Here is a 72,089-nt window from a genome sequence, read left to right on the forward strand (position 1 = left end):
TTTGTCCTTGCTTCTCTGTGCTTAATCTCCTTTTATATATATCAAAAGCAATTGGCTTAAAACAAACCCTATGCAGATATGTCATCATTAACATAACTAAGAAAACCCTATTTCCAAATGGGATTAAATCCCTGTGTATAGGGGTTAGTTATAACACGTATTTTTAGGGAACACAATTCAACCCTTAACACATGGCTAAGTGGGAACATCTTTATGGAGAGTCAGAGTACACAGAGGTTCCAGCTGACAGCAGGTAGAAGTGATTCTTGCAGCATTGTCTGGAAGCATTATGTCAATAAGTTTGCCTACGGCTGGGCCAGGTAAGGTACAAAATATTTAACATCAAAATGAATTTAGGGAGGCAGTCCAGGCTGGTGAAGTAGTCAGATGGCTCATAACATCCCTCTTACAACAAAGACCTGAGAAAACAGTGAATTGGATATAGATGACAACTTTGGAACCCTGAGCACCAAAGACAAGGCCGAATCATCAGACTGAGTGTAAAGTGGAAGGAGACAGCACAAAAATAGGGGACATGGAGAATTATAGATTGCCAGTGCTCTGCTAGCTGAACATGCGGGGCAGAGATATATTGAGACAAAGCAACCAACATTTCCAACTGAAAGCCCCATCACCTGGTGCAGCCAAGCAGGAGTGACTCTGCATTCATGCCTAGAGCAAAGCAGCAGTGCTTCCTGCCTTGCAGAAGTTAAGTGCACACACCCCACCCACTGCTCCCACCTCAGTCCCCCATGCCAGAAGCCCATGGGCCTGTGGGGCCCCCACACCCTCCTCACCCATCCCTCTTCCCTGCATGTGATCACTATTGCCTGCCCACTAAGCTGGGAACCCACGGTCTGGATTCACCGGCCCCTTCACTCAACCACTTGCTCAGGGGGCACACGGACCTGCAGCACTTCCTATTCCCTCCAGTTACCTGTGTCAGTGGCCCAAGGCCCCAAAGGCTGGCGCTGCCTCCCATTCCCTCTGGCCTCCTATGCTGGGCTGTGGTGCCTCCCACTCCTTCCAGCCACTTGTGCCAGGGGCCTGAAGTCTGCTAGTGTCTCCTACTCTCTCCGTCCCAGGGGCCTGCGGGCTGTCGGTGCCTACACTCCCTTCAGCTTCCTGTGCTGGGGGCCTGAGGATGAGTGGTGCCTCTTGCTCCTGCCAGCCACCCATACCAGGGACCCAAGGACCGGTGTCTCCAACTCCCTATAGCCACCCGGACCAGCTGCACAACTTCCCCCACAATGTGCTCTAGTGGACAGGGACATGCCCTTCAACCAGGCATCTATGGACAGATTATATCCCCTGCCTTGCCCCCATATCACCCCCACTGCAAATGGGGGCTTGTGCCTGCTTGGAATACCCCCACACAACCCTGCCCACCCGGGGCTGTTGGTGAGAATTTCCACACCACCCACCTGGTGACCTACAACCCAGGCATCCTTGCATCAACCACCTAGCAATCAGCAGAGCATACACACAACACCCAACCCGGTGACCAAGGAGGACGCCCATTGCACTCACGGTAAGGTGACTGGCTGGACTGTTACATCACCTCACCAGAAATACTAGCTACATCCTCAGCAGCATCACAAGACTAGTGACCAGAGGCCCACACTGACACACACAGACACTGCCTTACCCACGTGGAGACAAAATGTAACAGCTTCGATGTGGCCAAATCAGTGACCAGAGTAGAACGCACGCCCAGCCTACTCAAATATATCAAAAGAAAACCCCTCCCAAAAAGTTCAGTAGGTAGCAAACAAACATACAGTAAAAAGCATATATATATACATATTCTTGATGCTTTGGAGACAACAAACAATTTCAAATCATATAAAGAAGCAGAATAAGGTGGCTCCAGCAACTGGCCAAAATAAAGAATATGAAAACCTTCTAGAGGAAGAAATGGCAATGGAACTACCTGATAAGGAAATTGAGAGACAAATATACAGGGCTCTTCAAGAGATTAAGAAAGAGAAAATATAGACAAAACCAAGGGAAATATAGACAAAAGCAAGGAAAACACAGCAAAAAAAAAAAAAAAGCAATAGAAGAATTCAGAAAAACAATACAAAGAAAAAAATGACAAAATAAATAGAAAATTACAAACCATACAAGAACAGCAACCAGAAATCCAAAAGATGAACAACAAAAATTCAGAAATAGACAACTCAGTGGAAGGATATAGGATCAGAATTGAAACAATGGAAGACAGAATCAGTGAATTTGAAGACAAATCCTGACACCAATTTGAGGAAAAATCAGAAAAAAGAATGAAGAAAAATGAAGAAAGTCTAAGAATTATGAGGGACACTATCAAGAGGAAAAATTTGTGCAGGATCACATTTCCAGAACATAGAAAGGCAATGGAAAACACAGAGAGAATTGTCAAAGATTTTCTGGCAGAAATATGAAAGACGAGAATATATCCACCCAAGAAGAATACAGGATAGACCCCAAAAGAAAGTCACCAAGACATATCATATTAAACTTTCCAAAACCAAAGACAAAGAAGGAATCCTGAGAGCAGCTTGGGAAATATGAAGTTATGTACAAAGGGGAGCCAATAAGACTAAGCTCTGATTACTCAGCAGAAACCATGCAGACAAAAATGCAATGGGGTGACTTATATAAAACCTTGAATGAAAAAAAAAAAGCCAACCAAGAATTATATACCCAGCAAAACTGTCTCTCAAATATGATAGTGAAATTAGGACATTTCCAGTAAACAGAAATTAAGGGAATTTGCAAAAACCAGACCAAACTTACAGGAAATATTAAAGGGAGTCTTTCGGATAGAGAACCAACAACATCAAACAACTACCTGAGATTAGGACACAGGACAGCATCAGCCAGATACCAACCCAAATAAAAGATTCTCAAAAATAAAACAAAGGTAAAAGATTGAAAACAGGGAAGCAGAGACGTCAATCTGTGAGTGATGATGATGTCAATACAAAAAAAAGAGAATAAATGGCGTAGTTACAGAGCTTTCATATGGAGAGGAAGGCAAGTTGATATCAAGAAATAAAAGACTGGTTTAAACTTAGGAAGATAAAGGTAAATTTCAAGGTAACCACAAAGAAAACAAGCCTGCTCATCAAAAAAAAAAAAAAAGAAGAAAAACATAAAGACTCAGTAAACATAAAATCAACAACAATGCAAATAAAAAGAAAACCCTCAAACGAAAAGAATTCAGCACAGGTAATTAAATGGAACAAGCAAACATTAACACTACAAAAAAAAAAAAAAAGCAACAAAATGATTGCAGTAGATTAATACCCATTGATAATCCCACTGAATGTAAATGACTTAAATGCACCAGTCAAGAGACAGTGAGTGGCAGAATGAACTAAAAAAAAAAAAAAAAAGACCCAGAACCATGCTGTCTACAAGAGATACACTGCAGACACAAAGACATAAATAAACTAAAACTCAAAAGGTGGAAAAAATATAACAAGCAAACAATAATCAAAAAGAAGCAGGAAAAGCAATATTAATCTCTGATAAAATAGGCTGTAAGACAAAATCCACCACAAAAAATAAGGGAGGACTTTATATAATGGTTAAAAGGTCAATCCACCAGGAGGACATAGTCATAATAAATACATATGGACCCAATGACAGGGATCCAAAATACGTAAAACAAAATCTAACAGCACTGAAAAGAGAAATAGACAGTTCCACAATAATAGGAGGAGATTTCAACACACCACTTTCAGTGAAGGACAGAACATCACGAAAGAAACTCAGTAAAGATACAGAAGATCTAAAAGCCACAATCAACCAACTCAACCTCATAGATATATACATGAACACTCCACCCAACAGCAGCAAAATACACATTCTTTTCCAATGCATGTGGAACATTTTCCAGAATAGACCACATTTTAGGCCACAAGGCAAGCCTTAACAAATTCCAAAACAGTGAAATAATACAAATAATTTTCTCTGATCACAACACCATAAAAGTAGAAATCAGTAACAGAAATTGCAAGGAAAAAATATTAAATACATGGTGTCTTAGTTATCTAGTGCTGCTATAACAGAAATACCACAAATGGATGGCTTCAACAAACAGAAGTTTATTTTCTCATAGTCTAGTAAGCTACAAGTCCAAATTCAGGGCGTCAGCTCCAAGGGAAGGTTTTCTCTTTCTGTTGGCTCTGGAGGAAGGTCCTTGTCATCAGTCTCCCCCTGGCCTAGGAGCTTCTCCACATAGGAACCCTGCCTGGGTCCAAAGGACGTGCTGCTCCCAGTGCTGCTCTCTTGGTGGTATGAGGTCCCCACGTCTCTCTGCTCAATTCTCTCTTTTATATGTCAAAAAAGATTGGTTTAAGACACAATCTAATCTTGTAGATCTCATCAATATAACTGCTGCTAATCTATCTCATTATCATCATAGTGATAGGATTTACAACACACAGGAAAATCACATCAGATGACAAAATGGTGGACAATCACACAATACTGGGAGTCATGACACAGCCATATTGATAAATGTATTTTTGGGGAACAATCCAATCCATGACACATGGGAACTGAATAACATCTTACTTAAAAACCACTGGGCAATAGAAGAAATCAAAGATGGAATTTAAAAATTCCTAGAATCAAGTGAGAATGGAAACACACCTTACTAAAACCTTTGGGACACAACAAAAGCCGTGTTTAGAGGTCAATTTATAGCAATAAACACACACATCAAAAAAGAAGGACCAAAATCAAAACATTAACCCTACAACTCAAACAAACAGAAAGAGGGCAGCAAAAGAACCCCGAGTCTCCAGAAGATAGGAAATAATAAAGATTAGAGCACAAACAAATGAAACTAGAAAAACAAAAGAATGAATCAACAAGACCAGAAGTTGGTTCTCTGAAAGGGTCAACAAAATTGACAAACCATTGGCCAAATTTACAAAAGTAAGGCAGGAGAGAAAGCAAATAATTTGATATTAAAACCAGCTGAAATAAAAAGGATCATAACAGAATACTATGAAATATTATACTCCAACAGATTTGAAAACCTGGAAGAAATGGATGCATTTCTAGAAACACACTATCTACCTAAACTAACAGTGAGGTAAAAAATCTGAACAGACCTCATAAAAAAAAGAAGAGATTAAAGCGGTAATTAAAAAAAAAAAAAAATCCCTGGCCTGGACTGCTTCACTGGACAATCCTAGCAGACATTCAGAGAAGAGCACACACCAGTACTACTCAAACTGTTTCAGAGGAAAGAAAAGGAAGAAATACCCTTGAATTCATTCCGGGAAGCCAACATAACCCTGATACCAAAGCCAGGCAAAGACAACACACAAAAAAGAAAATTACAGACCAGTGTCCATCATGAATGTAGACACAAATATTCTCAATAAAATTCTAGCAAGTAGAATTAAACAGCATATCAAAAAAATAAATATCATGACCAAGGGTTTCATACCAGGTATGTAAGGATGGTTCAACATTAGAAAATCAATCAATGTAATCTACCACATAAACAAAACAAAAGAATCACACGATCATCTCAATCAATGCTGAAAAGGCATTTGACAAAGTTCAACACCCATTTCTGATAAAAACTGTCAGCAAAATAGGAATAGAAAGGAAATTCCTCGGTATAATAACGGGCATATATACAAAACCAGCAGCCAACATTATTTTCAATGAAGAGAGACTGAAAGCATTCCCCTTGAGATTGGGAACCAGATAAGGATGCCCTTTATCATTAGTCTTATTCAACATTGTGCTGGAAGTTCTTGCTAGGGCAATAAAGCAAGAAAAAGAAATAAAGGGCACTCAAATTGGTAAGGAAGAAATAAAACTATCCCTATTTGCAGATGGTATGATCCTATACATAAAGAACCCCAAAGACAGCTGATCTATCGCAAAGGGCCAAAGTCCATTAAATGGGGAAAAGACAGTCTCTTTACCAAATACTGCTGGCAAAACTGAATGTCCATCTGTAAAAAACATCAACAGGGCCCATACTTCACATCATACACAAAAACTAACTTGAAATGGACCAAAGACCTAAATAATAAAACGTAAAACTATAAAGATCATGGAAGAAAAAAATAGCGACAATGCTATGGGCCCTAATATATGGCATAAACAGAACACCAAACATAACTAAAAATGAACAAACAGCGTTAAGATGAACTAGATAAATGGGACTTCCTAAAAATTAAACACAAGCTTATCAAAAGACTTCACCAAAGGAGTAAAAAGAGAACCTACAGATTTGGAAAAAATTTTTGGCTACAACATATCTGACAAGGGTCTAATCTCTAAAATTTATAGACAACTTCAACACCTCAATAACAAAAAGACAAACAATCCAACTAAAAAATATGCAAAGGACATGAAAAGACACTTCACCAAAGAAGTCATTCAGACGTGCTAACATATATATGAAGAAATACTTACGATAATTAGCCATTACAAAGATGTGTATCAAAACTACAATGAGATACCATCTCACCCTGAGATTACTGGCACTAAAAAAAAAAAAAAAAAAACCAGAAAATAACAAATTTTGGAGAGGTCATGGGGAGATTGGAACTCATACACTGCTGGTGGGAATGTAAGATGGTACAACCACTATGAAAACAGTATGGTGCTTCCTTTAAAAATTAGAAATACCACATAACCCAGTAACCCCACTCCTAGTATATACCCTAAATAAAAGCCATGACACAAATAGACATATGTACACCCACGGTTATTGAAGCATTATTCAGAAGAGCAAAAAGATGGAAACAACGTAAATGCCCATCGGCTTATAAATAGATTAACAAACTGTGGTATATACACACAATGGAATACTATGCAATGATAAGGAATAATGATGAGTCCACAAAACATCTCACAACATGGGTGAATTTGGAGGACATTATGCTGAGTGAAATAAGTAAATCACAAAAGGACAAGTATTGTATGAGACCACTATTACAATAAGCAAGAAAAGGTTTACATATAGAAAAAAAAATTTTTTTTATGGTTGCCAAGGATGCGAGGGAAAGGAAGGAAAACTACCAAATAGATAGAAGGCTCTTGTTAATAATAGTGAAGGGAAAGGCAACACACAATAAAAGCGAAGTCAGCAAAATATTACCAAGGCATGAAAGAACACTGAGAGGAATGCAAGAAAAAAGGGCAATAACAGTAATTATTATAGCATAGACAATCCTGCAACAATAGTATTAACAAACACTAATTTATAAGAAGATACATAGGTAGATAGGTATGCCAAGAGATGTGTGAGGGTGTAAAGGAACACGCCCACCTTCACATTTGTTTTGGTGGTGTATAGTTCTACATACGTAACTGTAGGGAATTCTTATATATTAATACAGACAGTAGAGCACACAAGGGCCACAGTCAGGGCAACTTCTTAGACATAACCAAACATCTCACAGGACGAAGTTCCTAGGCTCAAAGGCAAAGGACCCTAGGCCCGGGGGACGTCTCTATCAACTGACACAACATAGTTCATAAAGATAAAGTTTGCATTCTACTTTGGTGAGTAGCATCTGGGGTCTCTTACTGCTGTCCAGAGCAAAGGAGAGTGAAGAAAACCAAAGACTCAAGAGAGCAATTAGTCCAAAGGACTAACGGACCACAGGAACCACAGCCTACAGGACCCTGAGACCAGAAGAATTAGATGACACCCAGCTAGCACTACCAACCACTCTGACAGGGATCACAACAGAGTGTCCTGGGCAGAGGGGGAGAAAAATTGTGGAACAAAAAATCAAATTCACCAAAAAAAAAAAAAAAAAAAAACAGATTTACTGGTCTGACAGAGATTGGAGGAACCCCAAGATTATGGCCCTAAAACACCCTTCTGAACTGGAATTGAAGCCATTCCAGGAGACTACCTTTCAGCCAAACCATACACAGGCCTGTAAAATAAACAAAAACACCCGATAGGATGTGCTCCTTAGAACAGTCAATTATATGAGATCAAAAGGACAGCATTTCCCCAAAAGCAAAGATGAGAAGGCATGAATGGTTTGAAAATCGGTGCAAAAGGGAACAGGGAATCTAGGATGGAAATGGGAAAAGTGCTGACATATTATGGGGAATGAAACCAATGTCATGGAAAACTTTATGTACAAACTATCAAATGGGAAACTAATTTGCTCTATAAATCTTCAGCTACTGGACATAAAAAATTTTTTTTTAATGAATTTGTACAGACAATGCATGTGTCAATAGTAGATAGATGTTCAAGTTTATCTTTCTTTACATGCAATATGAGAGACTTATTTACAACTTGATGGTGCTGCTCTTAGACCTAAAATTCAGACCTAGCAAGAAAGACCCTCTTTCTGGGCCCAATGCTTTTGAGATCCCTTTTCTGGCTTTCCCCCACCTCGGCCCTCCTCGTGGGGCAAGGTATATGTAGAACACTCAGAACCAGGTCAAAAGTTCAGGCTGACTGGGAGCCTACACCCCTGCCTTCTAGACCAACTGTGGGTGCATGAGGCTTTGAAATTTTCTCCTCAAATGTACCAGAGTTTTTAGGGCCTTCAGGGACTCTTTCTAGGTTTTGTTTTCCAAGGGTGAACCACATGCCTAGTATGTGCACCCTGAGGCTCAAGGGGTGGACAGGAGATGGGAGTGACTTTGTGGCGATGCATATGGAGCTTGGACATGCAGATTTGGATGTCTACAGGTATGCATTTGAGGCCACTCAGGGATAGAGCTGAGTGTGGAAAGAAAAGGGAACCCATGAGGCTGGGCAGAAACCCAGTCCTGGCTTTTACCAAACCACCACATTCCAATGCAGATCCCCAGGAAGTCTGAAATCTTAAATTAGGATATTAGCTTCCAAGATTGTTATGAAGGTACAAAGAAGGATCAGTAGTTGGAAAATACAGCCTTGTTGATATAAAAGATGCTAGAGATCACGTGATTGAATTTTGCAAGACGAACGACTTCTTCATTGCAAATACCTTTTTTCACCAATATAAACCATGACCGTACACATGGACCCTGCCAGATGGAATGCACAGGAATCATATTGACTACATCTGTGGAAAGAAACCATGGAAAAGTTTGATATTGTCAGAAAAAGGCCAGGGGGTGACTGTGGAACAGACCATTAATTACTCATATGCAAGTTCAAGTTGAAAACTGAAGAAAATTAGAACAAGTCCATGAGAGGCAAAGTATGAGCTTGAGTATATCCCACCTGAATTTAGAGACCATCTCAAGAGTAGATTTGATGCCTTGAACACTAAATGACTGAAGACCAGATGAATTGTGGAATGACATCAAGGATATCATACATGAAGAATCAAGAGGTCATTAAAAAGACAGGAGACAAAGAAAAGAACTAAATGGATGTCAGAAGAGACTCTGAAAGTTGCTCTTGAATGTCGAGTACCTAAAGCAAAAGGAAGAAATAATTAAGTAAAAGAGTTTAACAGAAGATTTCAAAGGGCGGTTCGAGAAGACAAAGTAAAGTATTATAATGACGTGCGCAAAGACCTGGAGATAGAAATCCAAAAGGGAAGAACATGTTCGGCATTTCTCAGGCTGAAAGAACTGAAGAAAAAATTCAAGCCTCGAGTTGCAATACTGAAGGATTCTATGGGGAAAATATCAAATGACACAAGAAGCATCAAAAGAAGATGGAAGGAATACCCAGAGTCACTATACCGAAAAGAATTGCTCTAAGTTCAACCATTTCTGGAGGTAACATATAATCAGGAACCTATGTTACTGAAGGAAGAAGTTCAAGCTGCACTGACGGCATTTGCGAAAAAGAAGGCTATGGGAGTTGACCGAGTACCAATTGAGATTTTCACCAAACGGATGCAGCACTGGAGGTGTTCACTCGTCTATGCCAAGAAATTTGGAAGACAGCTACCTGGCCACCCACGTGGAAGAGATCCATATTTATGCCTATTTCCAAGAAAGTTGATCCAACTAAATGTGGGAATTATCGAACAATATCATTAATATTACACATAAGCAAACTTTTGCTGAAGATTATTCAAAAGCAGCTGTGGGAGTATACCAACAGGGAACTGCCAGAAATTCAACCCAGATTCAGAAGGGGACGTGGAACCAGGAAATTATCATTTGCTGATGTCAGATGGATCCTGGCTGAAAGCAGAGAATACCAGAAGGATGTTTACTTGTGTTTCATTGACTATGCTAAGGTGTTCGACTGTGTGGATCATAACAAATTATGGATAACATTGTGGAGAATGGGAATTCTAGAACACTTAATTGTGCTCATGAGGAATCTGTACATGGATCAAGAGGCAGTCGTTCAAACAGAACAAGGGGATACTGATTGGTTTAAAGTCAGGAAAAGTGTGCATCAGGGATGTATTCTCTCACAGTACCTATTCGATCTGTATGCTGAGCAAATAATCCAAGAAGCTGGACTATATGAAGAAGAACGGGGCATCAGGATTGGAGAAAGACTCATTAACAATCTGCATTATACAGATGACACACCTTGCTTGCTGAAAGGGAAGAGGACTTGAAGCACTTAACTAATGAAGATCAAAGATTACAGCCTTCAGTGTGGATTACACCTGAACATAAAGAAAACAAAGACCCTCACAGCTGGACCAATAAGCAATATCATGATGTTGTTGTTGTTAGGTGCCATTGAGTCAGCTCTGACTCATAGCGACCCTGTACACAACAGAACGAAACACTGCCTGGTCCTGCGCCATCCTCACAATTGTTGTTATGCTTGAGCTCATTGTTGCAGCCACTGTGTCAATCCACCTCTTTGAGGGTCTTCCTCTTTTCTGCTGACCCCATACTCTGCCAAGCATGATGTCCTTCTTCCAGGCACTGATCCCTCCTGACAACATGTCCAAAGTATGTAAGACGCAGTCTCACCATCCTTGCCTCTAAGGAGCATTCTGGCTCCACTTCTTCTAGGACAGATTTGTTCGTTCTTTTGGCGGTCCATGGTATAATCAATATTCTTCACCAATACCACAATTCAAAAGTGTCAACTCTTCTTCGGTCTGTCTTATTCATTGTCCAGCTTTCACATGCATATGATGTGATTGAAAATACCATGGCTTGGGTCAGGTGCACCTTAGTCTTCAGGGTGACGTCTTTGCTCTTCAACACTTTGAAGAGGTCCTTTGCAGCAGATTTGCCCAATGCAATGAGTCTTTTGATTTCTTGACTCCTGCTTCCATGGCTGTTGATTTTGGATCCAAGTAAAATGAAATCCTTGACAACTTCAATCTTTTCTCCATTTATCATGATGTTGCTCATTGGTCCAGTTGTGAGGATTTTTGTTTTCTTTATGTTGAGGTGCAGTCCATACTGAAGGCTGTGGTCTGATCTTCATTAGTAAGTGCTTCAAGTCCTCTTCACTTTCAGCAAGCAAGATTGTGTCATCTGCATAACGCAGGTGGTTAATGAGTCTTCCTCCAATCCTGATGCCCTGTTCTTCTTCATATAGTCCGCTTCTTGTATTATTTGTTCAGCATACAGATTAAATAGGCACGGTGAAAGAATACAACCCTGATGCACACCTTTCCTGACTTTAAACCAATCAGTATCCCCTTGTTCTGTTTGAAAGCGACTGCCTCTTGATCCATGTACAGATTCCTCATGAGCACAATTAAGTGTTCTGGAATTCCCATTCTTTGCAATATTATCCGTAGTTTTTTATGATCCACACAGTTGAATGCCTTTGCATAGTCAATAAAACACAGGTAAACATCCTTCTGGTATTCTCTGCTTTCAGCCAGGATCCATCTGACATCAGCAATGATATCCCCGGTTCCACGTCCTCTTATGAAACCGGCCTGAATTTCTGGCAGTTCTCTGTCAATATACTGCTACAGCCGCTTTTGAATGATCTTCAGCAAAATTTTGCTTGCGTGTGATGTTAATGATATTGTTCTATAATTTACACATTCGGTTGGATCACCTTTCTTGGAAATAGGCATAAATATACATCTTTTCCAGTCAGTTGGCCAGGAAGCTGTCTTCCATATTTCTTGGCATAGGCAAGTGAGCACCTCCAGCGCTGCATCTGTTTGTTGAAACATTTCAATTGATATTCCATCAATTCCTGGAGCCTTGTTTTTTGCCAATGCCTTCAGAGCAGCTTGGACTTCTTCCTTCAGTACCATCAGTTCCTGATCATATGCCACCTCTTGAAATGGTTGAATATCGACTAATTCTTTTTGGTATAATATTTCTGTGCATTCCTTCCATCTTCTTTTGATGCTTCCTGTGTCATTTAATATTTTCCCCATGGAATCCTTCACTATTGCAACTCGAGGCTTGAATTTTTTCTTCAGTTCTTTCAGCTTGAGAAATGCCGAGTGTGTTCCTCCCTTTCCATCTCCAGCTCTTTGCATGTCGTTGTAATACTTTACCTTGTCTTCTCGAGAGGCCCTTTGAAATCTTCTGTTCATTTCTTTTACTTCATCAATTCTTCCTTTTGCTTTAGCTGCTTGACGCTCAAGAGCAAGTTTCAGAGTCTCCTCTGACATCCAACTTGGTCTTTTCTTTCTTTCCTGTCTTTTCAGTGACCTCTTGCTTCCTTCATGGATGATGTCCTTGATGTCATTCCATAACCCGTCTGGTCTTCGGTCACTAGTGTTCAATGCGTCAAATCTGTTCTTATGATGGTCTCTAAATTCAGGTGGGATATACTCAAGGTCATATGTTGGCTCTCGTGGACTTGCTCTGATTTTCTTCAGTTTCAGCTTGAACTTGCATATGAGCAGTTGATGGTCTGTTCCACAGTGGGCCCCTGGCCTTCTTCTGTCTGATGATATTGAGCTTTTCCATCGTCTCTTTCCATAGATGTAGTCAATTTGATTTCTGTGTGTTCCATCTGGCGAGGTCCATGTGTATAGTCACCGTTTATGTTGGTGAAAGAAGGTATTTGCAATGAAGAAGTTGTTGGTATTGCAAAACTCTATCATTTGATCTCTGGCATTGTTTCTATCACCAAGGCCATATTTTCCAACCACTGATCCTTCTTCTTTGTTTCCAACTTTCGCATTCCAATTACCAGTAATTATCAATGCATCTCGATTGCATGTTCAATCAATTTCAGACTGTAGCAGCTGATAAAAATCTTCTATTTCTCCATCTTTGGCCCTAGTGGTTGGTGTGTAAATTTGAATAATAGTTGTATTAACTGGTCTTGCTTGTAGGCGTATGGATATTATCTTATCGCTGACAGCGTTGTACTTCAGGATAGATCTTGAAACGTTCTTTTTGATGATGAATGCAACACCATTCCTCTTCAAGTTATCATTCCCAGCATAGTAGGCTATATGATTGTCCGATTCAAAATGGCCAATACCAGTCCATCTCAGCTCACTTATGCCTAGGATATCGATGTTTCTGCGTTCCATTTCATTTTTGACAATTTCCAATTTTCCTAGATTCATACTTAGTACATTCCAGGTTCAAATTATTAATGGATTTTTGCAGCTGTTTCTTCTCATTTTGAGTCGTGCCACATCAACGAATAAAGGTCCCGAACGCTTTACTCCATCCATGTCATTAAGGTCGACTCTACTTTGAGGAGGCAGCTCTTTCCCAGTCACCTTTTGAGTGCCTTCCAACCCGGGGGGCTCATCTTCCAGCAGTATATCAGACAATGTTCCTGTGCTGTTCATAAGGTTTTCACTGGCTAATGCTTTTTAGAAGTAGACTGCCAGGTCCTTCTTCCTAGTCTGTCTTAGTCTGTATATCAGACAATGTTCCTGTGCTATTCATAAGGTTTTCACTGGCTAATGCTTTTCAGAAGTAGACTGCCAGGTCCTTCTTCCTAGGCTGTCTTAGTCTGGAAGGTCAGCTGAAACCTGTTCTCCATGGGTGACCCTGCTGGTATCTAAATACCTGTGGCATAGCTTCCAGCATCACAGCAACACACAAGCCCCCACAGTATGACAAATTGGCAGACACGTGGTGGAACATCATGATAAATGGGGGAAAGATTGAAATTGTCAAGGATTTCATTTTAATTGGATCCATAATCAATGCCCATGGAAGCAGCAGTCAAGAAATCAAAAGACGCATTGCATCGGGCAAATCTGCTACAAACGACCTCTTTTAAGTGTTGAAAAGCAAAGATGTCACCTTAAGGATCAAGGGGTGCCTGACCCAAGCCATGGTTTTTTCAATCGCCTAATATGCATGTGAAAGTTGGACAATTAGTAAGGAAGACCAGAGAAGAAGTTTTGCCTTTGAATTGTGGTGTTGCCAAAGAATATTGAATATACCATGGATTGCCAAAAGAACAAACAAATCCATCTTGGAAGAAGTACAACCAGAATGCTCCTTAGAAGCAAGGATGGCAAGACTATGTCTCACATGCTTTGGACACGTTATCAGAAAGGATCAGTCCCTGATCATGCTTGGTAAAATAGACGGTCAGTGAAAATGAGGAAGAAACTCAATGAGATGGATTGACACAGTGATTGCAAAAATGGGTTCGAGCATAGCAACAATTGTGAGGATGGCACAAGACTGGGCGGTGTTTCGTTCTGTACTGCATAGGGTCACTATGAGTTGGAACTGATTAGATCGTACCTAACAACAACAACAGTGACAAAAAGTTTAACAACACTATCACGTGCAGTAATTTGGAAAGTTGAAAATGTACCTAATAAACTAGGGGACCTAACCTAAGGAGATTTCTAAGCAAAGTGTTAAAGGATCCATGTGTTCTTGCTGCTCAAAATAAATTTCCAGAGAAGTGCTAAAGAAAGATCTGTCAAACTAAAAGAATCCAGGATTTTCTGGTTTTGAAGATTTCCAATCTCTCCAAAGGGCAAATAATGTTAAAATTCAGAAATGACTTCCTAGCAAAGATCAAATCCAAGGCACTCTCAGGGAAGCATAGTTTAAAGATGAAGCTGAGGATTAGATTATAAGATCCTTTGGTAAAATCTCAAAAAGCTCAAGTTGGTGTCTCAGAGAACAGTTTAGTCAGACAAAAGGCCTTCAAAAGAGCTATGGGTGTGTCTCACAGATCCTCCCAAACAGTAAAGCTCCCAAGACCTATAACGATGTTCATCCTCAGCACTCTTAGCTGAAGCCTGAGGTAGAGAAGGGCTTATCTCCAAGAGATTTGTGGCTGTGGGTTTTGTCTCATGGAATGAACTCAACAAAGTTTTTCATAAAATTAGATCAGCGGGAACAGCACAAGTTTTAAAGGAAAGGAGCAGAGACAGTACTGAATAAAAAGCAGTCTGTGGAGCCCTAAATTCTACTGGCAGAAAGAAGAATGTAAAAAGTATGGAACTACAAACATATGTAAAATGATAGATGACTCAGAATGTGGAGCTAATATTCCAGAGTATAGAGTCAAGGGCCATGGAGAATTATTCCCATGCAGGAGTGTGACTGAGTCATAACCAGAGAACTTCCAACATTTGCCTGGATGGATTTCAGAATTCTTTGTGGCTCCTTTGTGCTTCCCATTTTCCTTTTTTTAAAAATGTCCACAGTGGTTATCCTATGCCTGTCCCACCATTGTATGTTGGGCATGTGTGGGAGCAGACAACTATCTCTTTAGTTCACAGGTCTTCAGATCATGGAGAACTGTACTTGAAGCACTGTACTCAAATAAATACACACCAGGAGCTTTGTCACACTGGAACCTGCAGTCTAGAATATCCATGAATCCATATCGATATATACAAGTGATTAAATAAAGAAGTGGTGGGGGGCAAAATAGACAAACCTATACAGAAAAATTCCAAATCATTTATGTAGCTTTTTTGCCCCAAAGGGAGTGGAGACTAACTCCCTACCCCTTAAGTGTGGGTTTCACAAAGTGACATACTTCCAAAGAGTACGGTACAGAGAGAGCAGAAGGAACAAAGTAACTTCACAGTGGAGAAACCTGGAAAACACTGTCTTAGCCAGGGAAATACTATTTTAGTTAGGTGATAGAGGTTAACCCCATCAGTAATAAATCAAGTTGATATTATATACCCTTGATAGGTTGTTGAGATATGATGTCTTATGGTCTTCTTCCCCAAAACTCATAGCCCCCATCTAACCTGAGAAAAACATCAGCAGAACTGAAATTGAGAAACATTCTACAGTATACCTGACCAGTGCTCCTTGAAATTATTAAAGGTCATCAAAACAAGGAAGGTCTAAGAAACTGTAATAGCCACGATGAGCCTATGAAACATGACAACTAAATGTAATGTGGTATCCTGGAATAGAGAAAAGAGACACGGAAAACTAATGAAATCTGAACAAAGTACCAAAAAACCAAACCTGTCGCTGTGGAGTCAATTCCAACAAAGAGTGACTCTATAGGACACAGTAGAACTGTCCCATAAGGTTGCCAAGGCTGTAAATCTTTATGGAATCACACTGCCACATCTTTCTCCCAAAGACAGCCTGGTGGATTGGAACTGCAGACCTTTCGGTTGAGGTTAACAACCAAGCACTTTAACCACTATGCCACCAGGGCTCCGAATAAAGTATGTAGTTAATTATGATGTATCAACATTGCTTCGTTAGCTGTGACAGACGTACTATTGTAGTAACGTAAGATGCTAACAATACATAAATCTACAACTATGCTAAAATTTAAAAGATGTTATTGGTGTTAGGTGTCATCAGGTCGGTTCTGACTCATAGCGACCATATGTATGTACAGCAGAACAAAACACTGTCCAGTCCTGTGTTATCCTCGTTATCATTGTTATCCTTGAGCTCATTGTTGCAGCCACTGTGTATTTTGAGTGTCTTCCAACCTGGGGGGCTCATCTTCCAGCACTATATCACACAATGTTCTGCTGCTATTCATAAAGTTTTCACCGGCAAATTCTTTTAAGAAGTAGACTGTCAGGTCCTTCTTCCTAGCCTGTCTTAGTCTGGAAGCTCAGGTGAAACCTGTCCACCGTGGGTGACCCTGCTGGTTTTTGAATACCAGCATAGTTTCCAGCGTCACAGCAACACGCAAGCCCCCACAGTAGGACAAACTGACAAATGCAAAAGATAGTGCACAGAAAAGGAGTAGGGAATACAAGAAGGTTACCTCCAGTTCAGTTTTCCCAAGTGTTGCTCTCAAGGGTGGAGAGAGTGGTAATGGAGAGAAGAAATGAAAACCTCAGAGATGGCACAAGGCTCCTGAGCTCTCCTCTCCTCCAATGCCTCCTGCAGCCCGGAGCCTGACCCCTGTGGAGTCCAGGGTTGTTCAGAGGAACCTTCATCCCTACACCGATGGCCAAACACTAGGTCAGCATCTTGGCCAGGCTTATCATGCCAACCCATCTAGAACTGCTCAGTCAGAATTTGAGAGAGCAGAGAGGGCGCGCCCCTCTGTGTGGCCACAGGGCTGAGGACACAGACCAGAGCACCCTTTTCTCCCCACGTGTTTCCCATTTTTTGTTTTCTCCATCATTTTTGTTTCCCACTTCGTCCATTAGTAACCTGAGGAAGGGGACATGGCAAGTAAAATACTGAAACCCTAAATAAACATCCAAAAATTTCTTTACGCTACTCTACCACTTAACGTTTTGGCTTTGTATAGAATTCTGTGCTGGAAATACTTTTCCTTGGAATCAGGAAGGCATTGCTTCAATGTCTTTCAGCTTCCAGAGATGCCGCTTTTTGTTCCCTCTTGATGTTTTTAGGATCTCTTCTTTTTCATTCTCTTTCTGAAATTTCCTTGCAATGTGTCTTCATGCAGATCTATTTTCATTTACCGTAGTAAGAACTTGGTTGGGGCCGTTTAAACTGTAAACTTTTGTCTGTAAACTCGAGGACACTTACTCAAATTGTTTTTAATCATTTCCTCCTCTCAATTCTTTCTGAAACATGTATTATCAGGTTTTTATAATTCCCTGACTTATAGTATAAAATTCTTGTAGTTTTTCTTTCTTCTTTGCCATCGATTTTCAATTTTGTACTACTTTGTGGGAAGTGTAACTTTTATCTTCTGATTCATCTATTGATTTTTTCATTGCTATGATCCTATTTTTAAATTCCAAAGGCTCTTTCTTGTTTTCTGATGGTATATAATTCATTATTGTTTCATAAATGTCATATCTTACATCATTTAGATATTACTCATAATAGCAGTAGGGGACCTGTTAAGTCTCCTGGTTATCTGCTTTCATGATATCATGAGTTTTCCCTCTCAGCACTTAGCTCAGTAGTGATTTTACATTTAACTTTGTAAATTTTTTTTTTTTTTTGTAAATGCCCATCTTCCTCATACATGCATGTCCCATATCATGAGGGTCTCCCTTTTAGTTTTCACTGTATCTCCAGTATGTATCAGAGTTCCTAACTCATCAAAAGCCTCAAAATATACTCCAGAGGGACTTCAGTGTGATTTGGGCAGTTAGTCACACTGCCCCTTGATGTCCTCCTGAGCTCTGAGCCTAGGAGTCCTCGGTCATAGGATATTCTGAGACCTTGAGACAGTCCACTTGCATGGGATGCAGAATCTTCATGCCTATCTGGGGGACGGGGAATCAATGGAAGATGAGTCAACAAGGCCTCTGAGAGAAAATGCCCTGGGTTCAACCTCAGCCCCACCACCTCCTTAACCACCCCGAGTCTCCCTCTCCCTATTTGTAAAAAAAATAATGTATAGTCTACCTTATGACTTTTACATAAGAAAAAAAAAAAACCACAGAGGATTAATTTGACTATCTATGTAAAATACATGGTATTATGGCCTGACACATATTAAGTGTTCCACTATTCATAGCTGTCAACGCTATATTGTTTATAACATTTAGGTTGTTTTTATTCTTTTGCTTTTATAAACTGCAATTCAAGGACCATCCTAATACACATAATTTTGAGAACATGGCTTTAACAGAATTTTATTTTTTCACAGTTTAGGAGGCTAGAAGTCCAAATTCAGGGTGCCAGCTCTAGGGGAATTGTTTCTCCCTCTGTCGGCTCTGGAGAAAGGTCCTTGTGTCTTCTGAGCTTCTGCTTCTGGGCAATCTTCACATGCCTTGGCATCTCTCTTCCCCCATCTCAGCTCCTCTTACTCCCTTGTTTAATCTCTTTTGTATCTCAAAAAAGATTGATTTAAGACACACACTACACTAATCCTGTCTTATTAACATAACAAAGAAATCTCATTCCCAAATGGGATTATGATCACAGATATAGGAGTTAGGATTTATAACACATGTTTTTGGGGGACACAATTCAATCCGTAACTTTCCACCCACTGACCCCCAATATTCGTGTCCTTCTCACATGCAAAACATATTCACCCAATCACGTCATCCCAAAAATCTTCAATCAACTCCAAGTCCAAAATCTCACCCTCTGAATCATCTACATCAAATATGGGTGTCACTTTAGGCTATTCCATACTGGAGCAAAATTCCTCTACTAACCTCTGAAATCTGGAATACAAGTTATCTGTTTCTTAAGGTATAATGGTGGAACAGGTACAAGGTAGACATTTCCAGTACAAATGGGAGAAAATGGAGGGCAAGAAGGGATAACAGGCACTAAGCAAGTCCAAAACCCAGCAGAACAATTTTTACTAGCCTCAACACTTGTTCTTTGGGACCATCTGGGCAATGGCCCTGCCCTCTGGATTCTGAGTGGAGGCCCTTTGGCCCTGGGCTTCAGCTCTGCCTTCCAGGTACACTGAGATGGCAACTCTGCTCCCTTGTCTTTGGGTGGCCCCATTCTCCTAGTCCTTCTGAGTGGTGACTCCACCCCCTGGGCCCCAGCAATCTTTGTTCTTCTTTTCCTTGGGCATGGCAATCCTGCTCCCTCAACTTTAGGTAGCAGCCCCATCCCCCTGGCACTCCAAACAGCAGCCCCAAACTGTGGAACTGATTTGGTGAAGATCTCTTTTAAACCTAGGAGGCCATGACTCCACAGTTTGAAACGGATGCAGCCCTGCTTCCCATGTTCCTTCCAACAGTACTGCTGATCTCCAAGCTGCTCCACAGATTGTTCTTTTCTTTTCTTGGAGGACAACAGAGGTAGCTCCTTTGGCCTGTTTCCTGCCTGTAAATTTCCAACAGGCAGACGCTGTCTTTCCTTTTGTTCTTTCTCTGTCCCTCTCAGTCTAAGCTGATGGGTTTTCTGCTGTGGTAGTTGGTTAGATCCATCAGTCACAGGCTTAATCTCTTTAACAAAAGGTTGTGTAGCTAGGTCCTTGATGAAAATTCTAGACCACATGTCCTTAGTTTGTACAACAGAATTTCCCAGATCTTTAAGTTTTGTACATTTTGCACAGTTCATTTTTAAGTCCATCTCTTTCCTCTTGCATTTTACTATAAGTGGCAAGGAGAAACCACACAGCCCCTTTAAGATCTTCCTTAGAAATCTCCTCAGCTAAATACCCACTTTTCATCACTTGCAAGTTCTAACTTCCACCAAACATTTGCACATAATTCAGACAAGTTCTTTACCACTGCATAAAAAATATTGCCCTTTCTCCATTGTCTGCTCTTTCAAAGCTTCACCAAAAGCACATTTAACATCCACATTTCTAGCAACTTCTGTTGCTGGCACTATATGTATTCTCTAAGACTGTATCGCTTTCCTCACTTCTTTCTGAGCCCTAACCAGATTGCCTTTGGGGTCCATAATTCTACCAACAGTCTCTTCAAGGCAATCTAGGCATTTACTCTTATCTTCCACCTGTATCCATTACCCAAATCTAAAAGTGCTTCATATTTTAGGTATCTGTTAGAGCAGCACCCCACTTCTCGGTACCAAATTCTGTCTTAGTTATCCAGTGCTGCTATAACAGAAATACCATTAATGAGTGGCTTTAACCAACAGAAATTTATTTTCTCACAGTTTAGGGGGCTAGAAGTCTGAATTCAAGGTGCCAGCTTTAGGGGAATGCTTCCTCTGTCAGCTCTGGAGGAAGAGCCTTGGATCTTGGACCTTCTGCTCCTGGGCAATCTTCCTGTGGCTTGACATCTCCTCCCACTTCTGCTTCTGTTGCTTGCTTATTTAATCTCTCTTATATCTCAAAAGAGATTGATTTAAGACACACCCTATACTAATCCTGCCTTATTAACATGACAAAGAAAACCTTTCTCAAATGGGATTATAACCAGAGATACTGGGGTCAGGATTTACAACACATATTTTGGGGGATACAATTCAATCCATAAAAATGTGTGGTTATCTTCTCAGGATAACTCCCTGAAAGAGAAATTTTTCTGTCATTATGTTAGCAAACTTAAATTCTTGAGACATTTTGCAAAAATGTCTTTTAGAAATTTTGTACCAGTTTTTATCCCATCAACCTCTATGACAGTATGTTTAACCTACACTCTAGTCAATACTTTATTATTTTTATCTTTGCCAAGCTAAATTTTTTCCCATTTCTTATTCCGTATTTTTATTTTTGCTCACATTTATTTATGATATATTCGTTTGACATCTGTATTTCTTCTTTTCCAAACTGCTTTCTAGTAATCTTTGATCATTTTCTAATTGGGACTATTAAATGTTAAAATACTAAACTTAAGAAAGGAGGGGGAGAAAGGCAGTTCTGACATCCAGGAAGTGATCTGCCACTCACACCTACACTTCAGGTTGTTAGAAGCTGGCCTGGCACTCATAGCTAGGCCATGTTATTCTCCTGTTGGACATAAATCATCTCATAAGACACCAATTTATCAGACAAGGTTACTCTGAGACCATTCTAAATTGAGACAAAACAAGATCACTCCATAATTTTGAATACTGTTACCAATTACAGCTTCATCCTCACTCTAGTCTGCCTTCCCGAGAGATAAGATTTATTGACATACACAATCATGGAGTTGCCTCAGCTTTCTGACAGCACTTGGTCTAGAGGAAACCCTGATTCCTCCTCCCTCCCCAGATGACTCGATGGCAATGGCTAAAATCACTGAAGTAAAGCCAAATCTTATAAGAAGTTCTTTCTCACCTCCACATAAAGAGGCCCCATGGTTCCCTATGGTATGCGTTCTCCCTTGCTGAAACATATGATAAAAACAACTTGTTCAACTACAGGTATGTTTCTGTAGTCTTTGGTGGTCTCTGGCTGAAGGGCATCAGCACATTACCCTTTTGTCTGCCAAATTGTTTTATGTGTCTTTGAGTTTGATTATGGGCTTTTACTTGGATATTTGCGAGTTTGCATTTGCCATAGAGAAGTTTTTAATTTTTCTTTAGAGTTTTTCAACTTTGTTTCATGCTTAGAGAATCTTTTTTCACTCCATGATTGTAAATATTTCATGTATATTTTTATCTAGGTAGAAACAGTGAGGAAAAGGGGTCTGAGGGTGAAGGGAAACAGAGAAAATACTTGAATTTGGGGGAAGCAGAGAGAGCAATAGGCAAAGAATTATAAGGTAGTTGAATTCTAAGGTTTTAAGTTCATGTTTCATAGTTTACAAAATATATCTACAGAGCCTACAGTGTTTTTTTTTTTAATAATTTTTATTTTGCTTTTAGTGAAAGTTTACAAATCAAGTCAGTTTCTCACATATAAACTTATATACACCTTACTACATACTCCCATTTACTCTCCCCCTAATGAGTCAGCCCTCTCCCTCCTTCCGGTCTCTCCTGTCGTGACCGTTTTGCCAGTTTCTAACCCTCTCTACCCTCCCATCTCGCCTCCAGACAGGAATTGCCAACACAGTCTCAAGTGTCCACCTGATCCAAGTAGCTCACTCCTCATCAGCATCTCTCTCTAACCCACTGTCCAGTCCCTTCCATGTCTGATGAGTTGTCTTCTGGAATGGTTCCTATCCTGGGCCAACAGAAAGTTTGGGGACCATGACCGCCGGGATTCTTCTAGTTTCAGTCAGACCATTAAGTCTGGTCTTTTTATGAGAATTTGGGGTCTGCATCCCACTGTCCTCCTGCTCCCTCAGGGATTCTCTGTTGTGCTCCCTGTCAGGGCAGTCATAGGTTGTGGCCGGGCACCATCTAGTTCTTCTGGTCTCAGGATGATGTAAATCTCTGGTTCATGTGGCCCTTTCTGTCTCTTGGGCTCATAATTATGTTGTGACCTTGGCGTTCTTCATTCTCCTTTGATCCAGGTGGGTTGAGACTAATTGATGCATCTTGGATGGCCGCTTGTTAGCATTTAAGACCCCAGACACCACACTTCAAAGTGGGATGCAGAATGTTTTTTTAATAGAATTTATTTTGCCAATTGACTTAGATGTCCTCTCAAGCCATAGTCCCCAAACCCCCGCCCTTGCTCCGCTGACCTTCGAAGCAGTTTATCCAGGAAACTTCCTTGCTTTTGGTCCAGTCCAGTTGAGCTGACCTTCCCTGTATTGAGTATTGTCCTTCCCTTCACCTAAAGTAGTTCTTATCTACTAACTGATGAGTAAATAACCCTCTCCCGCCCTCCCTCCCTCCCCTCTGTCGTAACCACAGAAGGATGTGTTCTTCTCAGTTTAAGCTATTTCTCAAGATCTTATAATAGTGGTCTTATACAATATTTGTCCTTTTGCATCTGACTAATTTCACTTACCATAATGCCTTCCAGGTTCCTCCACGTTATGAAATGTTTCACAGATTCATCACTGTTCTTTATCGATGCGTAGTATTCCTTTGTGTGAATATACCATAATTTATTTATCCATTCATCCGTTGATGGACACCTTGGTTGCTTCCAGCTTTTTGCTATTGTAAACAGTGCTGCAATAAACATGGGTGTCCATATATCTGTTCGTGTAAAGGCTCTTATTTCTCTAGGATATATTCTGAGGAGTGGGATTTCTGGGTTGTGTGGTAGTTCTATTTCTAACTTTTTAAGGAAACACCAGATAGATTTCCAAAGTGGTTGTACCATTTTACATTCCCACCAGCAGTGTATAAGAATTCCAATCTCTCCGCAGCCTCTCCAACATTTATTATTTTGTGTTTTTTGGATTAATGCCAGCCTTGTTGGAGTGAGATGGAATCTCATCGTAGTTTTAATTTGCATTTCTCTAATGGCTAATGATCAAGAGCATTTTCTCAAGTATCTGTTAGCTACCTGAAAATCTTCTTTAGTGAAGTGCGTGTTCATATCCATTGCCCAATTTTTGATTGGATTGTTTGTCTTTTTGTGGTTGAGTTTTAACAGAATCGTATAGATTTTAGAGATCAGGCGCTGCTCAGAGATGTCACAGCTGAAAATTCTTTCCCAGTCTGTATGTGGTCTTTTTACTCTTTTGGTGAAGTCTTTAGATGAGCATAGGTGTTTGATTTTTAGGAGCTCCCAGTTATCTGGTTTCTCTTTGTCATTTTTAGTAATGTTTTGTATTCTGTTTATGCCTTGTATTAGGGCTCCTAACATTGTCCGTATTTTTTCTTCCATGATCTTTATCGTTTTAGTCTTTATGTTTAGGTCTTTGATTCACTTGGAGTTAGTTTTTGTGCTTGGTGTGAGGTATGGGTCCTGTTTCATTTTTTTGCAAATGGATATCCAGTTACGCCAGCACCATTTGTTAAAAAGACTATCTTTTCCCCAATTAACTGACACTGGGCCTTTGTCAAATATCAGCTGTTCATATGTGGATGGATTTATATCTGGGTTCTCAATTCTGTTCCATTGGTCTATGTGCCTGTTGTACCAGTACCAGGCTATTTTGACTACTGTGGCTGTATAATATGTTCGAAAATCAGGTCGAGTGAGGCCTCTCACTTTCTTCTTCTTTTTCAGTAATGCTTTACTTATCCGGGGCTTCTTTCCCTTCCATATGAACTTGGTGATTTGTAGCACCCAGCAATATAGACAAAGTGACTTATCTTGCTTGGTGATGACTGTTTTATCTGAGATTCCCGAGGGGCGTGTAGCCTGTGTGCGCTGGCTGGGTCGAGATTGCCCCTGAGGGTCAGGCCCGCGTCTCAGAAGTCTTGTGCTGTCTCAGAAGCCGTGGTCAGCTCCTCTGCTCCCAGTCCAAAGTCCAGCGCCAAGGTTCTCCGGCTGGGACGCTGCACTCCAGGCTCCAAAACCAGTCACTGCCTCCCTGTGACTTCTTCTCCTGTCAACCATGTCACTGTGCTGCCCGCAGGCGCTGGCTGGGCTTCCCCCGAGGACACTTCAGGGGGCTAGGGCTGTGTCCTGTGCTTGTGCCATCTCAGGATGCCGTGCTCAGCTCTCCTGTGCCCAGTCCAAAGCCCGGCGCCAAGGTTTTCTGACTGGAACGCTGGCTCCAAGCTCCGAAAACAGTCGCTGCTTCCCCGTGGTTGCGCATTCTCTCCTTAGCCGCATCAGTGTGCAGCCTGCTTGCTCTGGCTGAGTCTCTACGAAGGTTATCACAGGGGCTAGGGGTTAGGGCTGTGTCCCGTGCCTGCCCTGGTCAGCAAGCTGCAATCAGCCCTGCCACTGGGCACCAGGGAACCGTGAGGCCTCAAGGCTGTGGAGCGGGTCGAGGGTTCCAGAGGCGGTTGCTGCTTCAGGGTGCAGCTTTTCACTCCCCTGTCACTCAGGTCAACTCTTTAGATCTGTTTGATGGTCAGCGTTCGTAGATTGTCATGTATGTGATCAATTCACTTGTTTTTCCGAGTCTTTGTTGCAAGAGGGATCCGAGGTACCTTCTACCTAGTCAGCCATCTTGGCCCCCCCCCAGGGTATTTGATATGTGTGATATTCAATAAATACTTTCTCTTGGGCTAAGTGGAGAGTTGTTTGCCTCCTTGTGTGCACCAGGTTAAAGAAAACAATCACACCATGAATCCCAATATTTAGACAAGGATTGGCATCAGGGATGGGCATTTGTGAACACTTGTGACCTTAAGGTGATGAGTCCTGTTTTGGCTAATGTCTATACACTCTACTTGTTAAATACCTATTAATTAAAATTTTATGGGCACTCTGTATTTTAAGGATATGTCCGAGACCCATGTAGAAAAATCCATGGCTTTCAAATAAAGGTCATTTTAATATACTTCAATCTATAAATCACACAGTATTATGTTGGGGAAGAGACTAAAAATTCAGAACACTCTAGATATGTACTGTCAAATATGGTAGCTACTATCCAGTTGTGGCTATTTAAATTAATAAAATAAAATTAAAAGTTCTGCTGCTTGGTTGCACTAGCCACATTTCAAGTGCTCAATAGGCACACATGTCTAGTGGCTACTGTAGTGGACAGCAAAGATATATAATACCTTCATCACAGAAAGTTCTATTAACAGGACTGCTCTTGATGGTTTAACGGATCTCAAATCAGGTGCTTTAGATTCATTTATAATGAGGGGCCCTTATTATTTCTCCCACAAATTGCATCAGACTTCCAACTGTCTGGGATATGGATATACATTAAGTTGGTGTGTGACAAAACCAAAACACATCATGAGTGAAATCTCTTATCTTATGCCTTCAGGCACAAATGTTCCCAGTTACAAAGAGGAAACATTGTTCCCTCCACCTCCGTTTTCTGACTGACGACATTCTTTGGTATTAAATTTCCGGGTGGTAAGTTCTCTTCTAGAAGAGCCCATGGGAACAGGCCTAAGCTAAACTTTGGGAGGCAGACAGTCCACCTCAGGAAGACGAATTCTGGGAAGTAAAGAGGAGGCAAAGAGGCTGTAGCCTTTTAGGGGACTCCCTGGTTTATTCAGAACAGCAGTTCTCAAAGTGTGATCTGTGGCACTCTTAGAATCACTGAGATCCTTTCACAAGATCCATGAAGTCAAAACTATTGTTGTAACACTACAGGCAATCCTCAGATTACAAACAGAGATCCATTTCTAAATCTGTCTTTAAGATGAATTTGTAGGTAAGTCAGAACTGGTACATACGGTTCTTACTGAGAGTCACTCAAATGTTTGCCTTAGTATATAGAATATATTTTACTTTTCTATGCATATAAAACACTTATGAAACACTTCTAAATACACTAAAACATCTTAAACAGCGTCACAAAGCAGTATGGGCATTTGTTATTATAAAGCATTGTATTCAACTCAAATAGGCTTTACAGCAGTCCATTAAGTACCAGCCGAAAACCAAACCGAAACGTGTTCCGTGGAGTAGATTCCGACTCATAGCGACCCATAGGACAAAGCAGAACTGCCCCATAGGGTTTCTAAGGAACTCCTGGTGGATTTGAACTGCTGATCTTTTAGGTTAGCAGCCATAGCTCTTATACACCACCAGGGTTTCCTCTGAAGCACCAGTTGTCCATAAATCTGATGTTCTTAACCTGGGGACTTCTTGTACCAAGAAATTTTTAGTCTTTCTCACCGTGTTGATACTTCCACTGAGGTAAGTCAGCTGTGAACTTAGCAAGAACCAAGGCTGTGTCATCAAACTTCAATAGGAATTGTATACTTCACTTTCGCTTACTTGCGGAAGAAAACAAAAAACCAGCTTCACTTAAAGGTATACTGATTGAACCATTAAAAGTTATTTTCTTTATTAAGTCACCGTCCTCGAGTCCAAGTTTTCTCATAACCTATGTGATGAAGTGGGAAGTGTACATAAAGCACTCTTACATTCCAAAGTACAATGTTTGTCTCAAGGAAAATAATTTGTGACCTGAACTAGCTTTCTCTTTTTTTTTTTTATGAAATATCATTTGCACTTGAAAGAATGACAGAGAAACTATCTTGGATATTGGGCACTTTATTGAAAATTAATAATTAGCTAGTCTGTCACTTTAAGGGAACCAACTGATAGTATTGTCCTCAGTGATAAAATGGAACCTCTTAAGAGATTAGAATATTGGAAAACTTGTATCCACCACAAGTTTGACAGCTTTCTAAAATTTACAAACTTTTCTGCTGGAATCAGTGGTAATACTATCAACTGTGATTTTCTGACATTTTGTAACGAAATGTGTCAACCCTGGAAGAGCTGCACACTCAGTGACCTAATGCATCACTTAAAAAAGTCATGCATTAGTGCAAGATTCATTCAATTCGCAAGATGGCCCTGTGGTTTTAATGAACAGAACACAAAATATTTAATAATAGCGTTTCAGATTGCAACTAACCTTTAAGAAACTACCACTTTTGTAGCTTCAGTGAAATATCAGAGATGAACACTCACAATTAGTTGGAAACGCTATTAAAAATGCTCCTCCCTTTTCCAACTTCATATCTGTGTGACACTGGATTTTTTGTATACACCGCAACCAAAATAACAGATTGAATGTAGAAACAGATACGAAAATCCAGAAGTCTTCTACTGACACAGATAAGAGATGTGCAAAAATGTAAAATGATCCACTCTTCTCACCACATTGTTTTATTCTGGAAAATATTTATTTTTCGTGAAAATATATTATCTCTGTTAACGTTTAATGGGTTATTAATATTACTTTAAATTAACTTAAAATTTTAATTCTGTTTCAATTTCTCATGTGGTTAAGATCGGTAGATATAACCCACAAAAACAAAATCTCTTCGAGTTCCTCATTAATTTGTAAGAGTAACAGAAGTTCTAAGGAGCCCTGAAGGCTCAATAGTTGATGTCTTGGCTGCTAAGCCAAAGGTTGGTGGTTGGAACCCACCAAGCTGCTCCGCAGAAGAAAAGACCTGGTGATCTGCTGCTTTAGAGATTACAGCCTAGGAAACCCCACGGGGCAGTTCTACTGTCATATAGGGCCGCTATGAACCCACTCCAGGGCACACAACAACAACATAGAAAAACCAAAAAAAAAAAAACAAACCCGGTGCCGTCGAGTGGATTCCGAATCATAGCAACCCTACACAGATTCTGAAACTCACTAACATCTCTGACTTAAGCAGGTCCTGGCCCAGGACTTAAGGAGACAGTGTAGTAAAGAAGGGTCCGTGCATGAGGAGATGGGTCAGGGCAAAGTCCCAGCCCCCGGGCAAGCACGCAGGTCCGATGGCGGTGTGAGGGGTGGGGTGGCCTCGTGTTGGGGATTGCCCGTTCTCCCTCTGACAACCTGCATCAGCTCTTTCCGCCTGGACACACATGACGTAACCCATTTCTCACTCCAATTGGGTCTCCGATTTCTGGAGCAGCCAATCACCGTCACCGTGGTTCCGGGTCATAGGGTCCTTTCCGCCTAGCGGGGATGCAGTTCTCCCTAGAACCCCAGTACCGGGGTCATGGCGCCCCGGACCCTCCTCCTGCTGCTCTCGGGGGCCCTGGCCCTGACCCAGGCCCGGGCGGGTGAGTGCGGGGTCGGGGGCGGGGGAACGGCTTCTGCGGAGGTAGGAGCTAGGGGACCGCTCGGCGGGGACGCAGGAACCTTGGGGAAGCCGCGTCCTGACCCCCCCTGCCCTCACCCCCCCTCCTCTCCCACCCCACATCCCGGCGCTTCTCTTCCCCCCGGCCCTTCTGGGTCCACGAGCCTCTCCTTCCTTCTCCGTTCTCATTGACCCTGGACCTGGGCGCCGCGCGGAGAGGGGTCGGTGGTCTCAGCCGCTCCCCGCCCCCAGGCTCCCACTCCCTGAGGTATTTTCACACCGCTGTGTCCCGGCCCGGCCTCGGGGAGCCCCGCTTCATCGCCGTCGGCTATGTGGACGACACTCAGTTCGGAAAGTTTGACAGCGACGCCCCGAATCCGAGGGCAGAGCCGCGGGCGCCGTGGGCTGAGCAGGAGGGGCCGGAGCATTGGGAAGAGCTGACGCGGAGAGCCAAGTACATCTCACTGACTTCCCGAGTGCGCCTGCAGTCTCTGCGCGACTACTACAACCACAGCGACGCCGGTGAGTAACGCCGGGCCCGGGTCGCAAGTCAAGGGTCGCGTCGCCCCGAGTCTCCGGGTCGAAACTTTACCCGGAAGCCGCGGGACCTGCCCGGGAAGATCCGGTTTCGTTTTCTGTTTAGAACCATTTGGGTTTTGACCAATCGGCGCCCGTCTGGGGGCGGAGGTGGGACTGACGTCGGGGGCGGGGCGGGGCTGGCGGCGGGGGCGGGGCTGATGGCGGGGGCGGGGCTGATGGCGGGGGCGGGATCAGGGTCTCACACATTCCAGAGGATGTTTGGCTGTGAAGTGGACTCCAAGGGACTCTTTCTCCGTGGGCGCTATCAGTATGCCTATGATGGAGCCGATTACATCTCCCTGAACGAGGACCTGCGCTCCTGGACGGCAGCGGACACGGTCGCTCAGATCACCCAGCGCCAGTGGATAGAGGCCGCTGTATCCGGGCATAAGAAGGCCTTTCTGGAGGGCTTGTGTGTGGAATGGCTCCGCAGATACCTGGAGAATGGGAAGGAGTCTCTGCAGCGCGCAGGTACCAGAATTGTGGCGCCTCCCCGAACTCAATTTGAGTTGGGACCTTTCAAAAGGAAAATGGAAAAAGAAAATGGAATAGATGCCAAAATACCGTCCCACCCGCCCCCCCACCGCCACCGTGGGTGTGGAGAGTGCGGTGTTAATCCAGATTTCCAGATCCTGTATCAGAGAGTGACTGTATAGGGTCGCTATGAGTCGGAATCGACTCGAGGGCAGTGGGTTTGGGGTTTTTTTGAGGGAGGGGCGGTACCAGAGAGCGACTTGCCCAGAGGAGTTCTCCTGTCAAAGACAGTTAAGGGATTCACTCACTATGGGGGTAGGATAGTAGGGGAGGTAATTCCTGACTGATCAGAAACTCCCTTTGATTCTGGAATTGACCTTGAGAACCACCAGGAACTTCTTCGCTGAAGTCTTATTCTCTGCCCCATACTCGATGAGTTTGGAGGTCTGATTCCAGCTTTTCTGAGTTGCTCAGCCTCCACTCAAGCCAGAACTAGAAATCCCTGTTCTCAGACACCTGGAGCCTCCTACTCTGGGCTGCCTCACCCTGATTCTAGAACTTTCCAAGGAATAAGAGATTATCCCAGATCCCTGGTCCAGGCTGGTTTTGCACTCCTTCCACTATCTCAATTGTCCTGTCCATTCTCAGGATGGTCACATGAGCACTGCTCAGGTAACCCATGGGAGGTGATGGAAAGTTCCTGAATTTTCTGACTCATCTCCTCAGACCCCCCCAAAACACATGTGACCCACCACCTCATCTCTGAACATGAGGCCACGCTGAGGTGCTGGGCCCTGGGCTTCTACCCTGCGGAGATCACCCTGACCTGGCAGCGAAATGGGGAGGACCAGACCCAGGACATGGAGCTTGTGGAGACCAGACCTACGGGGGATGGGACCTTCCAGAAGTGGGCGGCCATAGTGGTGCCCTCTGGACAGGAGCAGAGATACACGTGCCATGTGCAGCATGAGGGGCTGCCCAAGCCTCTCACCTTGAGATGGGGTAAGCGGGGGAAACAAGGATGTGGCCTCTTCTCAGGGAAAGCAGGGGTCCTTGTGGGCACAGAAACAGAGTCACAGCCCCTCACTTTCCCTTCCCTTTCCAGAGTCCCATTCTCAGTACCCCACCATCATCATGGGAGTCATTGCTGGCCTGATTCTCCTTATGGTCATTGTAGCTGTGGTGGCTGGAGCTGTGATCTGGAGGAAGAAGCAGTCAGGTAGAGATAGGGGTGGGGCCTGAATTTTCTTGTCCCACTACAGTGTCTCAAGCCCCAGGTAGGAGTTTGCTTGCCTTCTGCTTCTACTGTGAAGCACCATTCACACACTGGCGCATACCCAGTCTGGGGCCTTCTGTGCTAACACTTACTCTTTCATAAAGCACGTGTGAACACAAAGACAGATTTTTTTCACCTTGATTCTGGTGATGGGGACCTGATTGCCACGGTTGCAGGTCAGAGGGGAAGGTCCCTGCTGAGGACAGAGCGCTAGGAGTGTGATGGGTCCAGTCCTTGCACATCTGTTCTATTCTTGCTTCCTGATCCTGTCCTGGATCTCCAGTCACGGTTCAGAGGTCCATGAATAGCCAAATCTTCTAGAACCTTATGGTTCTGCCTCCTTCTGGTCTCTCAAAGGACATTTTCTTTCCACAGGTAGAAAAGGAGGGAATTATGCTCAGGCTGGAAGTAATTATGGAGGGGTGTGATCCCTGAGACCCTTGGGATAATATAGATGGGACCCTGTGGGGAGCCCCATCCCATAATTCCTCTTTTAGTCTCACCTCCTCCTGTGGCCTCTGAGCAGATCCTGTTTTTGGTTTCTGCAGGCAGCAACAGTGCCCAGGGCTGTGATGTGTCTCTCATGGCTTCTAAAGGTGAGCCCCTTGGGTCCTGACATGGGGGAGGGGTTGGAGCAGTGGGAACACAACTTGGCTATGGGTATTCTTTGTATTTGGACATTTTGAGCATGTGCTGGGCTATTCAGTATATCAACACTTAACAGCGACTGACCCAAATTTGTTCGTGATTACTTTCTTCTGTAGCATGAGAGAGCTGCCTTGTGTGGGACTGAGTGATAACAAGATTTGTTCACCCCCCTCCCACTTTGCAACTTCAAGAACACCTGACTTCTCTTTCTGAAGTCTGAATGTGTCTGCGTTTCTGTCAGCATAAGATGAGGACATAGGAGACTAACCCCACCCACCGAATAGGACCCCCTCCCTACACTGACCTGTGTCTATTCGCTGATCAACATTTCTATTCCATCATGACAGGGCTGGGAGGTCCCCATCCCTGTTGTAACTTCCTGTTGCTCTGAGAGGCAGTGTCTCACTTCCCTTTTGAAAATGAGAGTCTGGATATTAATTTGTTTTTTCAAAATCTTGCAATGAAGCGTGGTTAATGGATTAACTAAAGGAGAGGAAACTTCTGAAAAATTAAGAGAGGCAATAAATGAGGTCTTGCTAACCTTCCAGAATTCTGTGTTTGCTGTGTTGAGTCTGTTGCAGGCGGAACACGAGAAGGCCATGGAGTAGCTGAGCGTGCATGGAGCCTGTGCCCAGTTGGTGCTCAGTACTTTGTGGGTTTTGACATGGTTACCTCTTGCCTGGGTCATCTTCACTGCCCTGTTGTCCTTGTCCCATTAGTAGAACCTTGTCCCACCAGGACCTGTGATCACAGGGACTCAGACATCAGCTGGGCCTTGTCCTGTCTTCAGGACCCTGGACAGCTAAGACTTTGTATGGCTGGTCAGCCTAGACTCAGGCCTGGCCTGGCCCTCAGCCATCATCATTGTGTGGTTATTTTTGTGTCTTGGTTGTTGTAGAGGATTATGGCTGTTCTTGTGCACGAGTTCTTGTTCTTGGCCCCATCTTCCTCTGGGTATCGCCATCTCTGACAGTACCAGGAGTTGTTTTCCTGTCATTATCCCCAAAAGGCCCAGCCCCTGCACACAGGAGTCTCTGTGGTATCAAGAAATGAATTTTCAGACTACTTTAACTCTTTGTTTCCTTCTAGGACTGTTCTGGATTATTCTTTCCATTTTCCCCCAATCTCTTTTTAAAGAACCAGATTCTGGAATTACCAGAGAGGAGGGATTTGATAGTTTCTCATCTTGATAAATTCCTGTTGTGTTTTCATCCTCTGTTCACCTACCCTCTCTCCCTTCTCTTAGCTCTGGAATCTTAGTGCTGGCTCCTTCCAAACTGATGGCTATCTAAAGCACACACTCATTTACATTCACAGTTGATTGGAAAATAGGGCCCATAAGCCTAGAATTGTTCCTTTCTGAAGATGGAAATGAACCTGTGTGCTGTAGTGAGCAGAGGGGTGGACGAGGAAAGGAGGGAGGAGAGCAGTGCTTGTGAAAAAAGTCCAGGAGGCGTTAATGTCAGTGTGAGTGGATGTCGTGCCGTAGCTGCCACAAAAAAAGCATTTGTTCTGAGGTTAACGTTGATGAAGACACTGGTTTCAGAATAGGGAGGTGCTCTACACTACAGAATCATTCATTCTACTGATATTTGTTGAGTGCTGGCTATGTAAACCAAAAAATATGTAACACATTATTTTTGCTTCTGGGTAATCTAAGTGAACTAAAAACAAAAAAAATTCTCAGCCTTGTGGACATATGTTCTAGTGCGGAGAGACAAGCTATCGATTATGAGCATAGAAATAAGGAAAATGTTTACATTAGAAGGCAGTAAGTGCAGTGGGGAAGGGAACCCAGAGTGTGGGTGTGTGGGAAGAGGGAAGACGGCTGCTATACTCGGGTGATCAGCGTGAGCCTCCTTAAGAAGGTGACCTTTGAGGGAAAATTTGAAGGATATGACGGAATTAGCCATGAGGATGTCTGGGGAAGTTCTTTCCATGCTGCGGGACTATTCAGTGCAGACGCACTAGGGCAGGAGGGTGTCTGTGTTCTGGGAGCAGCAAGGAGGCCAATATGGCAGCAGCAGAATCATTGAGATGAAGTCAGAGGTACAACCAGGCCATTTAGGCCTTGAGGATATTGGAAGAATTTTTATCTTTTCTTCGGGTGAGATGAGTTACAAGACAGTTTTGAGCAAAAGAGAGGTATGGTACAACTTCTCTTTTAAAAAAGAATCACTCTGGCTGCTGTGCTGAGAATAGAGTTGAGAGGGGCAAGCAAGGCAATAAGGAAACTGAGAAATTTGAGTAGTATTCCAACTACAGATATTGGTGGCTTCAACCTAGGTGTCAGCAGTGGAAATGGTGGAACATGATGGGATTCTTGATACATGTTGAAAGTGAACTTGAAGGACTTGCTGATGGATTGCGTTTGGAATATAAGAGAAAGAGAGGAGTCAAGGAGGACGTCAAAAGGTGGTTCTGATGTCCAGAAAAATAGGGAAGACCCTGGAAGGAGACTTTTTTGGGGGGGTGGGACATCACAGGCTATCTCAGTTTCAGAATCTGAAAGAGACATAGAAGTGAGATTATCAAGAATAACCAAACACACACACACACACACAAAACCACAGCCCTCAATTTGATTACAGCTTATAGTAACCATTACATATACATTCAACAATGCAATCAAAAAGCTAGATAATCTGACTACACACAGACACACATACACACAGTCACAAAAACAAACTCCAACTATATGATGTCTATAGCAAACAGACTTATATTCAAAAGTACAAATAGATTGAAAGTAAAAGAATGGAAAATAATATATTATGCAAACAGCAACCACAAGAAGGTCCTAGTGGCTACATTAATATCAGACAAAATAGATTCTAAAATAAAAAATCTTACTAGAGTTAAAGAGGGGCATTTTATAATGATAAAGGAGTCAATTCATCAGAAAGATGTAAGAATTATAAATGTATTTGCACCTAATTATAGAACATCAAAATACAATAAAGCAAAAACATAAACATGAAGGAAGAAATCAACAATACAACAATAATAGCTGAAGACTTAAATATGCCATTTTCAATGGCTAGAATAACTGACAGAATATCAACAAAGTCTCATTGTTGATCAAGGTTAGATGACTTGAACAACCCTATAAACCAACTATACATAAGGGATGTCTGTGGAACACTGCACAAAATAACAGCAGAATATGCATTCTTCTCAAGTGCACATGGAACATTCTCCAGAATAGAAGATATGCTATGCCATAAAACATGCCCTTATAAATTTAAAAGAATAGAAATAATATAATGTTCTCCAACCACAACGTGATGTAATTATAAATAACTAACAGAAAGAAATTTGGGAAATTTACATATATGTGGAAATTAGACTACACACTCTTAAATAACCAATGGGTCAAAGATGAAGTCAAAACAAATTAGCAAATACTGTGACATAAATGAAAATGGAGATACAGCATACCAAAACTTACGGGATTCTATTAAAGTAGAGCTTTTAGGAAAATTTGTATATATAAATGCCTACATTAAAAGATAAGAAAGATGTCAAATTCATAACCTAATCACTACTTTAAGACATTGGGAAAAAAAGAGCAAACCGAACCTAAAGAAAGCAGAAGGAAGGAATGATAAAAATGAGAGTTGAAATTCATGAAATAGAGCACAGAAAGAGTACAGAAAATAAAACAAAATTTGGATCTTTGAAAAGATTTTTTTTTTAATTGACAGAACTTCAGCCAGACTCACCAAGGGAAAAAGAAAAATTACTAAAATCTGGAATGAAAGAAGGGACATTACCTTAGAAATAAAACAGATTATAAGGGAATACTATGAGGTCTTTAAAGTGGTAAAAAGGAAAGATGTCACTTTGAGGACGAAGGTGTGCCTGACCCAAGACATATTTTCAGCAGACTCATATGCATATGAAAGCTGGACAATGAATAAGGAAGACTGAAAAGGAATGCCTTTGAATTATGGTGTTGGTGAAGAATATTGATATACCATGAACTGCCAGAAGTATGCACAGATTTGTCTTGGAAGAAGTACAGCCAAAATGTTCCTCAGAAGTGAAGGTGGTGAGACTTGGAAATGTTATCAGGAGGTACCAGTCCATGGAGAAGAACATCACGCTTGGTAAAGTAGATGGTCAGCAAAAGAGAGGTAAACCCTCAACAAGATGGATTGACACAGTGGATTAAATGATGGGCTCAAGCATAGAAACAATTGTGAGGATGACATAGGACCAGGCAGTGTTTCATTCTGTTGTACATAGGGTGTCTGTGAGTTAGAATTGACTTGACGGCACCTAACAACAACAAGAACACTATGAACAATTACATGTCAACAAATTAGATAGCCTAGAATAAACAAATTCCTATGAAGACCTAAACTACTGAATCAGACTCAGGAGTAAACAGAAAATCTGAGTAGAACTATAACTAGTAAGGAAAATGAATTAATTTAAAAAAAAAAAAAGAAAAGAAATTTCCCACAAGTAATAAGCCAGGCTCAGAGGACTTCACTAGTGAATACAATCACACATTAAAATAATACCAATTCTTCACAAAGTAGTCCCAAAAATAGAAGAGTGGGTAATGCTTCTCAACTCATTCTATTAGGCTGGTATTATTTTGATATAAAAACCAGAGAAAACATCACAAGGAAAGAAAATCCTCAACAAAATGCTAGCAAACCAAATTCATCAATGTAGAAAAATAATTTACACTATGACTAAGTGGGATTTATCCCAGGAATGTAAGGTTAGTTTAACATCCACAAATCAATTAATGTGATACATCATATCAATAGAATAAAAAACAAAAATCACATGATCATCTCAATAGATGTAGAAATAGCATTTGACACCATCTAGCACCCTTCATGATTAAAACACTCAACAAACCCGGAATAGAGGAGAACTCCCTCACCACAATAAAGGGCATCTATGAAAAACTCACGTATACCATTAGACTCAATAGTGAATGATTAAATGCTTTCTTTGTAAGTTCAGGAACAAGACAAAAATGTCTTCTCTGATCATTTCTATTCAATATTGTACTGGAGGTTCTAGCAAAAGAAATTAGGCAAGACAATGAAATAAACAGCATTCATATTGGAAAGGAAGAGTAATATATTAATCTCCATTTGCAGATGACATGATCTTATATACAGAAAATCCCAAGGAATCCACTAAAAAGAAAATAAATCCAGCAATTTTGCAGGATAAAATATCAGTATATTTAAAAACTATTGTATTTCTGTACACTTGCAATAAACAATCTTGAAATGATATTAAGAAAACAATTGTATTTACAGTAGCATCACAAAAGAATAAAGTAGAAATAAATTTGACAAAAGTGCAAAACCTATACCACAAAAACTTCAAGTACAAAGTCTGTAGATGGAAATGAAGAAAAACTTAGGTAAGACATCAATACTCTTAGATCAGAAGGCTGAATATTATTATGATGCAATGCTCCCCAAATTGATGTACATATTCAGTGCAATCTCCAGTAAAATCCCAGCAAGGTTCTTCGCAGAAATTGACAATTTGATCTTTAAAATCCCAAAGAAGTTCAAAGGATACAAAATGGCAAACTCTTGGGAAAGAAGAACAAAGTTTGAGGACTGACACTTTCTGATTAGAAAACTTGCTAAAAAGTTATAATAAGCAAGACAGTGTAATAGTGGCATAAGGGCAAACATATACCTCAGTGAAATAGGATTGATAGTCCATAAATTAACCCTCAGATTTACAGTCATTTGTATTTCAACAAGAATGCCAAGACAATTCAGTGGGGGAAAGAATAGTCTTTGCAACAAATAATTACAGGAAAACTGGATATCCATGTGGAAAAGAATTGAGTAGGACCTTTACAGAATTATCTTAAAATGGAACAAAGATCTAAATGTAAAAGCTAAAACTATAAAATTGTTAGAAGAAAACATAGGCATAAATCTTCATAGCCTTGGATTAGGCAGTGGTTTCTTAGATATGACACCAAAAGCACTATTAATAAGAGAGAAAAAAGATATATTGGACTTGCCGAAATTTAAAAAAAAAAAATGCATCAAAGTATGCCATCAAAAAACTCAACATACAGCTCCCAGACTGGGAGAAAATATTTGAAAATCACATAACTAATAAGCCCCACATGTCCGTCAGTTTGTTGTACTGTGGGGGCATGCATGTTATTGCGATGCTGACAGCTATGCTACCAGTATTCAAATACCAGCAGGGTCAGTCGTGGTGGACAGGTTTCAGCTGAGCTTACAGACTAAGACAGACCAGGAGGAAGGGCCCGGTGTTCTACATCTGAAAAGAATTAGCCAGTGAAAACCTTATGAATAGAAGTGGAATATTGTGTTATATAGTGCCAGAAGGTGAGCCCCTCAGGTTGGAAGGCATTCAAAAGACTACTGGGGAAGAGCCGCCTCCTCAAAGTAGAGGATAATAATGTGGATGGAGTCAAGTTTTTGGGACCTTCATTTTCTGATGTGGCATGACTCAAAATAAAAGACAGCTGCAAACATCCTTTAATAATCAGGACATGGAATGTAGGAAGTATGAATCTAGGAAAATTTGAAATAGTCAAAAATGAAATGGAACCGATAAACATTGATATCTCAGGCATTAGTGAGCTGACATGGTCTAGTACTGGCCATTTTAAATCAGACAGTCATATGGCCTACTATGCCAGGAATGACAACTTGAAGAGAAATGGCGTGGCATTCATTGTCAAAAAGAATGGTTCAAGATATATTCTGAAGCACAGTACTATCTGTGATTGGATAATCTCCATAGGCTTACAAGGAACACCAGTTAATACGACCATTGTTCAAATTTACGCACCAACCACTAAAGCCAAAGAAGAAGAAATTGAAGATTTTTACCAACTTCTACAGTCTGAAATTGATCAAACATGCAATCAGGATGCACTGATAATTAGTCGTACCTGGAATGCGAAGGTTGGAAACAAAGAAGAAGAATCGGTAGTTGGAAAATATAGCCTTGGAGATAGAAACAATGCCAGAGATCACATGATAGAATTTTGCAAGACCAACGGCTTCTTCATTGCAAATATCTTTCTTCAACAACGTAAACGGTGACTGTACACATGGACCTCACCAGATGGATACACAGGAATCAAATTGGCTACATCTGTGGAAAGAGATGATGGAAAAGCTCAATATCATCAGTCAGAACAAGGCCAGGGACCAACTGTGGAACAGACCATCAATTGCTCATATGCAAGGTCAAGTCAAAACTGAAGAAAATTAGAACAAGTCCCTGAGGGCCAAAGTATGACCCTGAGTATATCCTACCTGAATTTAGAGACCATCTCAAGAATAGATTTGATGCGTTCAACACTAATGACCGAAGACCAGACGAGTTGTGGAATGACATCAAGGACATCATACATGAAGAAACAAAGAGGTCATTAAAAAGACAGAATAGAAAAAGACCAAAATGGATGTCAGAAGAGACTCTGAAACTTGCTCTTGAACATCAGGTAGCTAAAGCAAAAGGAAGAAATGATGAAGTAAAAGAGCTGAACAGAAGATTTCAAGGGTGGCTGGAGAAGTAAAGTATTATGATGACATGTGCAAAGGCCTGGAGATAGAAAACCAAAAGTGAGGAACATGCTCAGCGTTTCTCAAGCTGAAAGAACTGAAGAAAAAATTCAAGCCTAGAGTTGCAATGTTGAAGGATTCTATGGGAAATATACTAAATGATGCAAGAAGAATCAAAAGAAGATGGAAGGAATATACACAGTCTCTGTACCAAAAAGAATTGGTCTATGTTCGACCATTTCAGGAGGTAGCGTGTGATCGAGAACTGAGGGTACTAAAGGAAGGAATCCAAGCTGAAGGCATTAGCAAAAAACAAGGCTCCAGCAATTGACAGAGTACCAACTGAGATGTCTCAACAAACAGATGCAGCGCTGGAAGTGTTCACTTGTCTATGCCAAGAAATTTGGAAGACAGCTACCTGGCTAACCGACTGGAGGAGATCCACATTTTTGCCTATTCCCAAGAAAGGTGATCTAACCAAATGCGGAAATTATCGCACAGTTTTATTAATATCACATGCAAGTAAAATTTTGCAAGATCATTCAAAAGTGGCTGCAGCAGTATGTATATTGACGGGGAGCTGCCAGAAATTCAAGCCAGATTCAGAAGAGGGCATGGGACCAGGGATATCATTGCTGATATCAGATGGGTATTGGCTGAAAGCAGAGAATGCCAGAAAGATATTTACCTGTGTTTTATTGACTATGCAAAGGCACTTAAGTGTGTGGGTCATAACAAATTATGCATAACAATGGGAAGAATGGGAATCCCAGAACACTTAATCGTGTCATGAAGAACATATACATAGATAAAGAGGCAGTCGTTAGAACAGAACAAGGGGATACTGCGTGATTTAAAGTCAGGAAAGGTGTGCGTCAAGGTTGTATTCTTTCACCATCCCTATTCAATCTATATGTTGAGCAAATCTGAGAAGCTGGACTGTATGAAGAAGAACGGGGCATCAGGATTGGAGGAAGACTCATTAACAACCTGCATTATGCAGATGACGCAACCTTGCTTGCTGAAAGTGAAGAGGACTTGAACCACTTACTGATGAAGATCAAAGACCACAGCCTTCAGTGTGGATTATACGTCAACATAAAACAAAAATCCTCACAACAGGATCAATAAGCAACATCACGATAAACAGAGAAAAGATTGAAGTTGTCAAGGATTTCATTTTACTTGGATCCACAATCAGCACCCATGGAAGCAGCAGTAAAGAAATCAAAAGATGCATTGCATTTGGCAAATCTCCTACAAAAGACCTCTTTAAATTAGCGAAAAGCAAAAATGTCACCTTGAAGAGTAAGGTGTGCCTGACCCAAGTCATGGTGTTTTCAGTCGCCTCATATGCGTGCAAATCTGAACGATGAATGACGAAGACCGAAGAAGAATTGATGCCTTTGAATTGTGGTGTTGGTGGAGAATATTAAATATACCGTGGACTGCCAAAAGAACAAACAAATCTGTCTTGGAAGAAGTAGAGCCAGAAAGCCCTTTAGAAATGAGAATGACGAGACTTAGTCTCACATACTTTGGACATGTTGTCCGGAGGGATCAGTCCCTGGAGAAGGCCATCATGTTTGGTGAAGTGGAGGGTAAGCCAAGAATAGAAAGACCCTCAGTGAGATGGATTGACACAGTGGCTGAAACAATGGGCTCGAGCATAACAACGGTCATGAAGATGATGCAGGATCTGGCAGTGTTTCATTCTGTTGTACATAGGGTAGCTATGAGTCAGAACCAACTCGATGGCACCTAACAACAACAACATGGTAACTGCTATAGCCTAGACAGCCTGCAACAATAGAAGCAACAAACAGTAATCTAGGAAATATTTATTTCTACAAGATGAGGCTTGCAAGCATAACATGGTTTTCCTGTGTGATAGTTAGGGAGCCCTGATGGGTTTGTTTTGTTTTTTGGTGTCATATTTGGAAAACCAGAGTTTCCCCACGTAACTTAATGGAAAGGCACCTGCAATGAATTATTTATGTAACTCTCATTTGCATACCATCATACCACAGATTGGTGGTACCACTGTGCCAGTAGCCTCATTGGCAGATTGTATTGCCAGATTTTATTTCTCAAAATCCATTTTTCTAACCAAAAATTTAAAAACATTCAATTACTAAGTATGCATTGTAATGCTGAAAGCACATGCCATCAAAAAAAGAAAATTAAGGAGAAAAAATTTAGTAACAAATTGTGGGACTATGCAAATGAGGTGCTTGTGGCCCACCATGAAGACTGGATAGATTACTAATAATGTAAATAAGGTACATGGCACCCTTGTGGGGGTGGGACCATACAAATATGGTGTGTGTGAGGGGATTGGTAATTTTTGCCATCCCACCAGGCTTAAAATGAGCCATGTCAGAGGAGTGAAGGAAAGATCTCACCACAACCAAGAAAGAAGATCCAGGATCCCTGTGCTGAGAAGCTCCTGGAGCCAGGAGACTGAGAGACAGAGCTGTAACACCAAAGATGGTGAGAAGCAGTGACAGAGAAACACTGGCAGCAGAGGCAGGGGATTCTGAGCGTTCCTGAATCTGAATTATAACCTGTTACTTCAGTAATAAACCCAGAAATTGAGAGTATTGCTTGTGAGTTCTGTGTGGCCATTGCAATGAGTTATCCAACTCAGCAGAGAAGTAGAGGGTGCCATGGGAGAGACGGCTGGCATCAGAATCAGCACAAAGGTTGGAGGGTGGAGGCACATCTGACCTCTGCCTCATAAGAATCAGCTTATTGAACTTGATTCTCCCTCCTCCTTGTGAAGCTAGAGGAGTTCAGATGCCCCCATCACACTGTTTTTACAGAAACTAATGCAGCCCTGCTTCCGATGCTCCTTCCAACAGTTCTGCTGATCTCCAAGCTGCTCCAGGGATTGTCCTTTCCTTTTCTTGGAAGAAAACAGATCTAGCTCCTTTAGCCTGTTTCCTGTCTGTAGAATTTCTGTAGGCAGACAGCGTTCTTTCTTTCTTCCTCTGTCCCCTTCAGTCTAAGCTAATGGGTTTTCTGTTGTGGTTGTTGGTTAGATCCATCAGTTGCAGGCTTGATCTCTTTAACAAAAGATTCTGTAGCCATATTCTTGGTGAAAATTCTAAAGCATGTGTCTTTAGTTTGTACAACAGAATTTTCTAAATATTTAAATTTTGTTTTCATTTTTCAAGTTCATTTTTAAATCCATCTCTTTTCTTTTACATTTTCCTATAAAAGCAAAGAGAAACAATGTGGCCCCTTTAAAATCTTGCTTAGAAATCTCATCAGTCAGATACTCAAATTCACCACTTACAAGTTCTACCTTCCACCAAACATTTGAAATAATTCAGACAAGGTCTTTGCCACTGCATAAAAAACATTACCCTTCCTTCACTGTCCACTCCCATGTTGATCATTTTCTTTTAAAGCCTAACCAGAAGCACATTTAACATCCACTATTTTTTTTTATTTCTAGCAACATTCTGTTGCTGGCGCAATATGTATTCTTTAAGACAGTAGAGACTTTCTGTAGCTCTCCTCACGTCCTTCTGAGCCCTCACCAGATTGCCTTTAACATCCGTAATTCTACCAACAGTCACTTAAAGGCAATCAAGGCATTTACTATTAGGCACCTTAAAGCTCTTCCAGCCTCTATCCATTACCCAATTACAAAACCACTTAAAATTTTAGGTGTCTTCTTAGAGCAGTACCACACTCTTCCAGTACCAAATTCTGTCCTAGTTATCTAATGCTGCTATAACAGAAACACCACAAGTGGATGGCTTTAAGAAACATAAATTTATTCTCTTACAGTTTAGGAGGCTAGAACTCTGAATTCAGGGTGCCAGCTCTAAGAGAAGGGTTTCTCTCTCTGTCAACTCTGAGGAAAAGTCCTTGTCTCTTTTACCTTCTGCTCCTGGGCAATCTTATGTGCCTTGGCATCTCTTTTCCCCTATCTCTGCCCTTTTGCTTGCTTGTTTAATCTCTTATATCTCAAAAGAGACACACTCCAGACACACCCTGCACTAATCCTGTCACTTTAACATAGTAAAGACAACCCATTCCCGTATGGAATTATAACTACAGGCATAGAAGTTAGGACATACAACACATATTTGGGGGGGACATACTATAGTCCATAACAACTACCAAACCCAGACCTCCTCCTGACATCCAGGAGGTGGAACTACTTGTCCCAGACCAGGTAACATCATTTGGACCATACTCTGGGGACAATCAGATCCCCTACTGCTGGTCGCAGATAAGCTCTGACTCCATCCCCTGATGTGTTGCTGTTCCCCTTCTTTCCCTGAGAAGGCCCTACTGTTGTCAGCATTGATTGGTATATCCTGCTGCATGTGGGCAGATAACACATGTTGTACAGATAGCCAGGGACACACACACATAATGCCATTCTATTGACTAAACAGATTGAGCAAATAAAATTCTCTCCTTCTCTATTCTGGCTTTCCTCCATGAAATGGACAGACTGGCTGTGAATCAACTTTGCAATTGTAGTTTGTGTCCTTATAGGATTCTGGATCTTGAAGATGCCTTGTCCCCAAACTCAGGCATTACAAAATAATATACAACTTAGATTATAAAGCAACATGGAGTGAGAGGATGGATTGTTATAGAAATGAGCCAAAGTCAGCCTCTACGTATTAGTCTCAGGTTGTTTATCTTTTCATAGCAGATGGGCACCATTAGCCCGAAAAGCTTAATGGCACCAAACTCAAACTTTTACACATTTAGTTCGTTGAAAAATTTGGTAAAACTTTTAAGTTTGATCCATCTCTTTCCTCTCACATTTTACTAGAAGCAGCAAGGAGAAACCGTGGGGCAAAATGAGCATATTTTTAGTAACTTAGAGCTAGCCTCTTTTACCAAGCCAGAAAACAAATCCGTTGCTGAGTCCATTCCAACTCATAGCAACCCTATAGGACTGAGTAGAAATGCTCTGTAGGGCTTCCAAGGAGCAGCTGGTTAGATTTCATCTGCAGCCTTTTTGGTTAGCAGCCAAAAGATTAACCACTGTGCCACCAGGGCTCCTGCCTGTTTTGCATACCCCATGAAACTGCACCCCACATCTTCTAACCTTAGATAAGATAAAACCCTGTAGGTGCTGCTGCTCTTCAGAGCTCTCGCACCCAGAGACTCCCCCAACCCCCCTTGCTGCAGAGGAACATGGCCTAGGCAGCTGTCAGCTCCCTACCTTTTCTCTCATCTCCCCTGGGAGTGCCTTTTTCCTCTTCTCCTTTTGGTGGATTCCTGTGCCACTGAGTCTGGAGGACCTCCTGCTGTGGGACGCCATCCCCTGTGTGCAGCTATCAACGCATCTGACCCAATAAATAGTGTGTTGTGCAGTATTGCTGTTTCATGGTCATATCTTTTCCCTCAATCAGCCCCGAACTACCTCAAATTCACTATATACGTACAAGGCAAAATTATGAGGGAGACGAAACTCAGAGTTATCCAAAGAAAGTAGTGTAGAGAACGAGAAGAACTGAGAAGATGCACAAAGAAAGACAGAGCCATCAATGAGAGAGGGAGAGACCCACTTACAGTGCAGTTGGTGTAATAGGACAGTGCAGTTTTTAGGGTTATGTTTTATTTTAGCAAAAAAAAAAAAAAAAAACTAATAGTGACTTAAATAGAAGATGGAGTTCTGGGTGGCACAAATGATCAAGCACTTGAATACCACCGGAAAGGTTGGCAGTTTGAACCCATTCAGAGGCACCTTGGAAGTCAGGCCTGGTGATTTGCTTCCAAGAGGTCACAACTTTGAAAACACTTATGGATCAGTTCTACTCTGCACACACGGGGTTGCTGTGAGTCGAAATCTACTCGATTGCAACTAACAACAACAAATAAGAGAAAAGCTTATTCCACTCTCACATGAACACTTTCTGAGTAAGTGATCCAGGGCCAGTAGGGAGAATCTGCCCTGTGATACCAATGTCCCAGGATCTTCCTAGTGCCCACTTACTGATCACTAGGACGTGGTCCTCATACAAATGGTTCATGACAGCACTACACCCATCACCTCTCCACTCCAGCAAATAGGAAGGACCAAAGCTAAGGAGAATTTCACTCCCTTTACTTAAAGGACACTAATTGGAAATTGCACAAACCATTTACTGTAACATCCTTTTGTCCAGAACTTAGTCACAGAACTTATACCTAGCTGCAAGGGAAGAGGCTGGGAAAAATATTCTTTATTTTGGGTACTCAGGAACGTGGAGCAATGAGAGCTGTCATTTTACTGCGGGGAGTGAGGAGAGGCATGTGCATCAATATCGTCACTTTGGGTAATATTTTGACATTTCCTAATAGAATTGAACATGTGCATGCTCTATGGCTCCCAGGTATACACCCTAAAGAAACTCTGGTATACATTCCCTAGGAATCATATGCAAGAATGTTTATAGCAGTGTTGTTTAAATTGCTTGGAGACAACTCAAATGTCCATCAACAATAGGATGGATAGATGTGTGATGGAATACTATATATCAAGAGGGGGCAGTGGTGGTTCAGTGGTAGAATTCCCACTTTCCGTGCAGGAGACCCTGTTTGATTCCAGGTTGAGGTACCTCAAGCACAGCCACCACTCATCTGTCAGTGGAGGCTTGTGGGTTGCTATCATGCTGAACAGGTTTCAGTGGAGCTTCAGACTAAGATAGGATAGGAAAAAAAGCCTGGTGATCTGCTTCCAAAAATCAGTTAATAATGGTTCGATCCCTTTTTCCATGGGTTTGCCAGGAGTCAGTCTCCTCTTGTCTTTTCCCAACCTGCTTTGTGAGTCTTACAGAGCAACAGAAAAGGATAACACAGATCCTGTTCCCATTGATGCAGGCCTTGAGGCACCACTGAGAGAGCTCTTTTTAACTCACCAATGAAGCATTCAGGGTGTCGTCAACCAACATACTCAGGCTTTTGGGAACTTTTGAATTATTCTGGGCCTTACAGATGGGAGTCTGGATTGTCTTCCTGCTGTTTCAGGGCTGTGACACTTCCCTAGACCATAACAAGTGAAGGGGAATAGGTTGGAGAAAGTGCAGGAAAAAAATAACAGGGAATTGGAAAGGCCAGCAAAGGAGTATATTGGGGTTCTGGAGGGGGACATCCTCCCACATTTGCAAGAAGGCAAGAGGACAGATTGAAGGCTGGGGGATGGAAAAAATGGGCCATCATATATTCCTTCGGGAAAGGAGTTTTCTGAGGCTCCTGGGAGAAGGATGTGGTAAAAATGTTAGGAAATTTGTATGCAGGAATGAAATCAGCAGTTAAGAGGAGGAAGGATGAGAAAGAAGTGAAGATGCAAGGGCTAGGGTGCAGACATAGAATCCTAACACTCAGAGGGAGGATGGAGAAGAGAATACAGCCCATGGTGACTGGTGGGAGGAGAGGTGGGTGGTCTCAGGGGAAAAGGAGGCAGTGGGAGGAATGGTACACAGAGAAGGGCCTCCTTGGGCTCAGGTTAAGGACACTCAGTCAGATAGCCCAGGCCCGGGGTGTGGGAGTGTGTCCAGTGTTGAGTGGGAACCCTAGGCAGTGCACACCTGGACCCTCATCCCAAGACCCCATGCTAGCCAGGGATGTTGTCTTAATCATGTAGTGCTGCTGTAACAGAAATACCAGAGTGGATGGCTTTAACAAAAAAAAAATTTATTTCTTCACAGTCTAGTAAGGTGAAAGTCCAAATTCAGGGCATCGTCTCCAGGGAAAGGCTTTCTCTCTCTGTCAGCCTTCTCATCAATTTCCCCCTCAGACTAGTAGCTTCTCCACGCAGGGACATTTGGTCCAAAGGATGTGCTCTGCTCCCAGCACTGCTTTCTTGGTGGATTGAGTTCCCCCCTCTCTGCTTCCTTCCTTTTCCTTTTTATCTCTTGAGGGATAAAAGGTGGTGCAGGCCACACCCCAGAGAAACTCCCTTTATATTGAATCAGAGATATGACCTGGGTAAGGGTGTTGTTACAGTCCCACCCTAATCCTCTTTAACATAAAATTGCAATCACAGAATGGGGGACAGCCACATAATAGTGGGAATCATGGCTTAACCGAGTTGACACACACTTTTTGGGGACACAATTCAATCCATGACAGATGTATAAGGACCTTCTGCCCTTTGTGACAGCAAAGGCGGGACTCAGAGGGCTCCGGGAACCCAACAGTGGGAGCTGGGTTATTGGGATTTGCTGGCTAATTTGCCAAGGAATCTAAAGACTCTGCCCCATCACAGCAAGCAAGACCATGGTGACAAGGGACAGAGGCAGAGCCCGGGGCCACAGGTCATGAAGACTTTGCCCTGGTTTCAAATATAAAGTTTCTCAAGTTCCAGCACCTTTCTTGAAGAATGTGAGCAGAGATCCAATGCTGGGAATCTATTGGGTCAGTTCAGCATTAGTTACATTTTCTCCTTCTAAAGTGAGACCACAGTGAGGACTGCTCAGCCAACACACTGGGAAGGAAAGGGAAAGGATCTTCCTCTGGGATGGAGCATTGGCGTCTCTAGTTGATTTACTTCAAAATATTGGTGATGACAACTGTGGCACTCCTTATTTTTTAAATTTGACTAAATATAGCAAAAATTAATCTTAATCCATAGAAATAGAGTTTTATCTTGGAAAGACCACATTCTCCAGCCTCCCTTGAGCCTAACTATTGCTGTGTGATTAAGTTCTGGCCAATAAAATGAAGCAGATGTGAAGTTGTTGGTTTTGTCCTTAACGGAAGAGGTCTTTTCCTCCTTCCCTGCTTTCTCTACTCTGCTTGTGGACCATGGACATGGCATTTAGCTATCTTAATCATGATAATGGGGGCAACACCTCAGGTACAGTGGAGAAGGAACATAACAGGAACCTAAAAAAAAAAAAATCCTGTTCCTGTCGCGTTGACCCTATACGACAGAGTGGAACTGCCCTGTATAGTTTCCAAGGAGCACCTGGTAGGTTCAAACTGCCAACCTTTTGTTTATAGTTGTTAAGCTATACCTCTTAACAACTGTGCCACCAGGGTTTCCAATAAAAACCACCAGGGTTTCCAATAAAAACCACCAGGGTTTCCAATAGGAACCTAAAAACCCACTTGCCTAGAAAACCTCATATACAGAGCCATCCTAACAGCCCAGGATGGCCAGCTGTACTGTCATGTGAGACACATGTAAGCGTCTATCCTGTTCAGGCTGCTATTATTTGGATTTCTGCAGTATACAACTGAATTAATACCTAACAAACACACGTAGAGAGAATAGGATTCCCCAGGAGTGTGTGGATGTGGAGAAGAACAGAGATGTATGTACGCCGTTCACCATTGTGTGCTGCCTGGGGAGGAGGAGCCAAGATGGCGGACTAGGCAGACGCTACCTCGGATCCCTCTTACAACAAAGACACGGAAAACAAGTGAATCGATCACATACATAACAATCTACGAAACCTGAACAACAAACACAGATTTAGAGACGGAGAACGAACTAATACGGGGAAGCAGCGATTGTTTTCAGAGCCTGGAGCCAGCGTACCAGTCAGGCAGCTTCATTAACATCCGAATAACCTGAGCCAGAGGGAGAACTCTGATAGGGATCTGACTGCATTTTTTTTTTTAGCGGATTTTCTGGAAAAACTAGTTTCCCAGTGATGGCTCGGAGACAACAATCCATATCAAACCACTTAAAGAAGCAGACCATGACAGCTTCTCCAACCCCCCAAACAAAAGAATCAAAATCTTTCCCCAATGAAGATACAATCCTGGAATTATCAGATACTGAATATAAAAAACTAATTTACAGAATGCTTAAAGATATCACAAATGAAATTAGGATAACTGCAGAAAAAGCCAAGGAACACACCGATAAAACTGTTGAAGAACTCAAAAAGATTATTCAAGAACATAGTGGAAAAATTAATAAGTTGCAAGAATCCATAGAGAGACAGCATGTAGAAATCCAAAAGATTAACAATAAAATTACAGAATTAGACAACGCAATAGGAAGTCAGAGGAGCAGACTCGAGCAATTAGAATGCAGACTGGGACATCTGGAGGACCAGGGAATCAACACCAACATAGCTGAAAAAAAATCAGATAAAAGAATTAAAAAAAATGAGGAAACCCTAAGAATCATGTGGGACTCTATCAAGAAGGATAACCTGCAGGTGATTGGAGTCCCAGAACAGGGAGAGGGGACAGAAAACACAGAGAAAATAGCTGAAGAACTCCTGACACAAAACTTCCCTGACATCATGAAAGATGAAAGGATATCTATCCAAGATGCTCATCGAACCCCATTTAAGATTGATCCAAAAAGAAAAACACCAAGACATATTATCATCAAACTCACCAAAACCAAAGATAAACAGAAAATTTTAAAAGCAGCAAGGGAGAAAAGAAAGGTTTCCTTCAAGGGAGAATCAATAAGAATAAGTTCAGACTACTCAGCAGAAACCATGCAGGCAAGAAGGGAATGGGATGACATATACAGAGCACTGAAGGAGAAAAACTGCCAGCCAAGGATCATATATCCAGCAAAACTCTCTCTGAAATATGAAGGCGAAATTAAGATATTTACAGATAAACATAAGTTTAGAGAATTTGCAAAAACCAAACCAAAGCTACAAGAAATACTAAAGGATATTGTTTGGTCAGAGAACCAATAATATCAGATATCAGCACAACACAAGGTCACAAAACAGAACGTCCTGATATCAACTCAAATAGGGAAATCACAAAAACAAACAAATTAAGATTAATTAAAAAAAAAATACACATAACAGAGAATCATGGAAGTCAATAGGTAAAAGATCACAATAATCAAAAAGAGGGACTAAATATAGGAGGCATTGAACTACCATATGGAGAGTGATACAAGGCGATACAGAACAATACAAGTTAGGTTTTTACTTAGAAAAATAGGGGTAAATAATAAGGTAACCACAAAAAGGTATAACAACTCTATAACTCAAGATAAAAGCCAAGAAAAACATAACGACTCAACTAACATAAAGTCAAACACTATGAAAATGAGGATCTCACAATTTACTAAGAAAAACGCCTCAGCACAAAAAAGTATGTGGAAAAATGAAATTGTCAACAACACACATAAAAAGGCATCAAAATGACAGCACTAAAAACTTATTTATCTATAATTACCCTGAATGTAAATGGACTAAATGCACCAATAAAGAGACAGAGAGTCACAGACTGGATAAAGAAACACGATCCATCTATATGCTGCCTACAAGAGACACACCTTAGACTTAGAGACACCATTGTGTGCTGCCTGGGATATTTATTTCAGCTGGAGGAGGGGAGAGCTGGGACACAGGGGGCAGCACATAGAGAATGGAGACTGTTACCTTCTTAATTTTTGTAGCCATGGGGGCTTCCCTGGGGGAGAGTTTGGGCTCAACAAATCTTAGATTTGGGAGTCTTTAGAGTTCTTCACTTCCTGTCTTCTTTATAGATTTTGTTCATCCCAGACAGGGTTAGGATCACTGCTGTTGACCTCCTTCTCATTATCCTCTCTGATGGCAGGGACTGTGGAAGTTGAGGTTTAGAGGAGGGGCCCGTCAGGTAGAAATGAATGCAGGGGTCATTTGATATCAGGGAGCCTGTGCTTCCCGAGCCTTGCTCGAGCAGGCTACTTTGACACAGTTGACCCAATTCCCATATATACAACATGTATATTCCATCACTTTTGACATATTTTATGTGTTACAAGAGAATCAGTAGGTCCAGCTAATGCTCAAGGGGGATGTGTTACACAAGGGGGTGAATATAAGAGGCGGGGATCATTGGGGCCATCTCAGAAGCCTGTGTACCACAAGGGTGACTCTGGGAACTGTGTGAATATACAGTACCTCATGGTGCTGTAGCTAGGGATTCAGAGACCAGAAGTAGGTACAGAGATCAATTTGGAGGGATTTGGTGCTCACCCACCAGGAATACAGATCAGAGTTATAATCCCAGAATGGTGGCCCAGTCTAACAGGTAATTTTGGGATTCAAAGGAGGTAATTTTGTTAAGTAGAAACAGAAAGGTTAGAAAATGAAAAGAAAGCAGTTCAAACTGTAAATGTTCTCTCTCATGGACTAGAGAAACTGCAGTGCTCATTTTGTTAAATAGGTACATAGTGTCAATTACCTACTGCTGCTGTAACACAAATACCACAAGTGAGTGGTTTAAAAAACAGAACTTTAATTGTCTCACAGTTCTGTAGGTTAAAAGTCCAAATCAAAGTGTTGGCTGTGTCAAATCCTTCCTTGTCAGTAGCCCTGGGTGTTTCTTTGGATCCTTGGCCATTCTCAAATGGCATCTGTCTTCCCCATGTGTGTTTGTCTGTGCCTCGTCTACTCTTTTTATAACTCATGAGCGATTAGATTTAGAGCCCACTGTACTCAGGTATGGTCTAATTATAACACAAAAACCATTATTTCCAAACAGGATTATATCCACAGGTATAGCGACCCTGTAGAATAGAGTACAACTGCCCCATACGGTTTCCTAGGCTGTAATCTTTATGGGAAGAGATCACCAGATCTTCATTCCCCCTCTAGAGCAGCTGCTGGTTTAGAAACATTGACATTTCAGTTAGCAGTTGAGCACTTAACCACTATGCCACCAGGGCTCCTTTGCCTACACAATGAGGCTCCAATAAAGGCTCTGGACAAAAACTCCATGAGCTTGCTGGTTGGTGAAAGATATTTATGCACATAGGAATGGAATGCATTGCTTTGTGGGACATGGAAGCTTCATGTTAGCAAATAGCTCCTCACCCTATGTGCTTCTTCTTTTGTATCCTATTTGCCATAATAAAACAGTAATCATAAGTATAGCACTTTCCTTGAGTTTTGTGAGTCATTCTAGTGAATTATCAAACCTGAGGGAGTATTGAGAGCCCACAAGTCTGAAGTGAAGGGGCTCTGGGGACTCCTGAGCTTACAGCTGGCATCCTGAGAAAGTAGTGGGAAATCCCAGATTTGTAGTCAACAAGTTAGATGTGAGAGTGTTGTGGGTATCCCCAAGCTGGTGGCTGGCATCTGAGGTCTTGGGCAGACTTGGCCGTCAGAAGGACTGTGCCGTACAAATTGTGAGGTCTGACCTAGCTCCAAGTGGTTAGTTAGGGTCTAAGGAAGAAGTACTGCATGTGTAGGTGTATTGGAACTGAATTTAATAGATTTAAATTGGGATTTAATTCCTTCAATTTAGTTGTACCAGAGAAGTGGAACAGGTAGTAGATTGGATTTGACCAATCCACACATTTAATGTCAGAAATGGAATAGATTGTACTGATCCTCACAGACACATCAAATTATTTGGAAACTGTTTGATTTTTGGGTCTTGGTTTTAATATCTGTCATTTGAAACCAGAACAATGTTTAGTTCAGGGCTAATTATTCCCAATTCTGATGCAAGAACTTTGTGAATACTCTACCCGATTGCCAGAGAATTAGGAGTTCTTCCAGTCTGGCTGGTGGGAACAAGCACTATTCCCAGCCATGTGGAACACTAGGAACTGTTCCCTGCAGTCCTTTTGGACTGTTCTTTTCCTGTCCTTGGGTAGTTTCCTTACATGGATGCCCTGATCAGCTGAAGACCTGAGGGAAACCCTCTGCAGGCTTCCAGTGATTTTTTATTTGGTGTCTTTTCTATAGGCCCTCACCTTGTGAATTCTAATTGTTCTGAGCTCCCAAATTCACAACTCTATCAGCTTAACTAAAAAAACAAAATAAAAACAAAAGCTCTTGGGCTGTGTTAGGGTTTTTCCTCCCTGCACTGTGTCCTGGAAACTCTCTCCAGGAAGGAAGCTGGACAAGTATAGTCTCACCTCTTTTCTTTCTTTTTTAGGGATCACAGTCTTGTGCTGCCTGTTGTCCAGTGTCTGAAAACGCTGTTTTATATCTTTGTATGAATTTTTCGTTGTTTATGGAAGGAGAGTAATTCTGATTCCTGTCATCATGGCCCAACAACAAAAACCAAATTTGTTCCCCTTGAGTCAATTCTGACTCATAGTGACCCCATATGTTACAGTGAAGACCTGTTTCGTAGAGTTTTCTTGGCTGTAAACTTTATGGAAGCAGATCACTAGGCCATTCTTCCATGGCGCTGCAGGGTGGGTTCGAATCCTCATCCTTTAGGTTAATAATCAAGTGTTAACTGATTGTGCCACCTGAAGCAAAGTCTATAAACTGATTTTTTAATTCAAATTGTTATCTTTTAATTTCTAAAAATTCTCTTTGATTCTATTTCAAAAAGCTATATAAGTTTCAATTTCCTATGTTTTGCAGGCCTTTTCAAGATTGTCATTTTTTCTTCATACATAACCACCATGGTTATGTTGTATTCTATTTCCCATAATTCTAAAATAGAATTCTTATGAGGTTCTTCTTACTCTCTATTGTTTCATCTCATTCTGAATAATGACATCTTTTTCCCATTTATACATACACATTTCTTGCTATGAGCTGCTCTTTTTTCTTGTGAAATTATTTGTGTAAATTCTTTGACACATAGATTAAACATGAATTTCTCTAGAGATTTGTGTTTTGGGTCACCACCAATCCAGGCCTATTATATCCTAAATGCATGAATTGAGATTATTTTGGCCCACAATGGTGAAGCAAATTTGGACAACAAACCCAAGAAGGGCTGTCTAGTGGTTACAAATTCTCAGACACTGTTATTTGGTCTTTTTTTTTTTTTTTTGGCTCAAAGGCAAATTTCCTTGGATACTCTTGCATTGGGGGTTAAAGCAGATTTTCTTTTGCTTCACCTTTACTCTGAGGGTATGAACCCTTGGTTTCCCAGATTTTCCAGGGTTTTTGTTACACTCTGAACCTGAACAAGCTCTAGGCATCATCTCCTATCTCCTACAGCTTGTGAGCCTGAGAAATCCAAAGCTATGATTTTCCAGAGTTGGCAAATGCCTTCAGGGTAAACACAACTTTTCTCTCTGAATTCTTGCTCATTTTTATATTTTGGTCTAAATGATTATTCTCTTGTTCTTCTATGCTTTTTGGCTGCTTTTTATATTTTATCTATTATTTTTAGTTGTTTTTAGTGGAAGAGTCAACCTTAACACTAAGCGTATGAAAAAGAATTCCCATTAACTAATGATTATTTTCTGTTTTTTACCTGACACCAGGTGCTAGAATAAAACTCCATCTAGAGCCATGCTACAAAAAGTATGGCCTGTGGACTAGGGCTGCTGTGTGAACTGTTTTTTACGAGCCCACGATGACATATATATTTAAAAATGGAGAGTAAGAGTAAGCAAGTAAACCTCCACTTTATCTTGTCACAGCCAAGCAAAAGATAAGCATTTATATCATGTCCTTGGGCCTCCTAAAAACAGCTTGGTGACCAGTTGTTCATGGCAAAATGTTAGTAACACTGTGTCTAAACTGGGATTTTTTAGACTCCTGTGGGTGTTATGGATAGAGCCGTGACCCTCCAAAACGTGTTGTAAATCCTAACCTGTGGCGTAGTGGTTAAGTGCTATGGCTGCTAACAAAAGGGTCAGCAGTTCGAATCTGCCAGGCATTCCTTGGAAACTCTTTGGGGCAGTTCTACCCTGTCCTATAGGGTCGCTAAGAGTTGGAATCCACTGGATGGCACTGGGGTACTGGGTATACTTTGTGGTTATAATCCCATTTGGGAATGAGTATTCTTTGTCATGTTAATGAGACAGTATTAAGGTTGTTTCTGTTAGGTGCCTTCTGAGTTGGTTCCCACTCATAGATTCGCTATGGACAATAGAAGGAAACACTGCCCTGTCCTGGGCCATCCTCACAACTGCTGCTATGCTTGAGCCCCTTGTTGCAGCCACTGTGTCAGTCCATCTCCTTGAGGGTCTTCCTTTTTTTCAGTGACCCTCTACTTTACCAAGCATGATGTTCTACTCCAGGGACTGATCCCTCCTGACAACATGTCCAAAGTATGTGAGACACAGTTTCACCATCTTTGCTTCCAAGGAGCATTCTGGTTATACTTCTTCCGAGACAGATTTGTTTGTTCTTTTGGCAGTCCACAATATATTCAATATTGTTCACCAACACCACAATTCAACAGAGTTAATTATTATTAGGGTATAATGTGCTTTAAGTCAATCTCTTTTGAAATATAAAAGAGCAGATTAAGCAATCAAAGAAAAAGCACAAGGAGAGATGGGGGAAGACAGATAGATTTGCATATGAACATCGCCAAGGGACTGAGGAATAGAAGCTGGAAAGAGACAAAGACCTTCCCCCAGAGCTGACAAGGAGAGAGAGAGAGGAAGAGACTTCCCTTAGAGCCTGTCCCCTGATTTCAGACTTCTAGCCTCCTAAAAGTGGGAAAATAAATTCCTGGTTGTTAAAGCCACCCACTTGTGGTATTTCTGTTAGAGCAGCACGTGATAACTAAGACAGTGAGGGTCACATAAAAACCGATAAATGCTATGGGTCCTCTCCCCAGAAATATGTGCATGTACTGGAACTAAAAATTAGCATAAAATGTCAGTGCACACTGATCCTCCTAAATAATAGACATGGATTTTTCACTTCTGGTAAGAAACAAAGACAAGAAGACATTGAGTTCTCATTCCATCATCCCACAATGACACTGTATTTATTTGGGAGTACAAACTAATACAGATAAAGTTGGACCCCATAACAAACTATGAAGGGAATCAGTGGAAAAATGACATTTATTAGTCACTCATTCATCCAACCAAATCCAAGTACCAACAACATGGCAGGTAAAGTTCAAATCACTGCTTCAGGAAAGGACATTGGTCATTCATTTTCTATTTCCAACCCCACTCCCACCGCAGCACTTTGAAACCTCCTCCTACCTTATGGAAATTCCTCGCTTAAAGAGCCCGGGAAGGCAGCTGAGACCACCTCCTTTCACAAAAGAGGAAAACTCACTTTCCCAAACATTTCTGCAGTTGGACACAGGCCTGAGGCCGAGGCTCTACAGGTCAGATGTCCACATGTCAGACTCTGACCCAGGACATGGTGACACAGAGAAGATGGGACTGTGGAGAAAGCAGTTTGGCAAGGGCGGCATGAGTGGCAGTAGTGACATCCAGTTGTCAGGAGCAGCAGGGACAGCATCCTGGCCGCAGGGCCCAGTGTCCAGCATCAGGGGTGTCAGTGGTGTGGGCAATGGCATCTGATGCAGGAGCAGCGGCCGTGGTTTCCGTATGGGACCAACCAAGGGCGGGGTTGTGGGTTCTGTTCCTGCTTGTGTAGCCTCAGGCCTGGTTCTGTGGATTTCCCCAAGATAAACTGAGCCCCAATATCACATATATAAATTTCTTTATGTTTAAATTAGAAAAATCTTGATTCCTTGGTTTGTACAAAGAAGTTAGCAAGAAATCGGTTTGGGGAATAGCTTCAGAGAGCAAGCATTCAGAGATTTTCTTTATGCTGAGCTGTGAACCACTTCCTAAATCTTCTACCTGGCTATATTGCTTTGTATGGAAATGACACATGTAAGGATGTATCAAATCCCCACTTTACTGCCAGTACTGTTCTGACACCAGTTTTACATGCAGCCCTTCTCCCTCTGACCCTAAGTACCTGTAGCTCGGTAAGATCTTACAAGTTAAAGGGCACAGCCCTCCAGATGCCAAAGACCTGGAATGCTAGCCACAAGCTTGGGAGTCCTCACATCACCCTCACTTCTAACCTGCTGGCTACAAATTCTGGGTTTTCCCACTACTTTTTCAGGATGCCAGCATCAAGTTCAAGGGTCCCTGGATTCCCTCACTTCTGACCTACTGCTACTACCGCTACTCCCCTAGGTTTTATAATTTTCTAGAATAACTCAACCAAACCCATTGTCGTCGAGTCGATTCCTATAGGACAGAGGAGAACTGCCTAACATTTCCAAGGCTGTAAATCTTTACAGAAGCAGACTGCCACAGCTTTCTCACATGGAGCAGCTGGTGAGTTTGAACTGTTGACCTTTCAGTTATCAGCCGAGAATTTTAACCACTGTACCACCAGGGCTCCTTAAATGACTCACAGAACTTACAAAAATGTTTTACTTGTAAGTGTGGTTTTATTGTAAGAAAAGTTACAAAGAAGATACACATAGCACAAGGTCTGGGAAGCTTCCCAACATGAAGCTTCCATGTCCCAAACAGGGATGTAGTACCTTCCCACATACATCAATGTCTTTCACAAACCAGGAAGCCCATGGAGCTTCAGTGTCCAGAGCTTTCACTGGGGCCTCATTATATATTCATGATTGTTTGAATCAGCCCACCTCCCCTGAGGTCAGCTGCTTATCATGAGGTGGTCTTCTTGGCCCAGTCAGCTCCTGCCTGAGTCACCTAACTCTCAGGTGTGGGCTTGTGATGGATTGAATTGTGGCCCCCAAAAATATGTGTCAGCTTGGCTAGGCCATACGTAGTGGGTTGAATTATGTCCCCCAAAAATGTGTGTCAACTTGGTGATGCCATGATTCCCAATATTGTATGGGGGCCCTCCATTTTGTGATTGATATAATTTTCCTATGTGTTGTAAATCCTAATCTCTGCCTGTGGATAATGAGGCAAGATTAGTTTATGTTAAAGAGGATTAGGGTGGGATGTAACACACTTGCTCAGGTCTAATCTCCGATCCAATGTAAGGGGAGTTTTCCTTGGGCATGGCCTGCACCACCTTTTATGTTACAAGAGATAAAAGGAAAGGGAAACAAGCAGAGAGTGAGGACCTCATACCACCAAGAAAGAAGCACCAGAAGCAGAGCATACCTTTTGGACCTGAGGCTCCTGTGCAGAGAAGCCCCGAGTCCAGAAGATTGGTGAGAAAGATCTTCCTCCAGAGCTGACACAGAGAAAAAACCTTCCCTTGGAGCTGACACCTGAATTTGGACTTCTAGCCTACTAGACTATGAGAGAATAAACTTCTGTTTGTTGAAACCATCCACTTGTGGTATTTCTTTTACAGCAGCACTAGATGACTAAGACACCATGATTCCCAGTTTTGTGTGACTGTCGATCATTTTGTGATCTGATGGGATTTTCATATGTATTGTAAATCCTACTTCTCTGATGTTAATGACGCAAGATTATAGGCAGTTATGTTAATGAGGCAGGAAGTTGTATGTTGAGTCAACATCTTTTAAGATATAAAAGAGAAAAGGGAGCAGAGAGACAGAGGGACCTCATTATTACCAAGCAAGAAGAGCCCAGAGCACATGTCCTTTGGACCCAGGGTCCCTGAACTGAGAAGCTCTAGACTAGGGGAAGATTGATAACAAGGCCCTTTCCCCAGAGCCAACAAAAAGAGAAAGCCTTTCCCTGGAGCTGGCACCCTGAACTTGAACTTCTAGCCTCCTAGACTGCAAGAATAAATTTCTCTTTGTTAAAGCCATCCACCTGTGGTATTTCTGTTACAGCAGCACTAGGTAATTAAGACAGGACTGGAGGCCTACAGATAACAAAGAAACCTCAATTAGTGAGGAAATCCCAAGGATTTAGAGTTATCCCTCAGGAACCAAGAACGAAGACCAAATTCTTTGGGTAAAGCTAATGTAAACCCCACAACGTACATGTCCCAAAATCATGTTTCATAACTGACAATATATACTCTTCCTTTTCTTTCCCAGAAAAAAATAACTTTTTAATGTGGTTTTGGAATTCCTGGATGGCACCAATGGTTAAGTGCTCATGGTTAAGCACCCGGCTGCTAACTGAAGGGTTGGTAGTTTGAATCCACCCAGTAACTCCATAGGATAAAGAGCTAGCAATCTGCTTCTGTAAAGATCACAGCCTAGGAAACCCTATGGGGCGGCCCTACTTTGTCTCACGAGGTCACTATGAGATGAACATCAACTCAACAGCACCTAGCCACAGCAGCACCCAACAACACCACCACAGATGAGGATGATGCAGGCCATGTGGGAACCCCTGGTCTATATTCTTGCTTCTAAGTGTGATCTACAGACCAGCAACATCAGCGCCAACCGGCCTCCTTGCTGTTCCTAGAACACAGACACACTCCTGCCCCATTGTGTTTGCAGGGACATTGTCCCTTGAACAACTTCCCCAGACATCCTCATAAGGAATTCCTTCATGTCCTTCAAATCTTTCCCCAAATGTCACCTTCTCCATGAGGCCCCCATTGACCACCTGAGTTAAAACAGCCATCTTCCCTTTCCCCACACACACACTCTGGACCCCCTTCCCCATAACATTTCCCATCTTCTAATGTAAACACTTTCCTCATTTACCATGTTTATTTTTTATAGTCTGCCTCTTTCTGACATAAAACATGCTCAACAAGACAGGAAATTTTTGCCCGTCTTTAGTTCACTGATGTTTCCCAGATGCAAAATAGTGTCATATAGCCTGTACTGTACACATACGGGTTGAGTGAAGAATCAATGTAATGTAGAAACCCAGAAAACCCAGTGCCCTCACCTCCCTATTCTTGAGACAGTATATTAATGTAACCTCAGATCAAATGATGTTTTGTGGCAGCTACAGCACAACGTCCACTCACACTGACATGAAAGTTTCATGCACTTTTCTCACCAGGGCCGCTCTCCCCCTACCTTCCTCTGTGTCCCTCCCACACCACACCTTTTCAGAAAGGGACTTTTCTAGAGATATGAGTCCTGTTTTCCAACCAACTTTTAATCTAAATTAGACTCTGCTTTTTAAGTCCATAAGTTTCCACTGAAGCCACCACTGGGATTTTGAGAGATAAAGGCAGGGAGAGAGGGTAGGTGAGCAGAAGATGGATACATAATAGGAATTTAACTAAGAGAAAAAGAAAAACCCCACTGCTATAGATAAAAAAAAAAAAAAAAAGCTATAGATACTGGCTCATAATTACCCTATAGGACAAAGTAGAACTGCTCCATAGAGTTTCCAAGGAGCAGCTGGTGGGTTTGAACTACTGACCTTTTGGTCATCAGGTATAGCTCTTAACCACCGCGCCACCAGGGCTCCTTCTTACTTCAGGGGACTTTTTATTGACAGAGTAGAGTTGCCCATCTCCCGGACTTTTACTTAGCCCTCTCACCGCCATCGCACTAGGCTAGATTAGGCTCTCACCCCCTGTGTCAGCTCCTTCTGCCTGGACACAGGTGACGCGTGAAAACAGTTCTCACTTGCATTGGGTGATCTCAGCCAGCACTGAGACTCTCCTGGCCTGGAGGATCAGGGTTTTGGGGCACGAGATTCTCCTCCTACTGTTCTCAGGGACTCTGGCGCTGACCCACACTTGGTCCGGTGAGTGCGGGGTTGGGAGGGGAACGGCCCTAGCGCTCACCCAAGCTTGGGAGGGTGAATGCCGGGATGGGAACTGCCCCTGTAGTGGAAGGAGCGAGGGGACCGTCCCGCGGGGACGCAGGACCCTCGGGGAAGCCGAGTCCCCCCACTTTGTCCTGACCCACCATCCCCTGTTTCCCGCCCCCGCCCCTCCCGCCGCCAGTTCTCTGTCCACCAACCCCTGGCCCCTCCCCGCCCTCGTCGACCCTGGACTCGGGGAGCCGCGAGGGGAGGGGGACCGGTGGTCTCAGCCCACTTTGCCCCCAGGCTCCCACTCCCTGAGGTATTTCAACACTGCGGTGTCCCCCCGGGCTGAGGGGAACCCCGTTTCATCTCGGTCGGCTACGTGGGCGACACGGAGTTGGTGCGGTTCGATGGGGATACCGCGAATCCGAAGATGGAGCCGCGGGCGCCGTGGGCGGAGCAGGAGGGACAGGAGTGTTGGGACAGGGAGACAAGGAGAACCAAGCTCAGCGCACAGAGGGACCGAGTGAACCTGCAGATCCTTCGCAGCTGGTACAACTAGAGCGACTCGGGGGAGTGACGCCGGGCCCGGGTCTCAGGTCCCCTCCTCCACGAGTGCACTGGGGTCGCCCCGAATCTCCAATCCAAGCGCTACGCCCAGGCCGCGGGCCCCTCCCAGCCTCTCGACCCAGTAAGAGTCACTGAGATTCGCTCTGGTTTCTTTTTCGATTTAGACTCAAATGGGCTCTGACCAGCCACCGCCCTCCAGAGTCGCGGGTGCGGGGCCAGGATCTCACACCACTCACACTCTGTGTGGTTGCCATATGGGTTGGAAGGGCGCCTTCCCGGCAGCACTTCTATGACTGCTGATTACCTAGCACTGAACCTGAATGAGGAACTGCAGAGGCGGCTGCTCAGATTTGAAGCGCAAGCGCGAGGAGGCCGCTGTGGCCTAGCTCTACCGGGGCTACCTGGAGGAGGAGTGTACAGAGCGGCTCAGCAGATGCCCGGAAAAGGGGAAGGAGACCCTGCAGTGGTTAGGTATGATGGGAGCCTCCCCATCTCCTGGTGGGCTGGGGCAGTTTCTCCAGCTGGTGTCCCACATGGAGGGGAGGAAAAGGAGGTGGACATCAGAATACTTCTTTCCCCTGGGTTGGGATGGGAGGAGTCGCCCAGGTTTCCAGATCCTATCAGAGACATTCTCGCCTCTCAGAAACAAGGGATCCAGTCTTTCTAGGAATGAAAGGTGAGATCTCTGAAATAGCCAATCAGCAGTTACCTTTGGCCCTGGCAGTGTCCTTGGGAACCCAGGAACTTACTCTCTCAGGCCTTGTTCTCTGCCCCACACCCAGGGCTGGATTAAGGCATGGGAGGGCCCTAAACAATGAGAATCTGTGGTGCTCCCTCCTCTGCTTACTCACCATTTAGACGGAATATGTGAGTTATTTATGATACATGTATGTGTGGGTGTATCTTCGCTGTAATATTGGCGATTGGACCCATAAGTGGCATATGGGAGTTAAAAATATGTTTATAGAAGTGAATATTTCAGTAGATGAATTAGAAGATAAATATTGTACTCCCCCAAAGGAGTATAAGTGAAAAGTGGTGATAAACAGGAGAGAAAAACTACAAGACTATTATACTATCTGTGTGATAATAAATTGCCTTACCCAAAATAAGTTGGCCTTTTTCCTTGCTTCATGGGAGACAATCCTTGGGGTTTTCCTGGGTAATGGAGGTCCCTCTACTATGTAAAATTTCTGGACAGAACCTGAGAATGTGCACAAATGAGTGGGGGCTACCCAGCCTACACGGTTAGCTAACCTCGGGAATGGAGCGGGCATGATGCAATTAACCATGCACATTCAGTGATTCAGTCAGTCATGGCTATGCAATGACACCCCAGTCATGACTGTGTCATGAAGCCAATGAAAGGGTTTGAACGAGGAAGTTCAGGGGGCTTCCTGGATTGGAGAGAACATCTCCCTTGGGAGAGTAGTGTGTCCCTGAGGATAATGGAGGCCTCATGTCAGGACCCCTTCCAAATCTCACCCCATGCATCTCTTCATTTGCATCCTTTCTGTTTATAATAAATGAAGAACTGTAAGTATGGATGCTGTCCATGAATTCTGAGAGCTGTTCCAGTGAATTAAGGAACCTACGGCAGCAGTGAGAGCCAGCAGGGCCTGGCATCTGCCTATTTGGCAGTTGGAAGAGCTGAGTCCTTCCAACTTGTGAACTCTGACTTAGCTCAAGGTGGCTAATTCAGAGAAGAGCTGCACACGCAGTCAGTCTGAAAGATGATGCCCTTTAACTTGTAAGGTCTGACCTAACACTGGGTGGTTAGGGTCATACAGAGAAAGTGCCGCATGGGTCGCTGGCAACAACAATAATGGGGAAGAGGGAAGGTGAAGACTGGATCCACTTCCATGTAGGAATATGATGCATGCTGATCCTTACCGGGCAGTTAATAATGGGGAAGAGGGAAGGCAAAGACTGGATCCACTTCCATGTAGGAATATGATGCATGCTGATCCTTACCGGGCAGTTAGGAGTGAATGTGGGATTTACCCACCTTACCCCTTTAGAAATGCACTATCAGTCGAGGAATTACAACAACCTAATAAGTTCCAAAAAGAGTGGAGAATTCGTGCCTCACACCATATATAAAAACCAATTCAAAATGGAACAGGGATCTAAACATGAAAACTAAAACCATAAAATTCTTAGAAGAAAACCTTGGGCTGTTGCTTTGGGACCTAGTTTTTAACAATAGATTATCAGATAAAGACAACAAAATCATGACAAGCAAAAGACAAAATAGATAAATGAGACCTCAAGAAAATGAAATATTTTTGTTTATCAGAGGAATTTATCAATAAAGGGAAGAGACAGCCTAAAGGTGGAAAGAAATTTTGGGGGAATCATATATCTGATAAGGATCTAATACCTAAAATACATATTTTTAAAATCTACAGCTTAACAAAAGACAAGCTAATCAAAAAATGAGCAAAGGACTTGGTCTGACATTTCACCAAAGAAGATATTCAAAAGACCAACAAGCACATGAAAAGATGCTCCATGTCATTAGCCATTAAGGAAGTGTAAATCAAAACCGTAATGAGATACCATCTCTCCCATTAGAATGATAATGATAAACGCAAAGCAAAATGAAGGAACAAACAAAACCAGAAAATAGCAGGTGTTGATGAGGATGTGAGAAACTGGAACTCTCATCTGTTGCTGGTGACAATGTAAAATGGTACAGCCATTGTGGAAAACAGTTTGGCGGCTCCTCAAAAAATGTGAACATAGAACCACCACATAACGCAGCAATCCCAATCCTAAGTATGTTTTTAGGTGCTGTCAAGTCAGTTCCAACTCATACCAACCTCTATGTACAACAGAACGAAACACTGCCTGGTCCTACGCCATCCTCACAATCCTTGTTATGCTTAAGTCTGTTGTTGCAGCTACTGTATCAATCCATGTTGTTGAGGGTCTTCCTCTTTTCCAATGACCCTCTACCAAACATGATGTCCTCCAGGGACTGATCCCTCCTGATAACATGTCCAAAGTATGTGAAACGATGTCTTGCCATCCTTGCTTCCAAGAAGCATCCAGGCTGTTTTTCTTCCAAGGTAGATTTGTTCATTCTTCTGGCACTCCACGGTATATTCAGTATTCTTCGATGAGACCATAATTCAAAAGCATCAATTCTTTGATCTTATTTGCTGTCCAGCTTTCGCATGCATATGAGGCCACTGAAAACACGTGGCTTGGGTCAGGAGCACCTTAGTCTTCAAGGTGATATCTTTGTTTTTTAACACTTGAAAGAGGTCTTTTGCAGCTGATTTGCCCAATGCAATGCATTGTTTGATGTCTTGACTGCTGCTTCAATGGGTGTTGATTGTGAATCCAACTAAAATGAATCCTTGACAACTCCAATCTTTTCTCCTTTTATCACGATGTTGCTTATTGGTCCAGTTGTGAGGATTTTTGTTTTCTTTATGTTGAGGTGTAATCCATACTGAAGGCTGTGGTCTGATCTTCATCAGTAAGTACTTCATTCAAGTCCTCTTCACTTTCAGCAAGCAAGGTTGTGCCATCGGCATAATGCAGGCTGTTAATGAGTCTTCCTCCAATCCTGATATCCCATTGTCCTTCATAGAGTCCGACTTCTTCGATCATTTGCTTAGCATACAGATTGAATAAGTATGGTGAAAAGATGTAACCCTGATGCACACCTTTCCTGATTTTAAACCACACAGTACCCCCCTGTTTTGTTTGCAGGACTGCCTCTTGATCTTTGTACAGTTTCTGCGTGAGCATAATTAAGTGTTCTAGGATTCCCATCCTTTGCAATGTTCTCCATAATTTATTATGATCCACACAGTTGAATGCCTTTCCATAGTCAATAAAACACACATAAACATCTTTCTGGTATTCTCTGCTTTCAGCCAGAATCCGTCTGACATTAGGAATGATATTCCTGGTTCCATGTCATCTTCTGAATCTGGCTTGTATTTCTGACAGTTCCCTGTCAGTGTACTGCTGCAGCTGCTTTTGAATTACCTTCAGCAAAATTTTATTTGCATGTGATATTCATGATACTCATGTATTCCATAATTCCCACATACGGTTAGATCACCTTTCTTTGGAGTAGACATAAATATGAATCTCCTCCAGTCGGTTGGTGTCTGAATCATCTAGCGCTGCTATAACAGAAATACCACAAGTGGATGGCTTTAACAAAGAGAAGTTTTTTTGTCTCACAGTGTAGGAGGCTAGAAGTCTGAATTCAGGGTGCCAGCTCCAGGGGAAGGCTTTCTCTTTCTATCAGCTCTGGAAGAAAGTCTGTGTCATCAATCTTCCCCCGGTTGAGGAGAGCTTCTCAGGCAGGGACCTGGGGTCCATAGGACACACTATGCTCCTGGTGCTTCTTTCTTGGTGGTATGAGGTCCCCATGTCTCTCTGCCCACTTCTCATATCTCAAAAGAGATTGGTTTAAGGCACAGCTTAATCTTGTAGATTGAGTTCTGCCTCATCAACATAACTGTCCTTAATCCCACCTCATTAACATCACAGTGATAGGATTTACAACACATATGATAATCACATCAGATGAGAAAATGGTAGACAATCACACAATACTGAGAATCATTGCCTAGCCAAGTTGAGAGATATTTCAGGAGGACACAATTCAATCCATGATATTTGGCCAGGTAGCTGTCTTCCAAATTTCTTGACATAGACAAGTAAGCACTTCCAGCGCTGCATCCATTTGTTGAAACATCTCAGTTGATATTCCATCAATTCCTGGAGCCTTATTTTCACCAGTGCCTTCAGTGCAGCTTGGACCTGTCCCTTCAGTACTGTCAGTTCCTGATCATACGCTACCTCCTGAAATGGCTGACCATCAACCCCTTCTTTTTGGTACAGCGACTGTGTGTATTCCTTCCATTTTCTTTTGATGCTTCCTGCTTCGTTTAATATTTTCCCCCCAGAGAATCCTTCAGTATTGCAAATCAAGGCTTGAATTTTTTCTTCAGTTCTTTCAGCCTGAGAAATGCCTAGCATGTTCTTCAAGAGACACACGTTAGGCACAAAGACATAAATATATTAAAAATCAAAGGATGGAAAAATATATACTAAGCAAACAGTGACCGAAAAAAATATACTAAGCAAACAGTGACCAAAAAAAAGGTGGGAGTTTCAACACAAATCTCAGATAAAACAGACTTTAAGCCAAAATCAACCATAAAAGGCAATGAGGACATTGTACAGTGATTAAAGAGACAAGCCACCAAAAAGACATAACTTAATAAATATCTATGCACCCAATGACAGAGCTCTAAAATACATTAAAAAAAAAAAAGAAAAAAAAACAAAACAACTTCCAACAGTACTGACAAGAGAAACAGGCAGTTCCACAATAATAGTAGGTGACTTCAGCACACCACTCTTGGTAATAGAACATCTAGAAAGAAACTCAGCAAAGATCCAGAACATCTAAAGGCTAAAATCAATCTGACCTCCTAGATATGTATAGAACACTCTACCCAACAGCAGCAAAGTTCACATTCTTTGCCAACACACATGGAACATTCTCCAGAATAGAGCACATCTCAGACCACAAAGCAACCTTCAATAAAATCCAAAACATCGAAATAACACAAAGTATCTTCTCTGAATGCAACGCTGAAAAAGTAGAAATCAATAATGCCAAGAGCAAGGAAGAAAAGTCAAATACGTGGAAACTAAATAACACCTTGCTTAAAAACAACCAGGTAATAGAAGAAATCAAAGAGGGAATCCAAAAATTCCTAGAATCAAATGACAATAAAAACATATCATACCAAAACCTTTAGGACACAGCAAAGGCCATGCTTGGAGGTCCGTTTATAGCAATAAACTCACACATCAAAAGAGCATGGGCCAAAATCAAAATGTTAGCCCTACAACTTGAACAAATAGAAAGAGAACAAAATTCAAATTAAAAAAAAAGACTAGACTTACTGGTTTAACAGAGACTGGAGGAACCCCTGAAACTATAGCCCGTGGAAACCCCCCAACTCAGAACCGAAGCCACTCCTGAAGTCCACTTTTCCGTGAAAGATTAGACAAGCGTATATAACGAAAAACAACACATGTGAGAAACGTGCTTCTTAGTTCAATCAAGTATAGGAGGCCTAAAGGGAACACCTCCCCAAAAGCAAAGACAAGTAGGCAGGAAGAGATAGGAAACCTGAGGGAATGGACGTGTGGAACTTGGGGTGTAAAGGGAAAGAGAGAGAGAGCTGACACATTGTGGGGATTGTAACCAATGTTACAAAATAATTTGTGTACAAAGTTTTGAATGAGAAACTAATTTGGCTGTAACTTTTCACCTAAAACACAATTAAAAAAAAAAAGAGAGAGAGCAAATAAAAAAGATGAAACTTGGGAAAGCAAAAAGGGTGCTCTGGTCTTGTGTCCTCAGCCCTGTGACCACATGGGGGCGCCGCCGCCCTGCTTTCTTGAATTCTGACTGAGAGCCCTGGAGGGGTTTGGGCGGTATAAGGTGGCAGAAATAACTCACCCAGTGACTGGGCATCTCTGTGGAGCTGAATATTCCTCTTAACAGCCCTGGACTCCGCAAGGGTCAGGCTCAGGGTGGGGAAGAGATTGTAGGAGAGGGGAGCTCAGGAGCCCCGTGCCATCTCTGAGGTTTCGGTCTCCTCTCTGCAACTGTTCTCTCTACCACCTTGATGGCAATATCTGGTGTAACTGGACAGTAGGTAATTTTTCCTTGTATTCCCTATTCCTTTTCTGAATACCATCTTTTAAAACAGTATTATATTTAGATATTGTTAACATCTTACGTTCCTATTGTCTCAGGGAAAAAGAAAAAAAAAACAACCTTTCTGTGCTGTCAGTGAGACAGAGGCATAATATGCTGCTGACCGTGCTATCTGCTTTTAATCTGGACTTCATTCTAACAGCTATTTTTTGAGAAAAATACGTCTTTCCTCACTGATCAAAACCAAGACATGAATCCGTATGCCCTGAGGAGTTTTCACCAAGCGAACATCTGTGCACCTGAAAATACAGGTACTTAGGAAGAGTGTTGTCTGGGTGCCATTGCCAGCAAAGTATTTTGTGCAAGGTAGAAAAAGGAAATACGTGCTAGTATCTTGTGGTCACTCTCTAAGCATCCTGTGAAACTGTCATCTCTAGTTACAGCTGTTACTAACTGGTAACCAATCAGTGTTTTGCAGCTCCACCCTCTGAACCAATAAGATACCTCTCCCCCACGTTGCAAAATGTCATCTCCCACTTCCCTAATCAGAGATGCCCCAGTTAGGAATAACCTGTGGCTGATGCCTGCTGGAGCAGTACAATGATCCCTGATTCAGACCCCCTCTTCCGACACCACTGTCTCATCTCAAGGAGCTGTGCTGTTCCCAGTTCGAACTCTAATCTTTGACACTTAAAACCCTTAATAAACCTGTTTTACTCGGCAACAGCATTCCAGTTTTCTCTGCAACACTGTCAGAGCTAATGAAGCAGTGCTGGAAACCCTGGTGCCATAGCGATTAAGAGCTACGTCTGCGAACCAAAAGGTCAGCAGTTGGAATCTACCAGGCACTCCCTGGAAGCTCTATGCGGAGGTCCTGCTCTGTGCGCTGTAGGTTCACTGTGAGTCGGAATCGACTTGATGGTAATGATTTTTTTGACGAAGCAATATTGATACATTATTATTATTAACTGCAGTTTGGACTTTATTCAGATTTTATCAGTTTTTCCCTAATGTCTTTTCTCTGTTTCAGGATCCCATCCAGGTACTGCACTACATTTAATTGTCATATCTCTTTAGGCTCATCTTGGCTGTGATAGTTTCCCAGACTTTCCTTACTTTTGATGACCTTGATAATTTTGAGGAGTATTGGTCAAGTGTATTATAAATGGCCTTCTAATTGAGTTTGGTTAACGGTTTTCTCCTGGTTAGATGGGTTCTATGGGTTTGTGGGAAGAAGACCACAGATATACATATGTCAACCACTTAGCAAGAGTATTCAATATCTATTTGATTTATCACTGATGACGTTAATAACCCTGATCACCTGAATAAGTTAGTGTTTCCCAAGTTTCTCCACTGAGAAGTTACTTTTTTACTTCCCCTCTTTCCATGCTGTACTATTTGGAAGGAAGTCACTATTCAAAGTCCACACTTAAAGGGTGGAAGTTACGCTCTACCTCCTTGAGGGCAGAATATCTACATATATTATTTGGAAATTTTCTCTATGGAAAATTTGTCTGTTCTCCCCATTCATTTATTTATTAAATCATTTGTGTATATCAGCGTGGATTTGTGGACATTTATGTTTCCAATTATAATCCAATTACATGTTATCGGGTTGCTTTGGCCATTGAGAGTTATTTCAGTTGGCTCCTGAGTCCCTTTGACAAATTCCCACGGTTTTGTTATTTGAGCACTCTGTTACCTCCTGAAGATACTCCAGACTTATCTTGTATATTTCCTGCCCCAGCCCTAGAGTTGGCCATTTCTCCAGGGTGTCTTGGGCCCTTTTATTAGAAGTTGGTCTCAGAAACAAAGGTCTGGGCACTGGGTTTTTTTGTTGCTATTGGGATGTCATTGTTTCTAGGCCATCTGAGCAGATGGAACAAAGATATATATGTATGTATGTATGTATACTAGACACATGCAATACCAAACTCTATCCAAACCTGTTATCATCGAGTTGATTCTGACTCATAGTGACCCATAGGATTTCCAAGGAGTGATTGGTGGATTCGAACTGCCAACCTTTTGGTTAGCAGCCAAGCTCTCAACCACCGTGCCACCAAGGCTCTACCACATCCAATGTGTATCTATAATTACATGTATGTCAGGATATATATATATTCATCAGTATCTATACGAAGTTGAACATGAGTTCATACTGATGTATCCAGCTCTAATCCAGTACTACATGGCTCAGTCTCACATACCTTCCATGTAACTTCTCCTGTCAGGGTGGACCTTGGATCCCCAAGTCCCTGTCACTTGTTCTGCTGCCACTTTCAGGGATAAAGGGATCTCATCTCAGGAATCAACCCTAACCCTGGGATCTGGGGGAGGGGGTACATGCTGGGTCACTGACCTGGGAAGATGGGGAGGCTCCTGGAGGAGCAAAGAGAGGGAGGAAACAGGGACATTAGGGAGATGGAGGCAAAAAAAGTTGTGGTTGGGAAGGAGCCAGAGAGGAAAGGGGCACTGGAAGGGGTCAGCTTAGTGAACACCTGTGCCAGGAGGGATGAGTTCTGTTAGGTGAGAGGCACAGGGAGCTTCTGGCTGTGGTGCTCGTAGAGGTCTCTTTTACATGGGTAGTTATTACACAGGTGTTAGTTCTATATTTGATCAGTAAACTATTCTTAAGATTTATGCATTTTTTTCTGTACTTTAGATGAAGATTTACAAAACAGTTTCTCATTAAACAGCTATTACACATACTGTTTTATGACATGGATTAACAACCCCACGACATGTCCGCATTCTTCTTTCTTGACCTTGGGTTCCCTATTACCAGCTTTCCTGTCCCTTCCTGCCTTCTAGTCCTTGCCTCTGGGCTGTTGTGCCCATTTAGTCTCATTTTGTTTTATGGGCCTGTCTAATCTTTGGCTGAAGGGTGAACCTTGGGAGTGACTTCAGTACTGAGCTAAAAGGGTGTCTGAGGACCATAGTCTTGGGGTTTCTCCAGTCTCTGTCAGGGCACTAAGTCTGGTCTTTTCTTGTGAGTTAGAATTTTGTGGTACATTTTTCTCCAGCTCTGTCCTGAACCCTCTATTGTGATCCGTGTCAGAGCAGTCAGTGGCGGTGGTAGCCGGGCACCATCTAGTTGTACTGGACTCAGTCTGGTGGAGGCCATGGTAAATGTTGTCCATTAGTCCTTTGGACTAACCTTTCCCTTGTATCTTTAGTTTTCTTCATTCTCCCTTGCTCCCGAAGGGGTGAGACCAGTGGAGTATCTTAGATGACTGCTCACAGGCTTTTAAGACCCCAGATGCTACATACGTATTTTTTTTTGTTTTGTGCTTAAGTTGTGGTATAATTTTCACACAGACACACACACACACACACACACACGAAAAAAGGGAAAGAGAAGATGAGGGGAGGGGAGATGGTTGAGGGGATTCACCCTCTTCTAGAGCCAGACCCTCCCTAGAGCCACAGCCCTGGCTTCCTGGGAGGTGGCCCTTCATGTGCAGGGAGCTGCCTCCTCCCCAGCTCCTGCTAGTGACCAAGAAATGGCCTTCCCAGAGGTCTGAGGGCAGGATGTGGCATGGTGGCTAGAGACTATAGTGGGCTACAATGAGATCAGCAATAAGACCAGGTCCAGGTGTCTGCCCAACATCTCCCAGAAACCTGAGAGTGGTTCTTCTGCACCTCCTCAGACATCTAGTACCCAGGCATCTAACCATCATTCCTTTGAATATCAATATCAAGGGTGGGCCTTCTCATGCGGGCATCAGATCACTCACCCTCTTGGAGCCCAGAGGGTAGCCCCTTGCCCTTCTAGCCCTGAGATCCCAGGACCCTGTCTTCCTGCTTCTTTAATTCTTCGTTGTGGACCTGAGCAGACAAGGACTGGCTGTCTCAGACCTTGCTCTCTGCCACCACCAAATCCTGAAAGTAAGGGTCCTGCAACCCTGACCCTGATTTCTGGCCCTGCCATCTGACCCA

At 42.3% G+C, this 72,089-nt stretch overlaps 1 protein-coding gene across 6 annotated transcripts; it reads left to right on the forward strand.

Annotated features, from left to right (window-relative positions):
- Window positions 1–28,961: 28,961 nt before the first annotated feature.
- LOC100659102 (class I histocompatibility antigen, Gogo-C*0203 alpha chain-like) lies at window positions 28,962–57,620 on the forward strand. Of its 6 annotated transcripts, XM_064282716.1 has the most exons (7): window positions 28,962–29,092; window positions 29,362–29,631; window positions 29,884–30,159; window positions 30,889–31,164; window positions 31,268–31,381; window positions 31,987–32,034; window positions 35,794–36,599. In XM_064282716.1, the coding sequence occupies exons 1-7, from the start codon at window positions 29,029–29,031 to the stop codon at window positions 35,865–35,867; spliced, it is 1,122 nt and encodes a 373-aa protein (XP_064138786.1). In that variant the 5' UTR covers window positions 28,962–29,028; the 3' UTR covers window positions 35,868–36,599. The 6 variants fall into 6 exon arrangements, with proteins under 6 accessions (XP_064138786.1, XP_064138791.1, XP_064138804.1 ...); XM_064282721.1 differs by lacking the exons at window positions 31,268–31,381; window positions 35,794–36,599 and adding an exon at window positions 57,339–57,620; XM_064282734.1 differs by lacking the exons at window positions 31,268–31,381; window positions 35,794–36,599 and adding an exon at window positions 42,002–42,640.
- Window positions 57,621–72,089: the final 14,469 nt, after the last annotated feature.

Source organism: Loxodonta africana, chromosome 1 (assembly GCF_030014295.1).
Source record: "Loxodonta africana isolate mLoxAfr1 chromosome 1, mLoxAfr1.hap2, whole genome shotgun sequence".
In the NCBI taxonomy this organism is placed as follows: Eukaryota; Metazoa; Chordata; class Mammalia; order Proboscidea; family Elephantidae; genus Loxodonta; species Loxodonta africana.

What these genes read in the sequence shown, in the direction of transcription:
- LOC100659102 (XM_064282716.1), top strand. Translation starts at nt 29,029, where the DNA reads ATGGCGCCCCGGACCCTCCTCCTGCTGCTCTCGGGGGCCCTGGCCCTG. An exon ending in CTACAACCACAGCGACGCCG is followed by an intron (nt 29,632 to 29,883) that starts GTGAGTAACGCC and finishes GGGCGGGATCAG; the next exon opens with GGTCTCACACATTCCAGAGG. An exon ending in GGAGTCTCTGCAGCGCGCAG is followed by an intron (nt 30,160 to 30,888) that starts GTACCAGAATTG and finishes TCATCTCCTCAG; the next exon opens with ACCCCCCCAAAACACATGTG.